Source organism: Apium graveolens, chromosome 10 (assembly GCF_009905375.1).
Source record: "Apium graveolens cultivar Ventura chromosome 10, ASM990537v1, whole genome shotgun sequence".
Classification (NCBI taxonomy): domain Eukaryota; kingdom Viridiplantae; phylum Streptophyta; class Magnoliopsida; order Apiales; family Apiaceae; genus Apium; species Apium graveolens.
In genome coordinates, this window is record NC_133656.1 from 101,570,314 (window position 1) to 101,642,402 (window position 72,089).

General features: G+C 36.4%; 3 protein-coding genes and 1 non-coding gene across 6 annotated transcripts; 2 read left to right on the top strand and 2 right to left on the bottom strand.

Annotated features, from left to right (window-relative positions):
• Positions 1 to 3,897: 3,897 nt before the first annotated feature.
• LOC141690806 (uncharacterized) lies at positions 3,898 to 5,914 on the bottom strand. Its single transcript, XM_074495571.1, has 5 exons — positions 5,664 to 5,914; positions 5,341 to 5,503; positions 4,400 to 5,288; positions 4,273 to 4,313; positions 3,898 to 4,059 (listed from the first exon to the last, which is right to left on the bottom strand). The coding sequence occupies exons 1-5, from the start codon at positions 5,912 to 5,914 to the stop codon at positions 3,898 to 3,900; spliced, it is 1,506 nt and encodes a 501-aa protein (XP_074351672.1).
• Positions 5,915 to 11,105: 5,191 nt separating this feature from the next.
• On the top strand, positions 11,106 to 24,274 carry LOC141692522 (uncharacterized). 3 transcript variants are annotated; one of them, XM_074497389.1, is made up of 4 exons: positions 11,106 to 11,262; positions 11,902 to 12,904; positions 12,999 to 13,082; positions 23,922 to 24,274. In XM_074497389.1, the coding sequence occupies exons 2-4, from the start codon at positions 11,902 to 11,904 to the stop codon at positions 24,026 to 24,028; spliced, it is 1,194 nt and encodes a 397-aa protein (XP_074353490.1). In that variant the 5' UTR covers positions 11,106 to 11,262; the 3' UTR covers positions 24,029 to 24,274. The 3 variants fall into 3 exon arrangements, with proteins under 3 accessions (XP_074353490.1, XP_074353491.1, XP_074353492.1); XM_074497390.1 differs by having other exon boundaries at positions 11,127 to 11,271; XM_074497391.1 differs by having other exon boundaries at positions 11,192 to 11,354.
• An 870-nt stretch (positions 24,275 to 25,144) lies between these two features.
• LOC141693860 (zinc finger protein ZAT3-like) lies at positions 25,145 to 26,497 on the top strand. The gene has a single exon (XM_074499045.1). The coding sequence runs from the start codon at positions 25,174 to 25,176 to the stop codon at positions 26,338 to 26,340; it is 1,167 nt and encodes a 388-aa protein (XP_074355146.1). The 5' UTR covers positions 25,145 to 25,173; the 3' UTR covers positions 26,341 to 26,497.
• An 18,776-nt stretch (positions 26,498 to 45,273) lies between these two features.
• On the bottom strand, positions 45,274 to 45,380 carry LOC141694294 (small nucleolar RNA R71). The gene has a single exon (XR_012563614.1). It is a non-coding gene; the product is annotated as a small nucleolar RNA R71 (small nucleolar RNA).
• Positions 45,381 to 72,089: the final 26,709 nt, after the last annotated feature.

Consider the following 72,089-nt stretch of genomic DNA (forward strand, 5'->3'; position numbering starts at 1 on the left):
CTGCTGGTTTACACAGTGGATAATAAACATGCTATTAGCTTTTCTAAACTGTCACTTGTCATTTCTATTTATAGAAAAGCAAATCTTCCATTTTTGGCTTAGCATATCTTTAGCATCCCGTGTTTACTTTAATCTTCCTCTGTCAGTTAATCTTTTCCATTAATCCTGCACACACTTCAAGCTGCTTTTTGTAGACTTGTCAATCCACCTGTTGGATTGTTTGTTGATTGTTTATCTTGGATATTAAACTGATCTGTAATTCTGTACTTTGAGACTGTACCTCGAGATCTCCAGTTTGAATTAATAGAACACTTGATATCTAGATAAGTACAAAGGCTTATCGAGATCTCTAGTACTCCATATTGAGTTTGGCTTGTAGAGGTCTTCATCTCATCGAGATCTTTAGTCTTCATAACTTCACTTGACTTGTAGATATCTTTGAGTTCTCGAATGGATATAGACTTGTCGATAACTCTGAGTTCTCTAGTGAAAGAATGACTTGTAGATATCTTTTTGAGTTCTCGAGTAGCTTTCCTGACTTCTCTACTCCCGGTGGATATTGCTTATCCATTGAGTAGATATATAGCTCATCCATCGTGTAGATATATAGCTTATCCGTCGAGTAGATATTGCTCATCCGTCGAGTAGATGTTGTCCATCCATCGAGTAGATATATAGCTCATCCGTCGAGTAGATATTGCTCATCCGTCGAGTAGATATTGTTTATCCGTCGGTACTCTCTGGAGTTTGAATGACTTCTTGTTAAGTTATTCTGGAGTTCTCGAATGACTTCTCTATAACATTAAATCTGTGACTTGTAGAGATCTTGACTTAGAACATTTTTCTCCCAAACAGATTTATTCAACTCCAAGCTTCTTCAAAATTCTTCGGAGACATGATCTTCCTGATCTTCTTCCAGATAGAATCCTTAGGCTTGATACTGTTTTAGGAAAAAGACTCCAGTCTGCTCCTTTGCATTTTTATAGACTTTAAGTTTTACAAGTACAAAATACAAATTTAGAAAACAATACAACTAACTTAGGGTTGGCCCCAAGCTTAACTGATTACTGAAAATAACTATTCATTAATCTTCTACTCAGATCATAGATGCTAATGACATTGTTAGCTCCAAAAATCTTTGACATCATCTATTATATATTACAGTATCATATAAAATCCATTCTAAAAGTATGCATTTCAGTACAGTTCGTTAACATGTACCGTGGTATCAAGATGAGAATATACTAAAAAAATCCAGAAATTCTTAAATAAAAGAAACATTATATAATTTCGATATAAAAATGAGACGCGATTTGGTTTAATGTTTATATAGTTAAACTAAAGCGCAATACAATAAGGTTAACAAAAAATTGTAGACATAACTATGCTTTATGTGTTTAACGACACTGTAAACTCATTATTTGGAATAAACGTACTATATTCTTCACGGGGTAACTATTTTACAAAGTGATCTAAACATATAGACTGTAAAAAATTTATTCCTTAAGATTTTAAATTGGAAACAATATTAAGTTTGACCTAATGTGGGTAATTTGATTGAATAAAAATATAATATTTTACAACTCTAAACATAGTGTTTGGTAAGCATTCTTTAAAGAAACTTCTCAACATGATGAGATAATCAGCAACTTCGAGTAACATGATTGTTAAAATCAGATAAACTAAGAGAAATTAATAACTATCAATATGTTATTCTAAATTTTGGTAACTGTTTAATAACTATCAATAAGTTATTATAAACTCAAGAAAACTACCCCAAACCTGTTGGACATACTCATATATATATATATATATATATCTTTGGGTGTTTATTTACATTTTGATGTATTCTAAATCTTATAAAATGACTTCACGAAGAGAAAAGAGGAAGAGATGGCCAGGCATAAAGAATGTAGCGGAGCAAGACTTGCATAATCTGGCTATAAAGTGCGCAAAATACAATAATGATATGGAAGAAGCAAAAGTTTTCTAGTCAGAGATGTATGCTACAATGGAAAACAGGAAGTCTGAATTGTTTGCTCGTTCTGTTGGCCTTGAGGAACAATTCAAGTAAAAGATGTAAATGTGTATCTGATTTTATGATTTACATTGCTTTATGATACAAATCCTATAACATTAGTTTCAATATTTTACAGCGAATTAGAAGATACTCTGAAGAATGGATCAAGGAAAAAACATGGTGAGTCTTCACAAAGTAGTACTGAAATTTCACATTCTTATACGGGGAATTCACTCAGATTCCTAGGTGATACGTCTACGTCTCTATTTGGTCATGAGAAGAACTTCAAACAGAACACAGAAGAAATGATAAGTGCATTCCAAAAGTTTGGAGATGGGTGGAAAAACATCTTAATAATTTGAATGATCGTGTTGATATGTTGATTGAAGAAAGTGGAAAGCTTCGCGTACTATTAAATGATTATACTCGAAATATATAAATTATGTTGCAGTTGATTTCCTGTGATGATATATTGTAATAGTTCAAGTTGGAGAAGTGTAATAAACGCTTTTATGCAAAACACTTAAATATTAATGATTGTTTATATTGGATTACTATCATGTTATATTTACTGTAGATGCTTAAAATGATATATTGCCATTTATGCAGTTTATTCTATTTACACTTATGTTTTCCTTACATGAACTATATACATCAAATTACATTAATTGAAAGATTTCTATACTTGCACAACCTGACCATCGTTTGCTGGTTCGGGATCATTAATTTCAATGTCTTGAAATCTTGCTTGCTCTGGCCCAATACCTAAATTTATGTTAAGGAAATTCTGTATATCTGCAACAGGCCTATCAAATATGCGAAGGTCATGTGAATCCTCTCTGCCAAGTGTTGCCAAACGACGCGCAACTGCATTCCTATGAGGGTGAACCAAATTAGGTTCATAACGGATATTATTATCATTAAACCTTGAAAGAATAATCCTGAAAGTCTGTCTAGTATGTGGTGTAATTCCTTCTTCTTTGTAATATTTGCATTCACGATATGCTTGTATATTGTCGACTTCAATGATAACACGTTCGTAAGAATCCTGGAATGCACGACGCATACCTAATAGAATAGCCCATAATGCACTATTCAGGATTGTAAGGCTCAGAATTGTGCCATAAGTCAGTCTGAGAAGATGACCTCCCGCGTCTCTTACTACAACACCAATACCGTTTCTATTGTCGCCTTCAGGAACATTCTGAATAAACTTACTATGCACATTGATCTTCACCCAACCATTAGGAGGAAATTTCCATACACGCTCAACATGTTCCATTCTCCTTAAATGTGTAAAACAACAGATAACTGTTTGTGGTTGTAAATTGATTATATCAGATATTATAAACTGATTCTTGCAAGTAGCATATAAAGAAAATAGTTCAAGAGATGTGTCTATTGCAAATAGTTGTAGAGTTGTAAAGAACTAAAACATAAAATTAGAGAGTTGAGGAGATGTGTCTATTGCAAATATTTATAGAGCTTTAAATAACTAAAACTGTTGGAACATTTTATATTATAATGTTATTTACTAAGGTGTCCAAAATTCGTTGTATGGTCTATAGAACCAATTTGCCAGAAATCAAAAATATTGTTAAAAGGGAATATAAGTATTAGACTATCCATTGAATGGCTTTTAGAAACGTAGATAATAAATATTCTAAATTATGTGAGAATTACGGATCATTTTGTGCTCGGTAGATCTCACATATCACATATTTCAATAACTATTTTTAACAATGAAAAAGGAGTATTCAAACAAAAGAGGATCATACAGACGAATGTTTCATGTAAACAAAGTTGATGTTATAATGTTTCAATATTAAAATACAGTAGTTCATCAGGAGAAATATCGTCAAACAAATGTATTACATTCAATTAACAGAAACATTGAGCGAAATAACGTCATCTTCTTCGATCATTTCAAATCTTAGTTTATCATGCACTGAGATTTCGCTTTCATTCACAAACTTATCCCATCCACCAGAAATCGAGGCATGAAATGTATATAAACCACTCTGACCTTCCAACTGCGTCTATTCATTATCAGAAGAACATTGTTCACATTCACCCATTCTTGATCCTCCAGAATTATCCATGGTGGAATATACTATTTAACTTGAAAAGTAACATATCAATTGAACTGCTGTAGTTTGAACAAATAGTATGTGAAAAAATGTAAAGTAATTTCGCACCACTCCATTAGAATTCTGATCTAGATTTGATCATATGAGCACAACATCGAATACCCGATTGTTGTAATTCTGATGAATTATTCGCATGACAGGGTCTGCGCAATATATTAATACAATGTAAATATAAAATTGGAATACTTGATATGAAAAATCAATTTAGAAAAGAGGTGGCGAAAAAAACCATCAGTGCCTGTTGATATAGGGAAGGTGCTTTCGACTCTTTTTCTGGAGAAAATGGAAACAACAAACTCATTCTTGGAAGTCTGGAAAGATATATTTTGAATGTCACAATCTGGGAGTTGTAAATACCCATTACGACATTCTTTAGGTTTTAGCAGGATGATATCGCCAAACATACATTTCCACTGAGCATTCCATAAAAATAGCGGACCGGAGATTGAGCAATATGCCGAAATGTTAATAAACATTTCACGGAGTTGTTTCGCAAGAGATGAGTGAGAATTCTCAACCATTACTTCATGCCATTGACTATCATCCTGAAGAAGCCCCATAGCAGCACATGCTTCATTAAAACTTTCAAAAACATGATCTTCAACCGTCCTTAGCTCGACAAATGAAGTAGAACCTTTCCTCCACATAAGTAACATGCGGAGATACAACAAATCACCGCCAGTAGTATGTACTTCTGTTAATCTGCCAACTACATCACCTCTTTGGCGAGGTCTCCATTTACACTCTCGGGGTAGCCACGTAAAATGCGTAGAAAATTCAGCATATGTAAAATCTCGAGCGGTTGGAAATTCTTTATTACCTTCGAACCAAGCCTCAAGTTTTGTCCTTTTACTATCAGCTTGTTGAATAACTTCGGATAGTGTTGTACCTGTTCTAAAACTGACATACTTATTTCCGGGTAAATGAATAGGTAATCTATCAACAGATGGCCACCGAGAATGTACATTAAAACCAAATATTCTCCATGCTGCTTCAGAGGCACAAACATAACAACCATCAAGATATTGCTTTACTTCATTTAAACAGGATTGCTTCTTCGATACACTACTATCAGGTGTTGATTTGTTTTTTAAGGACCATAGTAGCAGTATCATGACCTTTAAGACAATACTTGAATAGATACTTAAGGGACCAAGCACTGTTACATACCTCAAGATTTATTTGGCATTGAAAAAGAACTAATAAGTCTCTATTAAATGGAACAACAAACCTATTGTCCAAAAAAACACCTTTCTTTTTTATACTTCTGTCAGTGTTGTATCTGCGATAAATGGGAAAACCATAATCATCAATATATGTGTTACCATTGAACCTGCAATGAATGTACCGATATTTCCTGTTAAAAAATGATCCAATTCTGTATATAATTACATGGCAATGATCCTAAATATTGTAATATGATGTTCTCACTAAATTGATTCATTCAAACCATGTAAATATAAAAAATCAAAGTTTATAACATTGTATGATACCTCCTAGGAAAGTATCTCATACATCTTCCTTTAACCATGCAAGGTGAATAGGTGTTGTCAACTCCACAGGGCCCATGAATCATGTAATTGCTGACAGCGACATAACCAACAGGATCTGTATCTTTGTCAGGTATTTCAGCACTGACCAGAGCATTTATTTGAGCAACTGTTTTGGGCCTAGCATCCGGGTGTAGCCAAATCAACACATGCATGTGTGGAAGACCCCGTTTCTGAAATTCTATTACATGCATAACTGTATAATGCGTTAGAGTTAAATTCTCAGAGTAAAGAGTTTCTAAATTGTCATAAAAGGAAAGGTTAATAAAAAATTACCTCCGATGCATTTTCCAAAGTAGTTTTTTTTCTTTATCAAATGCATTAGCTGATCCAACTTGAGTTTAAAAACTCTGGAACACTATGTCAGGTGCATCATACACATCAACACCTGGTAAAGGTTTCATCATCTCAGTTATTTCATGCCACTTTGTATTACATGTCATTGTTAGGAAAAGAGAAGGGTGTCCAAGCCCTACATAACGCAAGTGCATCCTTAAAATGTTGTGACATATACCTTTGTGAACATGTGAAGGATGCAGGTAATACAACAGCTTTCCCAACATAATTGGGATCGTGATCACCTTTACGCAAAGCATCTCGGATGGAAGTATATAGATCAGACCTTATAGTTGTTTGGTGAGTAGTAACCTAATCCAACCGATATTGTTCAATTGCACAAAAGGCATCAACGACATACTGTTGCCATAAACGACCTGATAAATGCAGAGTCAACCCTAACACACAAAAAAATGATTTAGATAATGTGGTATATGACAAATTTTGATCAATTTCATGAAGCTAGTAAACATATCCTGGAAAAAACTAAACATATGAGAGGTTACAGTATACCTTCAAAAAGGCGAATCATCAACTTATAGCAATAATATTCTTTCATGGAAACATATTCTCGATGCTTCTTTTCAAAATCATTATCATCGGGATTCATATCGGCTGATTTCGACATTTTTGTTTTATTCAATGGAATCTTTGTATGAAAACCTTTATCTGCATGGGGGAACAAAAGTGGATACTGGAGCTGCATAAAAAAAATCAGTTTCCAAAACCTTCTGAAGTGATTTTGTACGCGTCTCCACAATTGTATCCCGAAAACCTAATGAATCTCCATTAGTACTTACTATCAGACCTCCAACCTCTTCTGTTGGTCCAATTATATTAGGATGACCACTCACTGATTGAGAAGATAAGAGAACCAATCTAAACTCATCTTATTCGTTGTCTTTGAAGCACTCACGTGCAATATGAAATTGCATAACCAATTCATTATGCTGATTTAACATGTCCATCAAAGCTTCAACAATGCTCTCGTCAATTTCATCTTTATATCCATGAATTAGATTCATCCTATTTTCCAGTTTATTTTCAGTATCATAGATGTATACTTGACAAAATTTGGGAGATTCGCCATCTGCCGAAAGCATACTACCAAGAAGATGAAGATTTTAACCTTTGACCCTAAAGCAATAGGGTGCTCCTCCATTGTTAATTTTGTGATCTATTTTACCACCACCGGAACACATCGCAATAATAAATTGTAAAGATGATGGTTTAACTTGAAGTGGATTGTCCTATTGTTTCCATATAGTAATGATCTTAATGGCTCAGGAGGTTGTTTCTCAAGTGAGAGCTGAACCTGTCCATTCTTGCAGTATAGAGAGAAGGTAGGAGAACTGTTTTTGTTGGATTTGTTGTTCCGTTCCATGTTCCACATAAGGGCACCACACTTAACACATGTTGAGGTCGGCGGACCAATATTAACATAACCGTCCCAAAGATCAATCCCAGGCAAATCCACGGGTTCAGCTTCTGCAGTATTACCAACATAAAAAAGTGCATTAATTAAATTTATTTAATTATGTGCAACAAACCTGCATAATTTTGAACAAAGTAATGATAAAAATACCTTTGTAAAAAAGTTGTTCTTCCATATGTGTTCCATCATATAGGTCATCAAAATTATTAATCAGTTTGGCAGCCACGGGAGAAGGTAATCGACCGTCATTCATATCGAAGTTCTGCCTAAGTGAAACATCTGCAATTAAATTGGAAAATCAGAATATTGATAATGATGGCCATTCCTAGAAATAAGATGAATCTAAAAAAATTCAACTTATCATACTCTATGAAGCAGGATCAATATTCTCCTTAGTTTTTTCTTTGTTACGTAGTATTGTAGATATGCTAGGGCCTCTGTAACGTCTCTTGGTTTCTATTGAAAAGACTTCAACATCTTATATAAATATATTTCAAAATATAATATTTGTTATAATTCCTTATTTCATATATTGTGTTTAAAAATGGAAGAACACTATTACCCGATATGTCAGATTCAGCATGAGCCTTTGACGTTTGTTTTTTTTGGAATATATGATTTGACACTTGAAGGTGGAGTGTTACCTAAAAAAATCAATTTATTATGCAAGTATGTAGAGCATAATAATGGACTGCTACTGATCACATAATAAGAACTGAAAACTTACGATTAGATAAACATGATATGTTTGGGCTGTTATTGAAAAGCGGTGTGTGATTCATTATCGCTTGACCAAAGCCTAAGCAAAACAAAATCAATTAAAAATCTAATAAATTAGAAAACCAAACCCATAAATCATGACCTATATCTTTATTTTCATACAGCCACATAAGGTGTTATGCTAACATGGTTAAATAACGTATCTTAAATTGGGGGCAAAAAGTATGAATAAAGTTTGAAACTAACATACACGTGCTGGCATTGTGAGATCTCGATGATATAATTGGTGTATTATTTCTTGACGCGGGATATGTTGAGATAATTTTTGTAGGAGTTGTTCCTACAAATATCAATTCGTAAACCATAACAGCAACTTAAGTATAATATATATATATATAAGTTATCTGGATTGAGAAAGGATTAACAACTGGACACTCAGGATTAGTTATACATGATAGTATTGGGCTATTATTGCAATACGGACTATAATTCAGTTGAGCTTTACCAGAGCCTGATAAAAAGAAACAAAGTAGAAACAAACATTATAAATCAATGTAAAATACTAAATGTTAAATACATGTTGTCTACATAACTTACGGCTATTGGCAAGGTGAGATCTCGATGACATTATAGTAGAGGTTCTGCTAGATGTAAAATTTCTTCTTATGTCACTTTCCTGAGAACCTGATAATTGAAGAATGATATAAGATCAAAGATTAGTTGCATCAATAATTTACAGGATAAATATGATAACATGATGTCATCAAGAAACATAACCAGGATACTTGAAGCAAAATTCTCTGTATCTGTAACTGCTGATTGAACTGCATAATAATAAATGGAAAATCAAACAAAAAAAGATGATCTGCTACGTAATATGTTAAGATATGCTGCAAATACAGAATACCTGGATTTTCCAGACCTGTACGATTCATGTTGAGCAACCTATTACGTATAAACCTGTCCAAAGCTGACTCACGACCTCGACAAACTGGGCTCACAATTTTAATTTATACATTATTAAACACAATCATTCTAAGCTATATTACAAATCTTTCAATTGTTAAAAAAAATATACATACTGTAGTCACCAGACATGACAGATGCTTCGGTATCCGTCACAGGCTGAGAGATATTTCGTCGGCTATCTGATATGTTCTCATCCAGAGGTTGGAGAATCGGATCGCATATCTGTCCACGACCTCATCGCTTAACAGCTAAAAAGAATACTAAATGTGAAAACGATGACTACAAATTATCAATAACAACGTTTAAAGAAAACAAAGAGATAGTATGATTATGCAGACTCGTACTAGGACTGTTGTCATCAAAGGTAGTAGAACGTTTGCTCCTGTTCATAGCTTATTTGGTATGTAATTAGTCCTATCAATAAACGTTTAAGAAAACAGAGAAGAAAACCCTTGATTATGCAGATTCATACCAGGTCCGAGATCATGGAAGATAGTAGATCGTTTGCTCCCATTCAAAGCTTTAACCTACGCGTCTATCATTATGCGATGAGCCCAGCTTCTGTCATTACTACAAAACAAACAAAATAGGTTTGGTTAAACATTATCGAACAAAAGATAACAAAAAATGTGTAACACAAAATTGATAGCAGATGATGATGTATACAATTATTCATATTCATGTATATTGCCTGTAAAAAATAAAGAAGAAGAAGATAATGATGATCAAGGAAAGTAGTAATGAATTTTGAATTTGAAAAACTGAAGACATGATTTGTGGATCTGTAATTGATTGGGTATAAAACAAATCAATTTTAATAATATGTTTGATCTTTTTAAAATTCAAAAGTGATTTTTTTAATAATTATAAATACCATTTAAGATATGGATACTCAATGGACCTTTGCATTTTTGTATTGGAATTAGTTGATTTAGGAATATGTGTCGACCCACTGGTCAAATTTTGAAATTATGGGTTAAAATAATATAAAAGTGTCATTTTTAGTACTAATGTTGAAGAGCTTTTCACTAGTGCTCATTAAGATATAATACATTCGAAAATAGTTCATTAACAAATATGACTACGACAGAAATTTGCGATTGACTGTACGTAATTTCGGGAAAAATTAGCACTACAATATATAATGATATCAACGGTTAAATTACTTCACTGTGGAAAAAATTGTTAACAACATAAAATATATTGACGAGAGTCCACAACTCATCTGATGGTCTATTGGAGTCCATTCTTCATTTAATATTTTAAAAATTAAAATAAAAACAAAAATATTATAAAATAAAAAAACATTTTGCGTTAGAAAAAAAGATAAAGTAATTGTTTTTAACGAGATCATAAAAACCGGAAAATCGACTCCGTTTTATTCCTGAAAAATGAGCTCGGAGTGTATTCGAAATGAACACTCCCATAACTAATTGGATATTAAATTTATTAATTTTTTCTTACATATACAATTATATACTAATATTAAATAAAAGTATCTAATAATACCAATGGACTAATAAACACATAAAATAATAAAATTTAAATATAGATTTCGTGTTTGTTTGATAATTTTTAAGAGAATAATCAAATACAAGTTTTAATAATAAACCATATAACATTTCTAATAAATATGAAAACTTTAGAAAAAAGCTACCGACTCCATCCCACGTGATTATCTACGTTTAGTATTTACACGTATTTCAAGGTTTTTATAAATTATAGTTTTATAATGTTTTTTTTAAAAATTTTTGTTTTTCAATAAAAGTTTAAATATAAATATTTTTTAGGATACCCGGCCCGGCCCGGCCCGATCCGTTTTCAGCTTTTTAAAGTCAGGCCTGATTGGCTTTTTATTCATCTCTGGTTCAGACTCGGTGATTTAACTCGGGAATTTTCAGAATACTGATTTTTAATTGAAAAAGTAATTTTTGGACATTTTGACCAATTTTAACAATAAAATTGTGTTTTATGAACCGTGACATAAGGGGTACAATATGAAGTGAAAATATTTGTAAGATAACAAGCTCAAGGGAATCATTGATTCGGTAGCCGAAGAGAGGAGCTTCTCTACAACTCTATGTGTGTATCGTATGCATATCTACTCCTTTGCTTTCGTTTTTCTTTTTATTCTCATTCCCTGTGATTGGATATTCAGTTAATCAATTAATTAGGTATTTTGCTTGATTTGATTTCATTATACTATATTCTCCCACATATTTCTGCTACCGCTCTTGTTTGTTGGTAATTTGTACTAGTATTACAGTAGATACTCGATATATGAATATTATCCCGATAAAGAAATAAATAACTTGGATAAATTAATGTTTCAGATATTGTATTTTTAACCTCGATAAATGGAACAATACATGTCTTGTAATGTTACAAAATGAATATATCCCAATAAAGAAATTACTTTGATAAATTAATGTTTCCAATTATGTGTCTTTTAATGTTACAACTCCCCCGTCCTATGCTCTTATAGAACCTTTTTTTAAGAAGTCTGTTAAGTTGTTGAATGTCAACTATAGTTAATTTCAAGTTTCATTAGTAATTCCGATTTCCCAATTATTAGAACACTTTAGAATGCTAAGCTACTACCGCTATTAATAAACCGTGATCTGCTTCGATTTAATTATCTGAACCTGTTAGGTCTGTACTAATTAATGTGGCATCGTGTGTTACACTCTTAACTCTCGTTCGACATTCTCTTACTTCTAGATGGACTCTAAGCTCGACGAGGATCAGCTGCCAGCACAGAGTGCGTATATTAAGTCTTTAAGTTTTCATCTACGGAAATTTCAGGCATTAATGCCAATGGACCCTAAGCTTAACCAGAATCAGTTGCCTAGCTCCGAAACTGACAAGCAATTGTCAGCTCCAGTAACTACAAAAAATGCAGCTTCTGTAGATTTGCAGAATCATAATAAAAGGCTTATCCCTAAATCTGTAGAAACATTTCCGCTGCCAACGGAGGGTGCACAAAATACTGAAGCTTTTAGTTTGCAAGTACTACAAAGGTATCAATCATTGGACTCTACGGTCAAGGATAAAGGACTCGATAAATTCAAAACCGTCTCCCCTAAGCATGATAAGCAGTTATCCGTTCCCCTAAGTACGAAAAAGACAGCTTTAAGAGATTTGCAGAATGATAATGGAAGGGTGGTGCCCAAGTCCGTTGGAAGCTCCGCACTGCTGATGGAGACTGAATCTTCTGTTGAAGCTGTTAAGCTTTCTGGCACCAAAAGAGCTCCACTTGAGTCCTTATTGAGTTCTCGTCACCAGTCTCCCGGGGGTAATGCTGCTAATGGTCATCTTGTGTATGTTCGTAGGAAAGCCGAAACAGAACCAGGTAAATGCAGCAGTGATGACAGCACAAGTATCAGTGCTGATCATTCTCAATCAAAGCAAAACAGTCACCAGAATGAGCATGTGAAGGAACACTTGCAAAAAAAGGAATCTGATATTTTGGTTCCAGAAGCTTTAAATTTCGATAAGTCATCTTCAGAGTGTGTGTCCAAAGCGCCAGCAGGTCCCCTTCCTTTGTCAATGCCTGGTAATACTTTTCCATCAACAGTCTCAAAAAATTTGCAAGTTAGGTCTTCCCAGCCTTCCCTGGATTTTCAAAAAAGAACAAAAATTCAACACTGGGAGGAGAGATATTACCGGTTGCAGAACTTGTTAAAACATTTGGATAATTCAAGTCAAGAAGGCTATGTCCAGAGTATGTGTTTCCATTACTGTGAAGAAGCTATAATTTATTGAATAATTACGGTTCAATCTAATAAGAAAAGATTCTCTTGTCATTTTTTTTTCAGTGCTCAGGTCATTGTCGTCAGCTGAACTCAGTAGGCATGCTCTTGAACTGGAAAAAAGATCAATTCAGCTTTCTTTGACGGAGGGTAATATGTTTTATCGATTTAGACTTTTCTTTTTGCAATTAAAATTTGAACGCATTAGTCAGAGAATTTAAAACTATGATCATAATCGATATTATGATTATAGTTATGTGCTTTTGATTTGCATTATTCTCTCCTGTTTATTGTTTAATCTTAATTTCTACCAAACGAACCAAACTTTAAAACTTTGTCCTTTTGGGGTCGTTGTAGGAGCAATAATTTCTATCTTGAATGCGTCATTTTCATCTCCTAGACCATTATAATGAAGTCAAGTGACGTAAACATAGCATTTTCACCATTAAGCCTATGGACTTAATTTTTTGGTAAGGGAAGTAGGGTTTTGGTGGAGGTCCTTACCGGTTTAACTTAATAATCACACGAACACTGATGCCTCCACTTAGGCTGAAACCCTTAACTTCTTCTAACCAAGAAGATGGATATCCACTAGCCTATGATTTCTTAGTTTTTCAAAGCATGTGTATTTTGCCACTAGAAGTTGGGCTCATCTGCCATACGAGAAGGATTTTTTTTGTTCATCAGTGAACATGTTACGATCATTGCGTTATGATCACATATTGTACAAATTAGATTACATTAAAAATATGTTAAGCTTCTTATAATGTAATATTATGATGAGTAAAGTGCCAAGTGCTTGTTGGTCAAATATTTTTCATGCCATTTAAAAAAGTTGCTAATTGCAAAAAAAAAATAGTGGTTTTTTTTTTCTCAGAAAAGTGGCCCCTAGCTACTTTTTTGAAGAATAGGAGCAATGTATGGCCACCATATTGCAAATTTTGAAGTCCAGCCACTAAAAATGCTAAGCAGGGTTAAGTCCGACCACAACTCCACAATTTACTCCGAGTAACAAATGTAATTCGATTGGAATGTGAAAAATATATAATATAATCAGAAATTTATATTTACTATAAAAATATAAAACATATTTTTACTTTCATGTGAAAGTTAAAGTTGATGAATATAAAACGCATGCATTATTTTTATTATGTTTTATAAGGCTATGTGCATTTCATATTAAAGTCTATTACAAAGATAAGAAAGTAACTCAAAGCGAAAACGTAAACAGAGAAAGAGAGTGATAGGGTTTAATTCACCAACATAAATGGGACAAGTTCTAAATAATAGGAGTGGTACGCTTAGAAAAGAATAGATTTTTTTTTAAAATAATCTATTGGAGTTATTTATAAGTTACTGGGAGGGGTAGATAGTTTTTTACTTGACAAATAGATTTTCCTATCCATGCAAAACATGTTTTGTTTCTATATTAATAAGATAATCTATATTATTTAATTTTTGTAGGTGACAAGTATCAAATTTAGACATTTCTTAGTACTAATAAATCGACTTTAGATTTTTTTGTGTATCGATCATAAGGTATGAACGCTATATATATTCTAGACCTTTTTGTTGCATTAATGAATAAATATTAGATTTTTTATTAAAAAAATTTCTGCATCATTTGGTACGACCGTACGAGGTCAAGATCAGTGAATTTTTTATTCTTTACCAACATCAAAAGCAAAATTCCATCTGCTGCCTCCTTACTCTTGCAAACTCCCGTCTTACCCTTTGAAAGTTTTAATGGGCCCACTATTGACCCTAATTTACAAATCCTTGTCGCCACTTCAAAATCCTGAACCACCAACTATTCACAATCAGCCGCCACTAGGAACCACCCGTTCCGTACCCACCCGTTCCGTACCCACCTTCGAAACACAATACCCGAGGCCAAAAATGAAGAAAAATTTCAGATTAGGAAGAGGGAAAAAAAAGAAAGTGATGAGAGCTGAGAAGAAGCAAACTGTTGTACTGAAAGATAAATGAGAAAACATGCTTGTTCGCTGTAGTGTTGCTGTCACGGTCACATGGACAACTGTTAGAGCCACTGCCTGGCGGGTATTTCCTTATGTATATATGTTTTTCGTTTGAATTATTCTCTCTCCCCCACTTTGTTCATTATTTTAACATTCACCCCAAGGTTCTTGTTCTTTTTGTAAATTAATTATGTTTTTCTTCTTTTCTGAGACATGATGTTAAAGTTCTCTGATTTTGTATTTTAAACAACAGCTTTGATACTTTTTTGCAGTTTGGTCCTCATCCTTCTCCACATGTTTTAGTTTAATCCTCAGACTTCCTTTCTTATTTTGAATGAACCATGTTTAATAACTTTTTTGTTCGTCAACTCTTCTATGTAAATGACTCCAGATTTCACCCCCAAATTTTACTCACATTCTGAGAAGAACCAAACCTAATCAACATAGCCATAAATGCTGACCGCAAGTTTGATTTGATGAAGGTTTCACCTGCCTGTATGAAAAATACAAACTTAAAGCACAAGCCGAATTTCCACACTTTTGATGTCATGTGCTTTAATACTTCAGTTGTATAGTTCCAATCACCTTGGCACACTGCACAATAAGTCAACATTGTTATGTATTGCGCACGGATGTTTTTCTTATATTGGTTGAAATGTAAGACCATAAAGAAGTTAGCTAAGATTTTATATTGCTTGAAATGTAAGACCATAAAGAAGTTAGCTAAGACTTTCATGTTTCTGCAAAAAGATGGAACACACATGCATGTAAATGTGTAACCATTTTTGCAAAGCTAAGAAACGTTGTGTCTTGGGCTCTTAGCTACCATTCAGCACGATGATTAACATTGGAAAATGAAGAAATAGAAAGTACGGAAATCACATGTGGAGCATGAAGAGATAGGTCTTGTCAGAAAATTGAATCACAAGTCACAACTCAAGCATCTTAGAGAATAAATACTTAGCAACATGAGAATAATTTGGTCAGTCAGGAGTTTGTGTATTTTATGGGGTGAAAGGTTAAATGTTTTCGTGATATATGAATAAGTCGTGGAAATTGAGTGTGCTAACAATGTAAAGAAAAGTATGTGCGCTAACTAGAGCATGTTCGAGAATAAAGAGATGAGTATTAAGTAACATGGGAATAATGTTACTGTTAAGTGTCAATTAAATGGAGCACTAGGTTCAAATTGTTTTTGTAGTGTGTGGAAAGTCCCAAAACATTATTGTGCGACAATGAAAATCGAAGCGTTTGCGCGTCAAGAGGTTCCTCTTTTTAAAAAAAAACATAATAAGGTTCTGGATGTTGTTCATGGCTATAATTTCATATATTTTCTTGGGTCATCTTTGGGTGAAAAGACAATTATGAAAGTTTGCTGATCCAGATTATTTAAATTTTTTCTCTAACAATGCCAAACTTTTACCTAGTGCAATGTCTCAAAGTGGGCCATGCCTTCTTCGAAACTCGTGTTCATGTCTCTATTAAGGAAAGGGTGAAATTATTGCTTGGTTAATTTATCGAGTTTATCTGTGTAGATTTTTGTAGGAGGTCCATTTAGATTATTGTAAATGAAGGCAGATATCCACTATATTGTATTTGTTAGGGTTAAGCTAAATAGGGGTTGTGGGCCCCCGCTTAACTGTAAACTTAGACGTTAGTCAATTACTCAGAGTTGAGATTTTCATTTTTCTATTGGTTGAAATTTATCATCTATTCTCAGTAAGAAGCATGGGTGCGGCACTAAGGTGGTGCACTGCGCACCGGGTGCAGGTGCATAGGGGTGTGACAGGGTGCTTGAGGGTGCGCCACCTGGTGTTCATCGATTGCAGCAATCATCTCCTTGGAATCGATCTGTGTGTATATGTATGTATGTGTGTGTTTGTATGGGCCGATTGTATGTGTTTGTAATCGATTTTAAGTATTCTATCTATAAATATGACTGTTTGTATTTGTTCATAGACCATCTGACTTTGACTATTTGATTTTTTTCTTAACTAATTGTTAATTTTATATACAACATTATTAATAACCTAATATTTAGTTAGTATATGAAGATTTATTAGTGCTGCCTGCGGAATGGGTAGTGATATGTTTTACTTAATTTAACAAGATAATACTGAAAAACAATCTCAACTAACAATGATACTTAACGAGGTTTACAATTGAGAGATAGACTGTTGGACTTTCGAGAGGCCCAATTCTCTCCAACTAGTAAACAACACAATTCCAATCGATAAGATGAAACCCTACGTACTTCCCCCTTTTTGTCCAACTGCATAACGCCCCTTTTGCCCCTGCTCCTTTACTGTATTCTCCCTTTTGCCCCTTGACCTAACTGTTGACCCGTTATTCCATTTTCAGCTGAAGTTACCCTTTTGTCCTTACTTTTCTTTCTGGTTCGAGTATAAAACAGCAGAGGCCTTCCTTCATTTTGGTTCATTACATTACCCCTCACCCAAACATCCACCTTGTCCTCAAGGTGGAACCTAGGAAATTGCAGGGCTGCCGTGATGACATCTTCCCAAGTAGACTCATGATTCGGCAGGTCCTTCCACTTAATTAAAGCCTCCAGTTTTGGCCCATCCCCTGTTTGCACTTGACGGACTTCCAGGACTTGTTCGGGCTCCACGATCAGTTCAAAATCTGCTGTTAGCTGAGCTGGGAGAGTAGGTGACACTGGAGTCGTCCCCACTGCTCTTTTCAATTGTGACACGTGAAACACTGGATGCAGTTTACTATGGCTGGGAAGGTCCAACTTGTAGGCCACTCGTCCTACACGCTGCAATATGCGAAAGGGTCCGTAAAAACGGGCTGCCAGCTTCTCGAATGGTCTTCTAGCCAGTGAATGTTGCCGGTAAGGTTGTAATTTCAAATACACCAAGTCATCTGCCAGAAACTCGACATCTCTTCTACGATTGTCAGCGGCTACTTTCATAATGTGCTGGGACTTCAATAATTGAAAATGCAATTCATCTAGCACAGCATCACGTTCTTGCAGAAAATCATCCAAACTATCCACAGGGGTACACCCCTTCACCAACCTCACAATATGGGGAGGGTCACGCCCATAAATTACCTTAAAAGGACTAACCTTTGTAGAACAATGTGGTGACGAATTATAGGAAAATTCGGCCCAGGGCAGCCACTTAGCCCATGACTTGGGTTTATCACCAATGAAACAGCGCAAATATGTCTCAAGACTCTTATTCACAATCTCCGTCTGCCCGTCCGTTTGCGGGTGGTAGGCAGTGCTCTTCTTCAAAATTGTCCCGTGAAGTTTAAATAACTCATTCCAAAATGTGCTTAAAAAAATTCGGTCCCGATCCGATACAATTGACGCGGGAAAACCATGCAAACGGACTACTTCCTTCATAAATACTGCTGCCACCGTAAATGCATCAAACGGATGCCTTAACCCAATGAAATGAGCGTACTTTGAAAACCGATCCACTACCACCAAGATGGTATTATACCCGTGAGACAGTGGTAATCCTTCTACGAAATCGAGGGACACATCCTCCCACACCATCATCGGAATTGGAAGAGGCTGCAATAGCCCTGCTGGAAGTTGTTGGGAAACCTTTTGTTGTTGGCACACTTGACATTTCTGCACATACGACTTGATGTCTTGCCTCATCCCCATCCAGAACCAGTTTGTAGCCATTCTTAAGTACGTCTTGACTTCCCCAGAATGGCCCCCCATAGCTGCATCATGGTACTCATACAACAGTTTAGGGATCAGTTGGGATTTTCGGGGCAGGACGCACCTCCCTTTATACAGTAGGCGTTTGTCCACCACAGAGAAACGTTTATGCTGCCTGACCCCTGTTTCTACTTCTGATCTGATACGCCGTAATTCCTTATCACCCTCCATTTCTTTCTCTAACAGCTCCCATGACACCACTGGTGTAGTCACTAGTGTATTCAGAATCACCTCTCCCACTTGCTTTCGAGACAGCGCATCAGCGACTTTATTCGAAGCCCCTGCCTTAAATTGGATTTCGAAATCATAACCCAGCAATTTGGTGACCCACTTTTGATAATCTGGGTTTACTTCTCTTTGTTGCATCAAGAATCGCAAGCTTTGTTGGTCGGATCGCACTATGAAGTGTCTACCCAACAAATATGGTTTCCACTTTTGCACGGCGAGACAAATCGCGATCAGTTCCTTTTCATACACAGACTTCTGTCTTGCCTTTACTCCCAACAGTTTGCTGAAATATGCTATGGGTCTGCCCATCTGCATTAGTACCGCGCCAACGCCATAACCGGATGCGTCTGTTTCAAGCACAAACGTTTGCTGAAAATCTGGCATTCTTAGCACGGGTGGGCTGATCATAGCTGCTTTTAACCTGTCAAACGCTTCCAAAGCAGTTGCAGTCCACCCGAAGTTATCCTTCTTTAACTGTTCGGTCAGTGGCTGCGCAATCTGGGCATAGTTTGCCACAAACTTACGGTAGTAGCCCGTCAACCCAAGAAAGCCCCTCAACTCGCGTAAATTCTGTGGTGGTGGCCATTCCAACATTGCTTGGACCTTTTCTCGATCCATCTCCACCCCTTGTGCAGATATTACATGTCCCAAATATCCAATAGTAGTCTTTCCGAACTCACATTTCTTCCGATTCACAAACAAAGATTGACAGCCTAATACCTCCAGAACTGTATTTAAGTGTTGTTGGTGTTCCTCCAAACTGCTGCTATACACAAGGATATCGTCGAAAAAAACCAAGACGAATCTGCGTAGGTAAGGGCGGAAAATATCGTTCATCAATGATTGGAACGTTGCTGGACCATTCATTAATCCAAAAGGTAGGACTAAGAATTCATAATGGCCGTCATGGGTGCGAAAGGCCGTCTTGTGCGTATCTTCGGGCTTAACTAAAATCTGGTGATACCCGGCTCGTAAATCCAGCTTCGAGAATACCACCGCCCCGTGTAATTCATCCAATAATTCGTCGATTACGGGAATGGGGAATTTGTCCGGCACAGTTTCTTTATTTAGAGCCCGGTAATCGATGCAAAATCTCCATGAACCATCCTTTTTTTTTACTAGAAGCACAGGGCTAGAGAATGGACTAGTTGAAGGTTTGATAATTCCCGCCTCAAGCATCTCTCGGATTAGCTTTTCAATTTCATCTTTTTGTGATTGGGGATATCGATACGGACGAACACTGATGGGATTACTTCCATCTTTCAACACAATGGCATGCTCTCGGTTCCGGCTGGGAGGGAGTCCTACTGGGTCCTCAAATACCCTGTTATGTTTGGCCAACACCTCTGTTAAAAATTCTGGATCTTTTCCAGTGCAGTTACCACTGTCCTGTACCGTGGCCTCCATGCGGCTGCATTCCACCCAGTAGCCACCACCATGTTTTCTTATACCTCTCAACAGTGCCTTCAATGAAATTTGAGATCGGACCAGTGTTGGATCTCCCACCAGTGTAACAGGCTCACCCTCCATCTCGAACTTCATAACCTGTGTTTTCCAGTTAGTGAGTACCATCCCCAGTTTTTCCAACCATTGGATGCCTAAGATGACATCCGTGCTGCCCAGTTTTAGTGGCAAAAAATCCTCCCTTACCTCTACTCCTCCATCTAGTTGTAACAATACGTCTTTACATACTCCGTCCCCTTTGATAGGTTCACCATTCCCCAATGACACACCGAAGTTACCTGAATTCGTGACCTTAACTCCTGCCCTCTCCACCGTGGCTAATGATATGAAGTTGTGTGTGGCTCCCGGGTCGATCATTACCACAACTTCGTGATCTCCGAGCAGCCCTTTTAACTTCATTGTCTTCGGGTTGGAAAGCCCTATTACTGAATTTAACGAGACCTCTGTTAACAACTCTCCGGGCGGTGATTGTGGGCTGTCCAGACCTTCACCTTCTACCTCTCCTTCTTCCTCCTCAATCAGCATCACACTCAGCTCTCGTTTAGCACATCTATGTCCTACCATCCATTTCGCATCACATCTGTAACACAGCCCCTTGGCTCTTTTTTCCTGGAGCTCCCTTTCCGTCAACCTTTTAACCTCTCCAGTAGTGGTCACCGTCTTAGGAGATTGGACTGATGCCTGATTCGTAGACGATCTTGCACTCCAAGCCCTGGTCAGTGTGGGACTAGAGGGTTGTATTCCTGAATATGGGGTTACTGTAGACGACCCACTGTTGTACAACGACAATGCCCCTGTCTTGATGTGACTTAGCCCCATCCTTCGATGTCCAATCACCTTTAATTTCTCCTCTACCCTTACTGCTTGCTCCATGGCTTGTTCTAGGCACATGGGATGTAGCAATCTCACTTCTGCCTTCACCTCCTCTTTGAGTCCATTAACAAAATGCCCTAACAGCATCTCTTCCGACACTTGCTCGAGTGGAGCTGCAGTCTCAATAAACTTGCGTTTATACTCGTTAACTGTGGTTGTTTGAGCTGTAGCTAGCCATTGTTCATATAACGATCCTCCGTTACTCGGCCTAAACTGTCGTAGTATAAACACCTTCAAGTCTGCCCATCGTCGTATTGGGTGACGTTTATTTTCCCATTGATACCACCGTAAAGCATCCCCATCCAAAGCTACTATCACCGCCTCTAACATCTCTTCCTCCGACAACCGGTAAAAAGAAAAATACCGCTCCACTCTCAATATCCAGCCATCGGGATCCACGCCATCGAAAATGGGCATATCCAATTTTCTATATCTCCAGTTCCCATTGCCTCCACCCATACTGCCCATCCCACCGTATCCACCGTAATTTCCCCCCGGGCCTCCACCAGATCCACCACCGGCTACACTCCCTCCTTGTGTGCCACGAACCCCAAACCCTCCATTCATCTCCAACTTCCCCAACGGAGTTAACCCCAATGCTTCCACTGATGACCCATGTTTATTCCCACTTGCATCGATTTTGTCTGGGATAGGGGCTTGAAAGGACTGTAGGTTCGTGAGTGTAGAGCGTACCTCAGATTGGAATTTGATCTGCTCGTTACGCATAGTATTGATGAGTGACTCGTGGTACTCTCGGCTGCGGTTGATTCTACCCTCGAGGCGGCCAGACATCGCTTCAAACTCCGCCCCCATCTTTTGATTGGCTGCTCCTTGTCCCTCCATCAATACCTCTGTCAACGAGTGCCTCATAGCTTCCATAGCTTTCTCTACAGTCTTAGTGACCATCTCCTTCAACGATTCCTCAACTAACAATAGCTTCTCCTCCACCATATCCAACCGCTGCGCCGTCGTTGGTGGCCCCATCGGATACGAAGTGCTCTGATACCACTTTGATATGTTTTACTTAATTTAACAAGATAATACTGAAAAACAATCTCAACTAACAATGATACTTAACGAGGTTTACAATTGAGAGATAGACTGTTGGACTTTCGAGAGGCCCAATTCTCTCCAACTAGTAAACAACACAATTCCAATCGATAAGATGAAACCCTACGTACTTCCCCCTTTTTGTCCAACTGCATAACGCCCCTTTTGCCCCTGCTCCTTTACTGTATTCTCCCTTTTGCCCCTTGACCTAACTGTTGACCCGTTATTCCATTTTCAGCTGAAGTTACCCTTTTGTCCTTACTTTTCTTTCTGGTTCGAGTATAAAACAGCAGAGGCCTTCCTTCATTTTGGTTCATTACATTAGCAAGTGTCAACTGTCAAAGTTGATGCATTATTCTATGTCATAGAGGCAGTACACAGTTTGTTTTGGTGTGTGTGTGTGTGTGTGTGTGTGTGTGTGTATATCTTAAGTATTACAGTGGCGGAGCTATATAGGGGCCAGTGGGGTCAAAACCCCCCAGTCAAATAGAAAAAATGACATATAATTACATTATAGAGTATACATACATAAAACTACTTGATAAAAATTCTCGATAACCGCGACTAGATTAAAGAAATATATTATCTATAAATGTTTCTTCTATTTTAGCCCCCGCATTTTTAATCTATGGCTCCGCCAGGCGCCACTGATGTATTATAAGCTTATTTTATAATATTAAATAAATGCCGTAACCTTCGCACCTAAATCCCCATATTTTTTGAATTTATTAATTCCCCTTAATCCCCCGATACGCACCCCCACACTCACACTCATGCTTCTTAGATTCTTAGTCAAGAATTCCATTTTATAACTAATTAGTCTAATTATGTGGCAATATTCTTGTTGATCAGTTTTAGGTGTTGTCTGTATAAGAAGCACACTACCTATATTTGAACTGGAATAAGATGGCATCATGGCAGTAATTTGTTTTGTATATTTATTACCATTTTAATTCCAGAATTCCCTAGGTGGTTGAATCACCCTTGGGTGTCATTTTAATGTTTTCCTTCTCAATTTCTTATTTGTTGAACTTGTTCTACATAACTAGCTCATTAAAAATATGGGTTCTCTCATAATATGTTGCTGGGAGAGAGGAATGCATAATTATCTATAGTTTTTTGTCAGGCTAATTGTCCTTCAATTTATTTTGGTTAGAAAGTGAAAGTTACTTTGCAAATGTAAGTTTGCTGTACTGTTGCCGTTAATCTGTATTTTTATTGTATTCCAAGATTCCAAGGATTATCTTACTGTTATTTCTGTTCCTTCACGGACTCTCCATTTAGCAAGAAATTGAAAGATTCACATTGTAGTTTGGTTTGAATTTTTCGGTGGGCAAGTAGCACCATTGGTCTGTAATGTGTAATTTGAATTTATGTCACGTTTGCTGCTGTTGCTGCATCACCTATCTTATTCAGAAAAGTCTAGACCTTCCTATTTTGACTGCCAGGATCTTGCTACTAATAGAGTTGTTATAAACAAAGAAAAACATCAGGGTACCATGTCAAATTACTAAAAGTAGCTCAACTGCAAGCTGGGAAGTTGACATAATGGTTGTTGACTTGTAGTTCTATTCCCTAATTTATCTTCTATCAACACATTTCTTATGCATGTTACTTTGAAACAGATTTTTATCTGGGACTTATTTTGACCGAAACTGACGATAATCGTGTAACTTCCTGTTTCCATTTCAGGTAGAGAATGGCAAAGAGTTATGCTTTTGGATGTTCTTGGCAAAGATCCAAAAAATTATAAAGCAACCTCAACTCAGAAAGAACAGTCAAAAGTAAAGGGACAGTAAAATATATATTCCTCAAGTTGCTTCGGCTTTAAATGTGCAAATTTTCCTCTTCCTTGTAAAAAATGTGATCTACTGTACTATTCCTGCCTAGATATCAATGATCTTGTCTTCAAATCTGTTGCTATAAATTGTTATTTACATATTGTTGCCTTGTAAATGATGTAATGAAATAACTCAGATTCTACCCTCTTATATAATGGGTATACATTTTCTTTATGTTTCTTCTATCAGAAGGCAGTTAAGCGAGGTACCTGTATTGTCCTTTGACAGAACCAAGGTAAAACATCCTACACGACTATTCAACAGCTGAGCAAATGTATGTAGAACTTATCTCCCCTGCTTCATCTTTTGTTTGTGAAGAGTTCACTTTTGCTACTTGCTGATACGATGTATCAGACAATAAATTTAAATGATTCTTTTCTTTAAAAGTTGAGGGGTCAAATTATGTTTTACTTGTTTTAGTTAGATGTGAGTGTATTAGGAGGTCAAGATAAGTTCCTTTTTTACATAAAAGTATCTGGGAAAAGCAAGGTGTTAATGAGTGATTGGCGATTTGCTTGGGTTAATATGGTGTATTATATCTCGAGTGTATTATATCTTGAGTTGAGCTAGCTGAATGATTTCCCGCCCCGGTGCATCATTTATCCACTAGCTGCTTCACTAGATGTGACTAAAGAAACTTTATAACGTAGGGTTGAGTACACTTTGGGGCTATGTTAGACTTCAATTTTTTTTAAAAAAAAAATTGATAAAGATTTTATATTGAAATCATTAGACATGTAGTTTGTTGTAGTATTATAGTTAATCTCATATAAAGCCAATTATTATTACTAATTTGATAGATGAACCATAATTTCAGAATGAAATTAAAGAATGTTAAAAAATATAATTATACTAACAAATGAATTTTAATCCAAAAAAATTAATTAACATTTATTTGCATAACTACGAAGTGGAAGTTATGGGGAAAAGGATTGGAGAAGGTGATAGAAATGCATAACTGAAAATAACTACCTCTAATGTAACCGCTCACTCTACTTGACAAAACTATCTCTAGTTTTTTGAATCTTTTCCTCTCTTATTCTTGTTTCATTTCATCACAGCCCCAGATTAATATTTACTTACATAAATCTGTATTTCTTAAAATGATGAACAACAACCCTGCAACTTCTTCATCAACTTCTGATCCTCCTGATAACAGTACTCCTCCTAATTCTGTTGATCAAGAAATGATCAACCGCCAATTCTTCCGAACTAGCTCTTGTTACGATGATAATGATGATGAACAGAATGTACCCAAGAAGATGATGATGAACCCGAGAAAGAAAAGAACCAAAATGATCACAATTGACGATGCTACTACTTCTAGTACTAATCTTGTTGTTGCTGCTAACAAGCCTAGGTATAGTAAGAAACCGGACCCGTCTGCTCCGAAAATTACTAGGCCTTGTACTGAGTGTGGTAGGAGGTTTTGGTCAGAGAAAGCATTATTTGGTCATATGCGTTGTCATCCGGAAAGGCAGTGGCGTGGCATTAACCCTCCTCCTAATCTCCGTCGTTCGTCTACTATTGATCGTCACCGCATTGCTGATGATCATGTTTCATCAATGACTGAAGAGGATCAACAAGTGGCTTCCTATTTGTTAATGTTGTCTAAGTCTCCTCCACCTTGTGTTACCGTTGTTTATGATCAACCTAATCCCACAAGTATGACCAGTAATTGTGCAGTTGGTTTATTGGATTCCGAAATTAAAAATCAGAGTGCAGACTTTGGCTGTGGGGATGTTGGCGTCACTTCTATGGATCACGGGGCTGGTCCTTCTGGGATCAATAGTTTTAAGTTTGAGTGTTCCAGTTGCAAGAAAGTGTTTGGGTCCCACCAGGCTTTAGGGGGTCACAGGGCTAGTCACAAGAACGTGAAGGGTTGTTTCGCTATTAAGAAGAGTACTATTGACTGTAATACTCATGAGGAGGACTACAACAACATTGGTGGTCATGATCATAGGAATGTTGATTATGCAGGGAATCACTGCGGGGATCAGGATAAGATGTTGATTGCATTAGGACACAGGTGCAACATTTGTTTAAGGGTTTTTCCGAGTGGACAGGCGTTGGGTGGCCACATGAGGTGTCACTGGGAGAAAGGGGATGAACCATCATCTTTAACGCAAGGAGGGTCAGGGCCATATCAACAACCTAATGCTAAGGTAGCTTCTGCCTTGGACTTAAACTTGCCTGCACCACTCGAAGATGACTATTTTTCATCCTCTTTGAATTCTGGGATGTCCCTGGACTTAAGCCTGGCTCTGTGACCTAATTATTATGCATTTCTTACTTTCTTATTTTAGTGGCTTATTTCTACTACTTATTAGGTGTAATACTTGACATGGAAATGTTGTTAATGGCTCCAAAACCAGGAGCATAATACGTGTACGTGAATGTAAAAACTGTAATAGATTATACTATGTATACTTGTCTGTACTATTATTCACTATTAACAATAGAAAAGTTCAGTAAGTGTTCAGATTGGTATATCTGTTTTTAGTGATGTCTATTTGCATCTTCAGTTTTGTTGTCTGGTGTATATAAGCTGTAGACGTTTTTAGCTAATAAACATGTATCTCTGGTCAAGTTATTGTCAACATCTGAAACAACCAGAACTCGATAGTAACGAAAGATTCTTGATATAAACAAAGTACACATCTCTTTTCTGCACTCGTCTAATATGTTCAGATAATTTGCTTCATATCAAATTTGTTGTGTAGTTTGTATGGAGGGAACTATGCAAATTTTTTTCCTGAACTCACTATCAACTAGGGCTGTCAATGGATCGGATTAATTTGGATCGGATCGCCCTTGTCCATTATGTTTTTTAAGTTGGCCAAATGTTCTATTTGAAGCCAGCCCATGTATAATTGTTGCATTTATTTCAATATTATCATGTTCGATATGTAGACTTACTGAATTCTTCTTGCGACTCAGAGAACTAACCAACTGTCAAGTATTTCCACTTTCATGTATTCTTAATCCCGCATTCATTCATGCAGCTAATTTACAAGATTGCATTATTGTACTGTACCATCTAAGGCGTTACCTACGGTCACTTATCAGATCCGAAAGTCTGATGAGTTGTTACTGCATATATAAACCTCCATTTTCAATATTCTTTATGAAATCCATCCATGTTAATCAAATTGTTACTTTTTGATCAGTAGCCTTTAGATTTTCAGTCAGTAAAACATCTCTATGGGAATATATATATATATATATCATGGAAATTCATATATATTTACTCAAAGAAGTTAGAAATTTTTGTGCCTCTTATGTATCGGGGGCCCTAGACGCAAGTTTTGCTCGCCTATAACCAGAGCCATCCCTGAGTTGCTCGCATAGGCTGTAGAGCTAGTTTTGTGTTAACATCGTTATTGCACCAAAATCCAATTTTTGATGTGAAAAAATAATCTAGCTATAGCTAGTTAAGCATTATATACACTACTTATTTTTAAAGCACTCACAATAATGATTGTACTAAAATGTGATTTATTTCACGTAGGAGGTCCAAACCATGTTGATTTCCTTCTATTTCCTTATTACGAAAAAAAATTCGGACTACAAGCTTGCTGAACTCATGAAGTCGTAGACAATTGATCACAGATATCTTTAAGAGAACTACATGACAAGACTATCTTACAAATTTAAGAAATTTGATCAGAGATATATTTACTAATGCATCTTATCGAAGTCCCTCACTGAAGTTAGTTGCTTCTATTCTAGTGATGGGCAATTTGTATTTAAGAATTTAATTTTCTGAACTAAACATATATGGAGGGCATGACTAGGTTCATTACAATATACAACATTGTCGTCTTCTTGTTCTCAGCTCAAACTTTTCCAACACAACTAACCTACTTGTCATCTGTCAATTGACAGTAAAATAAAAGAAAAGTGTGATAATCTGATATTATAGACAAACAACATATATCAGATATGCATCTTGCATGGGAACTTTACATGCCAATAATCCTAAAATATTCAATTGTAAGTTTTTTATAGACACATAAAATTGAATTCCGCGTAACACCCTTTTTTTTAGATAACCAAATATATTGATAGCAAAAGTTTACAAATTTGAAGGGCCTAATTCTTACAACCCACTTAATCAGACCCCAGCTTCATCAATGAGCCATTGTCACCGAATCGGCAATGGTGATGGACTTCATCAACACCTCAAATAAACCACAAGAACGCAGCTCACGACTTGACAAATCATCCAATCATAATAGACAAAGGTTATCGAGAGGAAAAAATCTCATGAAAGATTAATTTGTTGATAGTCCAATATTCAGTGAAGGCGACTTCCGTCGGAGATATAGAATGCGCCCTCATTGTAACACCCCCAGATCCGGGGTCGGGGATCCGGGTTGTCACGGTCTTTCTTTCCACAATATCACTCCACTTAATTAATAATAAATAATCTCATGCTGTGACCCCATACTAACACACACCACAACTCGTTATAGTCTCAGAGATGAAATTGAAATAAGTACAAGTCTTTGAATCCACCATTTAAAAGTTATTACAACCCAAAATGATTACTTGATAAATTTACAGTTAATTGCCATTATCTGCCACAAGTTATAATTATACATAATTTGATTCTCAAAAGTAGATGGTCTGAACTACAATGGATCTACCTCTGCAGCTATAGCAGCTACAACATCAACGGGAAGACGCGGGACGCTTCCCACGCGCTTGCGCTGGGTCTGCTGGAGTCTGGCCATCTCTCCTAACTGTTGTTGTGTGATGAAGAAATAAAGCAAGAGTGAGCCTTACAGCTCGCAAGATAATACGTAGTGATAACAATAATATAAGTATCTAAATGGATACTTACTAGAATCTTTATCGTGAGTAAGGTAATTACTTACTGGATATAAGTTTTAAAAGAAGATGAAGTTACCAATTACTTCACTATACTTATACCATTTTTTAGAAATCTACTTGAACTACTACTGTTCGAAGTATAATAAGATTCACGAGGTCATCCCATAGATGAGACCACAAATAAAACTTGAAAATATTTGATCTTTGAAATATTTTGAAAAGAGATGAAGTTACGAGATACTTCATTCAATGGATACACCAGTAAAAATGTTTGACCCTGTCAATGCTTCGGCAACCACCCATTAGTAGCCTTTCAATCGAAATGCTACGGGTAGTGTTGCAGAATTATCCAAATGGATGATGAACTCATTACGGGAGTTTACCGCGCCAGGAAGACCACTTACGATGATCAGTCGTAGTAGTACAACCCCACCATTTTCTACATGTAGAGGAGAACCTGTCGGATTTACTTGTCAACCGAACACTGAACTCCTAAGGAATGGACCGCCTTAGCGGAACTTCCAGGCCATTTGGGCCAATATAATAAGGCTGGGCCGGCGCTACTCGACCACTTACGCCACTCCTAGTTCGGATGAAATCCATGACTCTGAAACGTAAAGCTCGTTTCCCCCTTTCCCCAAGTAGAAACTTGTTGATACGGCTCCACCAAGAAGTCGTATCTAGTTGGAAAGGAAAACTCACCGATATTTCCCAGGCGATGCCTGTTAATGGATTAACTTGTTCCAAGAATTTTACTTCCCGAATATTGGGTAAGTAATCAAAAACTCTTTTACCAAGACAGCAACCTTGTTGCGAATATAAAACACACCACCGAGCCGGATCCCCCAGGTTTTGAGCGAGTATTTAAATCCCCTTTTTAAAAGGAAGATCTTAAATATAAAAATAGTTTTGGGATCCGCTCTAACTTTTGAAAATCATTTTAAAGACTCGAAAACACTTTAAAGAGTGTTTGGAGTAAAACTGATTTAATGAAGTAAATCAGTCCCCAGTATATTTAGAAAATGTCTGAATATTATTATTTAAATAATATTCCCACAAAGAATTATCTTTATAAAAATAATTGAAGTAGAAGTATTAAAACTTATACTTGAAACGAGTATTAAATAATCAAAGATATACTTATATGAAAGTATTATCTTTAGTTGAATAATCGAAAATAAGTTTGATTATTGACACCTTATTCTTTAATAAAACAAAGAATATACCTCAGCAAATAATCGGAGTCATAGATCCTCAAATGAATATTCAAATAATATTCATTAAATAATATAAACTGAGTCATAAGCCTTCGAATGAATATTCAAATAATATTCATTAAATAATATAAAAGAGTCATAAGCCCTCGAATGAATATTCAAATAATATTCAATAAATAATAAAGTTAAAGTTATCGAATAAACCTTATTCGATTAATAGTTTGGAAACTATAACCATATATATATATAAATATATATATATATATATATATCCATATCCATATATACAAAATCTACTCGGGATCCTCGACTCCCGGTTTTAGAAAATATTTTCACCTTTGGGTCCCTATACTAAGGGTATATGCAAGTTACCGCTATTCTCTAGCATATGTATTATCAACTGAACCAACAGATATATATTTCAAGAATATGAAACAGGCATGCATATATACCATATCACATGCTACAATATATCGCAAGAATTTGCTAAATAACCAATATGCATTTATCGCAAGATCATGCATATACAAATGTATACATCACAACAACAGTATAACGGATAGAATACTTGCCTGAGCGACTTGGGGTGATAAAAGGCTCGGGACGAGTCTGGTAACCTATAAACAACAAGTAAGTTGGAATTAAACCAAAATCACTTGTAAATCTATACTTTAACTAACTTAGACTCTAACGCTTGTTTTGCGCTCACTGATTTGCTTAAGTCACTCGGGTATCCTCGGCTCCACCATTTTTAATAATTTAACCTTTACGAGTTTTAAAGCGATTACTTCGCGAGTGTCTTACCAACTGCCTAACACACTTACCATAAATGTTTCATACATTAATTAACCCTTTTTGGTCTTTAACCTATGTTTCAAAGTAAAGCGAGGGAAAAAGTTTCGTTCGCGAAACGCCGTTACTTGAAACGGTCGTTTCTCCTAAACCGTGCATCGGAATCGAACGAACTACATATCAAAATGAAGCTCGTAACATGAGCTATCTAAACATGGCAGTGGTCATAATCTAGCAGAGGGTTCTCGGGTCCTAATGCTATGCACAAAAACAGTCCAAAGAAAATCGGACGTTACGACGGCTATGTTTACGCGATTTCCCAATTTTGAGCCATTCAAAACCAACCACAAACCAACCTCAAATCCAACATACAACCAACATCCATCCTTATCACATCATAACAACCCCAACCAATTCAATTTAATCATTCATACTTATGCCTAAGCTTAACTTTAATCATACTTAAGTTCTTTTAATCAAAACCACAACATTTACCATTCCATTTCACTACCATTCCAAATCCCAAACTCTAAATCACAACAACAAGCTACAATATCATCCTACTAATTAAAATCATCTTATAATACATAGGGATCTAGGGTTTGGAGATGGTATACCTTCCTTGAAGTGGTGGGAGGAGCTAGGAAGCCTTAAGAAGCTTTGAGAAGTCTTAGGAAAGCTTGGATCTTCAAGAAAAACAAGAAAAACTTCAAGTTAAAAACTTGAAAACACTATTCATAGTCTTCTTCTTTGATTAAATGAAGAATATTGAGAAGGAATTAATGGCTTAAACTCATGATATAGCCCTAACTAAGCATGAAGATGATTAGGGAATTTACTCACCAATTTAGGAAGCTTGGATCTTGAATTTTTGAAATTTTTGCCCATTTGCAATAGTAAAAGCCGAGAGCATGATGAACCATGCCTTGGTTTCTTTTTGATTTTGATGAAAATGATTTTGCTTGGCTTGGTTGGCTTGGTTTTTGTGTTTGATTTAGTAAATTACCTAGTTGCCCTTGATTTTGTGTGGTTAAAAAGTCACCACATCTCCTTCCTTTCTTGTCATGCCTATGTCACCTTGCACATGTCATAATGCTCCCACTTGTCCATACCTTGTGGTTTGATGATGTCACAATCCCTGGCTTCTTGTACAAGCTTGTCTCTTGGTCACTTATTTGTTTTACGGTTCGCTTATCTTTCGTTCTCGTTTATCGTTTGAGGGATCATACCCGGGATCTTATTACTTAGGTTCCCTTAACCTTTCTCAATATATTGTATTCCTTTTATGATCCTCTCTTATAATCCTTTAATTTAAATCCTTTTTATCCTGTTACCTTATACTCAATTCTCTCCGTATCTAGTGGATTTCCGGGAAAATCAAAGTGTTCAGAATTGGATTCTGACGATCTTTACATACACTTATATACCACATAGAGTACTAATAATATCCCATAAGATCAATAACAGAACCCCTACATAGCGTGGCATGAACAGTTTTCTCATTCAGCAAAAACACTATTCATAAGGGTTTCAAAAATTTCCAAAATTTGGGGTTATTACAGTCTCCCCTCCTTAAAAGGATTCCGTCCCGGAATCATATAGAAATAAATAGGGATACTTTCTTAGTATTGCCCTTTCTAACTCTCAAGTCAATTTTCCCACATTGTGGTTCTACCATCAAACTCTTACTAGTTTGATAACCCTTCTCCTAAGCACTCGTTCCTTTTCACTCTATAACCCATCCTGGTTGCTCCATATAGGTTACGTCTGGTTGCATGTCTATGCGCTCATATGCCCCTATTTGTCTGGCATCTGAATTACACTTCCTTAACATTAATACGTGGAACACGTTACGACCTGCTACATGTTCGGGGTTAGGGCTAGCTCATATGCTAACTTCCCAAACGTCTCAATATATCCAAGGGTCCAACAAATTATAGACTTAGCTTTCCTTTCTTTCCGAATCTCATCAATCCTTTCCAAGGGATACCTATAACATTACTAGGTCCCCTATTTCGTAATCTTTATCCTTTCGTGTCAAATCAACATACTTATCATGTCCATCTTGGGCTACTACCAGCCGTCCTCTGATTAGATCTATCATATCCTTGGTCCTTTGGACTACTGCGGGTCCGAGCATCTTGCGCTCTACAACTTCATCCTAACATAAGGGAGATCGACATTGTCTTCCCTCAAGGATCTCATAAGGCGACATCTCGATAATGACATATGATCTATTGTCGTAAGATAACTCAATCCGAATTAAGTGATCATTCCAAATTCTTTCAAGTCTATTACACAGACTCTCATCATAGCTTCCAATCATTAGAACTCTTGCTTCTCAATACCCATTCTTTTCCAGTTCGTAATCGCTACTACCTTCCGTTCCTAATATTATACGGGTTATACTTTTGCTTGTTAGCGTTCTATAACCTTTTAATAACCACGTCAACCTTAGTATCACGAATGTGTTCCCATTCCGCATGCTACCACCACTTTATTACTCCTTTTTCAGTTGTTTCTATTTTCCAAAGTTTGATTAATCATATAGAAGTAAAGGAATTTGTTGAGAGATCACTATGATCATGAACACTTGTTATATCGCATAGTTAGTACAGAAGGTGGCCAGCCTTTAGTACTTGACAAGCAATTAAACAATAGCTGGTATCCTACTCGGCTTCTATCACACAGATAGATAGTCATTCGGCAATACCTCCCCTTCTGGAAGGGTTGTTCTTCTCAGCTTACATGAAATGAAAAGAAGAGAAAAGAACGAATTGAAGAGAATTGTATATTCATAAAAAAAAAAATTTATTGCCATAAAATATCTGGCTTGGAATCTACCTCTGAACTATAGAGGTTTGTCATAGAAGAACAAAACATATATGTATTTATATCAACATCAAGTATTATAGCATCGCATTTCACGTGCCTAAATATTTTCGCTATCCCGTCCATCATTCTATGGACCCATGCCCTTCCTCGAGCTTATACACAATTACCTTTGAAACTCCCTCGACATCGAAAATCGAATCTGGGATCTCATTCTAGACATCATCGTTACTTGAATTCTATGCTTGCACCGCCACCTTCCTCGTATAATAATACGACTCTCTATTGATAAGAAAGAATAATAATTCACTAGGTAGATACTCTACTTAATTAGTCTATCAATGATAACTTATACACTACCACGACCCGATTAGTGGTACTCAATCTCAACACCCATTCCAATACAACTCTCATGGTTGTAATCAGCTCACTACTCGCAGAATCATTGCTGCCTTACTATGGTCCACCACTGACCCACTGTAGTCATTCATTTTTCATGAAATCTTAATAACTAACCATACGGAGTCCATACATCTCGTATCTAATTCTCCTAAGGAGTTAACATAACCACCAATCACAATTCATGAAGAACACTCCAAACTCTGACGTACCTTCATGACATGAAGCAGATAAAAGTGCAGAAGAGTTTCAATCAAAGCAACGATAGCAGGTTAATACCATTCTTAATCATACGCCCTAAATAGAATAATTAACTCAAGGGTTCATCTAGTCCTTTTTGAAACATGGTCCTGGATTATTCTCAAGATAGGACCTTCTAAGATAGATAGCCCGCTCATGGCGATTACACAAATTAAACCTTTACCAACTACTATTAAGGTTGGGTATTGCACAGTCATCAGAAGGAATGTCAATCTTCCAAACCATAATACAACCTTCATAGCTTTAACCATCATCACTGCATTCCTTTGGCACAAGCGCCTATAATTATCCTCTTACCTTTAAAGTGTCGGCCACCTCTTTGGCCTTTCCTGATAGTAAAATTTCCTTACAGTCATTGTCATTTTAATCACCTCCAAATAAATTTTCTACCTTATTTCCGATCACTGCTTGAGTGAAGATGTTTTCCTTAAAATCAAATGGGAAAAAAATATCACCATTTTTCCATAAGTTATTGCCTCAGTCTTTAGAGGCTAATCACTTGTCATGACTGACTCTCAATCATACTTAGAACATCTTTTATCTTAGGTCCTAATTGCCCTGAACAATTTCGACCTTTACTGGTTCGATCCATACTTTCTCGTGGTTTAACACGTGCCCCACTTGGCAACATTATAATTACGTCATATTTCCTTTATCAACATTTCTATTCTTGAGAATTTTGAATATTACCTTTCTCCTTGTAAAACCTCTAAGGTTATCCTTGATTCGTTCCTCCTGTATTCCCTAGATACAGGGCATATCAACATACCCTTTACTAATACTAGAACCATTATCTATATGTTTCTGAAAAATTTTCTCCACTGATACTTAAAGGTCATCATTACCTTAATATTTTCCAATTCATACTGTCAAAACTCATACTATCCCTATTAAGGGTGAAATGCCAACCTGTATGCATTCCCCTAGGATTCATTTTAAGTTACCAATGTTCTATCCTTAATTCCACCTTCAAAAGGTACCTGCATCCTTCCATGGATAAATCAAGTCATATATCCTTGATAGATTATCTTATTCATCATTCCCACCTCGATAGTCTATACCTAACTTCATAATAGCATCCTTATTCAATATTGAGGTCAATCCATATGGCCTCCAAAAGATAACAATGGTCATCCGCTTTTCTTTCCTGATTTGGTAATGATAACATGGATGTTCTGGAAGATATTGGTCATGTTCAACGTGAACTTCTTCTTAATAATTCGTTATAAACTTTTGTTGTTTATCTCAACAGTCACCTCAATGTTGGGATATCTTTCATACCTGGCGTCTCCCTTTCTGGGTATCATGCCACCAGTCTTATACTTCTCATTCTTGAAGGTCACTTCCTTCATCCAATTTTCCTAGTTTCTTACTTCCTTGTCTCCTCAGTCTATCCGCGTCTCATTGTTTATCCTTCGAACTATCTCAATGTTTCCTCGAATCCTCCCAACTTAAAGGGGATAAAATATACATAACTCTTATGCCTTCAACCATCAATTTTAACTCATGGTGAATCACCCTCATCCTGACGATTACATACTCTTCTATTTCTATTCCTACGAGTCTTTAGGGTTTCCTCATGCCCAACTCCCTTATCATTCCTCAAACTCTCTTGCCTTTATATTTCTTTCTCTTATCGTTATTTCATGAACCAACACAACATAAGCATTGATTTCAAACATCCCGTCATTCTGGATTCGTGTCTTCAGAATGAATCTTGATAACTTTTACAACTTAGATTCATAATTCATCATACTCGTCTGCCTTTGTTCTGGCTCTAAAGCTTTTACACTATTCCATAACCTTGAGAATTACTTTCCCGAAAACAATTGGCTGAACTTTAATCAGTTTATTATAATCTCTTGCTCCGTGCCTTCCTTGTCCTTTCACCAGCAGGTGGTCTCTCTCTTAGGAGGGTGAGTGATAAAAACAGTCTTTTGTGATTCGTCAATCATTTAGAATCTCAAATGATTCCTATATTTCCTTTAGCTAGGCTCTTGCCTCGACTAGGTCAACTTGTTCCTTGGAACTCTGAGAGCTTAACGATTTAAAGGTCATGAAAGAATTTCCTGCCGCATTGTCCCCTCAGGGTGGTGGTTGGGGATAATAGTCTAAGTTCTCTTTAGACAGGTCCATGAATTGCCGTATTGGAGTACCGTCTCGGGTCTCCTTTCCTTACTCGACTTTCCGTTTCCTTAGTATGGAATGTTTCATCCTTCTCCCATACTTGGGGTTATCTTGTACGTTAAAATCCTCATTTTCCACTTCATTATGTTATGGGTTCCTTCTATCTTGATGGCGTCCTCCCTGACTATCACATTCAGGGTTTGCTCTAACTCTTATTCCTCAAACTAGCTTTCATCTAAGATTTCATCTTTAAGCTCTTAAACATTTGGAACCCAAATTCTATAGGAATACCTCATTATTCCCTTATCATCTCTCTCGGTATTAATCTCATATCTATTTGTTGGCTCTCTGCCTTCATTCATCACTTTTTCTGGCATAATATGTTCCTTTCCAATAATTCGGGCTGTATTGCAATCTCAAACAACTTTTCGATACCGGCTCCGGTTACCTTCATATCTATTTCCATTTTTTTTTTTTCAAAATCTCTTATCAACCCTCCCAAAGTCATTATCATCTTGAGTCTCTCCTTTTTACTAAGGGCATCAGCCACCACATTGGCTTTCCCCGAATAATACAGAATCTCCCAATCATAATTCTTGATTAGCTCTAACCGCCTCCTCGGGCGTATGTTGAGCTCTCTCTACGGGAAAATGTACTAGAGTACTTATGGCTTAGGTAAATCTCGCACTTCTCTCCATACAAGTAGTGCCTCCAATCTTTAGGGCAAAACTATTGCCACGAGCCCAAGCTCATGGGTGGGGATATCGAATTTTAAATTCCCTTAATTGTCTTGACGCAGACGCGATTATCTTGCTGTGCTATATAAGAAGCACCCTAATTCCTTATGCGAAGCGTCACCTACAAATCACAAAATCTCCTTTTTCCCTTCGGCAACGCCAACATAGGGGCCGTCACCAACCTTTGCTTCAGTTCTTAAAAGCTGCTCTCGCATTTCTCTGCCTATTCGAACTTCTCAGTCTTATGAGTAAGCCGCGTTAAAGGGGCTACTATCTTTACAAACTTGAACGAACCTCTGGTAGTGACCGACCAATCCTACCTCTGGTAGTCGACCTAACCATGGTCATCAATTCATCAGTGGTCCTTTATTCATTCTTGTCAGGATCCTCCATGGGATCCTTCTCAGCAACTATCCCTTCTAGGACAACATCCTCAACCGTTACATTCTCAATATCAACATCATCCGGTCCTGCATTAGGACACTCTATCGGATCCACAATCCGATCTCCAATTAGTAATAAACATCATCGCGCTGTTGCTCCTCAACCTCAGGGTTCGGAGTCCCGCTACCATCTACGATAACGAACTACGCTTCTATCACGATATTTATAAGGGTTCCCATAAGGGTTTTAACTGTCAGTGCTATGTTAGGTAGCCCGACTATGAACTTGGCAAGAGTTCTTATTATCTTAGTTAACTTATCATCTTAACGTCCCATCATCTCTGAGGTTTATAACGCTTAGCTCTGATACCATTTCTGTAACACCCCCAGATTCGGGGTCGGGGATCCGGGTTGTCACGGTCTTTCTTTCCACAATATCACTCCACTTAATTAATAATAAATAACCTCATGCTGTGACCCCATACTAACACACACCACAACCCGTTATAGTCTCAGAGATGAAATTGAAATAAGTACAAGTCTTTGAATCCACCATTTAAAAGTTATTACAACCCAAAATGATTACTTGATAAATTTACAGTTAATTTCCATTATCTGCCACAAGTTATAATTATACATAATTTGATTCTCAAAAGTAAATGGTCTGAACTACAATGGATCTACCTCTGCAGCTATAGCAGCTACAACATCAACGGGAAGACGCGGGACGCTTCCCACGCGCTTGCGCTGGGTCTGCTGGAGTCTGGCCATCTCTCCTAACTGTTGTTGTGTGATGAAGAAATAAAGCAAGAGTGAGCCTTACAGCTCGCAAGATAATACGTAGTGATAACAATAATATAAGTATCTAAATGGATACTTACTAGAATCTTTATCGTGAGTAAGGTAATTACTTACTGGATATAAGTTTTAAAAGAAGATGAAGTTACCAATTACTTCACTATACTTATACCATTTTTTAGAAATCTACTTGAACTACTACTGTTCGAAGTATAATAAGATTCACGAGGTCACCCCATAGATGAGACCACAAATAAAACTTGAAAATATTTGATCTTTGAAATATTTTGAAAAGAGATGAAGTTACGAGATACTTCATTCAATGGATACACCAGTAAAAATGTTTGACCCTGTCAATGCTTCGGCAACCACCCATTAGTAGCCTTTCAATCGAAATGCTACGGGTAGTGTTGCAGAATTATCCAAATGGATGATGAACTCATTACGGGAGTTTACCGCGCCAGGAAGACCACTTACGATGATCAGTCGTAGTAGTACAACCCCACCATTTTCTACATGTAGAGGAGAACCTGTCGGATTTACTTGTCAACCGAACACTGAACTCCTAAGGAATGGACCGCCTTAGCGGAACTTCCAGGCCATTTGGGCCAATATAATAAGGCTGGGCCGGCGCTACTCGACCATTTACGCCACTCCTAGTTCAGATGAAATCCATGACTCTGAAACGTAAAGCTCGTTTCCCCCTTTCCCCAAGTAGAAACTTATTGATACGGCTCCACCAAGAAGTCGTATCTAGTTGGAAAGGAAAACTCACCGATATTTCCCAGGCGATGCCTGTTAATGGATTAACTTGTTCCAAGAATTTTACTTCCCGAATATTGGGTAAGTAATCAAAAACTCTTTTACCAAGACAGCAACCTTGTTGCGAATATAAAACACACCACCGAGCCGGATCCCCCAGGTTTTGAGCGAGTATTTAAATCCCCTTTTTAAAAGGAAGATCTTAAATATAAAAATAGTTTTGGGATCCCCTCTAACTTTTGAAAATCATTTTAAAGACTCGAAAACACTTTAAAGAGTGTTTGGAGTAAAACTGATTTAATGAAGTAAATCAGTCCCCAGTATATTTAGAAAATGTCTGAATATTATTATTTAAATAATATTCCCACAAAGAATTATCTTTATAAAAATAATTGAAGTAGAAGTATTAAAACTTATACTTGAAACGAGTATTAAATAATCAAAGATATACTTATATGAAAGTATTATCTTTAGTTGAATAATCGAAAATAAGTTTGATTATTGACACCTTATTCTTTAATAAAATAAAGAATATACCTCAACAAATAATCGGAGTCATAGATCCTCAAATGAATATTCAAATAATATTCATTAAATAATATAAACTGAGTCATAAGCCTTCGAATGAATATTCAAATAATATTCATTAAATAATATAAAAGAGTCATAAGCCCTCGAATGAATATTCAAATAATATTCAATAAATAATAAAGTTAAAGTTATCGAATAAACCTTATTCGATTAATAGTTTGGAAACTATAACCATATATATATATAAATATATATATATATATCCATATCCATATCCATATATACAAAATCTACTCGGGATCCTCGACTCCCGGTTTTAGAAAATATTTTCACCTTTGGGTCCCTATACTAAGGGTATATGCAAGTTACCGCTATTCTCTAGCATAGGTATTATCAACTGAACCAACAGATATATATTTCAAGAATATGAAACAGGCATGCATATATACCATATCACATGCTACAATATATCGCAAGAATTTGCTAAATAACCAATATGCATTTATCGCAAGATCATGCATATACAAATGTATACATCACAACAACAGTATAACGGATAGAATACTTGCCTGAGCGACTTGGGGTGATAAAAGGCTCGGGACGAGTCTGGTAACCTATAAACAACAAGTAAGTTGGAATTAAACCAAAATCACTTGTAAATCTATACTTTAACTAACTTAGACTCTAACGCTTGTTTTGCGCTCACTGATTTGCTTAAGTCACTCGGGTATCCTCGGCTCCACCATTTTTAATAATTTAACCTTTACGAGTTTTAAAGCGATTCCTTCGCGAGTGTCTTACCAACTGCCTAACACACTTACCATAAATGTTTCATACATTAATTAACCCTTTTTGGTCTTTAACCTATGTTTCAAAGTAAAGCGAGGGAAAAAGTTTCGTTCGCGAAACGCCGTTACTTGAAACGGTCGTTTCTCCTAAACCGTGCATCGGAATCGAACGAACTACATATCAAAACGAAGCTCGTAACATGAGCTATCTAAACATGGCAGTGGTAATAATCTAGCAGAGTGTTCTCGGGTCCTAATGCTATGCACAAAAACAGTCCAAAGAAAATCGGACGTTACGACGGCTATGTTTACGCGATTTCCCAATTTTAAGCCATTCAAAACCAACCACAAACCAACCTCAAATCCAACATACAACCAACATCCATCCTTATCACATCATAACAACCCCAACCAATTCAATTTAATCATTCATACTTATGCCTAAGCTTAACTTTAATCATACTTAAGTTCTTTTAATCAAAACCACAACATTTACCATTCCATTTCACTACCATTCCAAATCCCAAACTCTAAATCACAACAACAAGCTACAATATCATCCTACTAATTAAAATCATCTTATAATACATAGGGATCTAGGGTTTGGAGATGGTATACCTTCCTTGAAGTGGTGGGAGGAGCTAGGAAGCCTTAAGAAGCTTTAAGAAGCTTTGAGAAGTCTTAGGAAAGCTTGGATCTTCAAGAAAAACAAGAAAAACTTCAAGTTAAAAACTTGAAAACACTATTCATAGTCTTCTTCTTTGATTAAATGAAGAATATTGAGAAGGAATTAATGGCTTAAACTCATGATATAGCCCTAACTAAGCATGAAGATGATTAGGGAATTTACTCACCAATTTAGGAAGCTTGGATCTTGAATTTTTGAAATTTTTGCCCATTTGCAATAGTAAAAGCCGAGAGCATGATGAACCATGCCTTGGTTTCTTTTTGATTTTGATGAAAATGATTTTGCTTGGCTTGGTTGGCTTGGTTTTTGTGTTTGATTTAGTAAATTACCTAGTTGCCCTTGATTTTGTGTGGTTAAAAAGTCACCACATCTCCTTCCTTTCTTGTCATGCCTATGTCACCTTGCACATGTCATAATGCTCCCACTTGTCCACACCTTGTGGTTTGATGATGTCACAATCCCTGGCTTCTTGTACAAGCTTGTCTCTTGGTCACTTATTTGTTTTACGGTTCGCTTATCTTTCGTTCTCGTTTATCGTTTGAGGGATCATACCCGGGATCTTATTACTTAGGTTCCCTTAACCTTTCTCAATATATTATATTCCTTTTATGATCCTCTCTTATAATCCTTTAATTTAAATCCTTTTTATCCTGTTACCTTATACTCAATTCTCTCCGTATCTAGTGGATTTCCGGGAAAATCAAAGTGTTCAGAATTGGATTCTGACGATCTTTACATACACTTATATACCACATAGAGTACTAATAATATCACATAAGATCAATAACAGAACCCCTACATAGCATGGCATGAACAGTTTTCTCATTCAGCAAAAACATTATTCATAAGGGTTTCAAAAATTTCCAAAAATTGGGGTTATTACACTCATGTTTTCAATCGCATCATGACAGCCCTTTGTGTTAAGTGACATTTATATCCACTTAGAACGCTTCGTAAAGGCTCGAAATGGTGTTTTGTACTCAAGTTATTTGTGTTTTTATATGTTTTTTTGTAGTGTTTTGCATTTGCAAAGCATATTCGAAAGAAGGAGTACATTTCACATGTTTTATGCTTGAAAGAGTGTTAGGATGGAGCCTCAGTCGATGGCGCGAAAGAAACCAGCACGAGAAGTCAAGGAAACAAGAAAAATTAGAAGAGCAAGGAGAGAGCAGCAAGAAGACCTAGGTCGAGCAAGGAGACTGACGCGCTACACTTGGGAGCAGTTGCGCCCGTTTGGCAGAACTTCAGGGCGGCTGCGCTCGATCTGGGGGCGGCCGCACTAGGTCGATTTCTCAGAATCCTGATTTGACTTGAATTTTGAGCGTTTGAAGGCCTAGGTCGTCCAGAAGCCTATAAATACCAATAAAAAGACGTTTTCCATATAGAAGAGCAAGGAGAGAGAAACAAGAAGACCTAATAGCACAATACAACGAAGGTGAAGAAGATCTTGTTTTTACTTGTGATTCTTTGCTTAAGTTGTAATCTTGGATGCTTGTTTTCTTTGTTGTTTGAACATAATACTTTTGTTAACGTACTTTGTTATTATATTCAGTTATTTCAGACCTCGTTTATCTTAGTTTATTTACCAAGCTTTCATTGGAATCCATGGTGACGATGAGTTCGGTTATGAACTAATCGTTATCGTAGGGTTATAACGGATTTACTTATGGATTTCTATAGTTAATTGTTTTGATACCTAAGTGTGTGGTGATTGTATGATATCCTAGTATTGGTTGTGCTTATTCGTCTTATGTGCGTCGCGAACATATAAGATAGCGTGTTAATCTCTATTGAAGCGACGGTGAATATAGAGGTTTAGAACTTGCCATGCTAGCATAGGTTCATGTATTTGTTATGCATGATTCGTAGGTAATTTTAACCATCTTACTTGCCCTATGTAATCCTGTTAGGTAACTTGCGCATTAAACCTTTATGTTGTCAAATTCTATAGACATATAGGGTCTGTTAGGAATATGTTGTGAACTTGATGATAAGTTAAACAAAACACCTTAGTAGATTTAACTTAGTGAAATTTGTAGCTCTCGACGGATGATCTAATATAGTCCCGACATATAAACTTTATAGTCCCGACGGATGATAATTTGACATCCATCGAGAGTGTAGCTTATGTAACAAATAAATATTGTAGCACATTTCTGCAAACAACATGTTTTAGTCTAGTAGATTGTATAGGGTTATCTAAGTCATGTTGATTACTAGATTGATATGCATAATAGGTTGACCAATTGTAAATATGAGATGTCTTGTAATTCTGTTTAAGTGAAATAGAGTCAAGTGACAGATAGACTCTCGATGGATGATCTACAAGACTCCCGACTGAGAATCATCCAGACTCCTGATGGATGACAAACATAGTCCCGACGGATGATCAAATTCAAAATAGCTGTTGACAGTGACAACACCGTCACATGCGTTGGGTGTTTGTAAAAGGAATGTGGCAGCCTGTTGAGCAGGATTTGGAGAACAAAGAAGCATTACCATTTTCATGCAAATGTGAAGATATTCAAAGATGCTGGAATAGAGTAGTGAAGTAGCATGGAGTTAGATTAGATATATTTTGTTTTATTATCCTGTCTTACTGTCATGTAAAATTGGTGATATATAAACCAAGTGTAGCAAGTAGAATATTCAACTAAGCAAATACATTTTCCAGAGAAACATATCAAGCTGTATTTTGTAAGAATTTCTCTATAGTTTGTTTGTTCTACTTGTAAAGCAGTTGTGAGCTATTCAGAGCTTCACAGAGTTCTCAAACTGATATATATATATATATATATATCTAGTGGATACATTCAAATCCACCAGAAAGTTTTAAAACTTGTGTTTTATTACTTAGTGTGTTGATTTTAATTATCTATCTATTCTGCACTTTAGCAAATCAAACACTGTTATATGTATTAAGTTAGAACTGTTTGAAAATCTCAAAAAGAAGCCAGAATTACATTCAACCCCCTCTTCTGTAATTCTTATTGTATTTTTAAGGAATAACAGGGTCTCAACATAATTGGTGTCTATTCAGCTTCTATCTCTTTTTTGGATGTCTGGTAGTAGGGTATTCGTACAACGAAAGTTGGCGTTTACTAGTTTCGTGTTATCTGATTAGTTGTCATCACCATTGCATGTTAAGGTTAAGAACAATGACTTTGAATGAAGTATTTAATGAAGTTAGAATCCCATGTTTGTCTCATATAGTTAAATTAACCTTTTAATCTCTTAGTTATTTGCATGTTAGTTAATATTTTAGTTAATAAACATCTCAACTTGTTATTGTCCTAGCATTGAACTATAACCATACATTGTTGCATAAGTGCATAAATTGAAGTTAACCTAAACCAGTCTCTGTGGGAACGAATCTGATTTATATCTTATACTGCTTGCAAACTCATATACTTGCGTGTAATTTTAGCGCGTGTTTTCGCCTTAACAAGTTTTTGGCGCCGCTGCCGGGGTCTCAGTGGTTGTTAAAGTTCACTGACTCGGATATTTTACTTGTTTGCTTGTTGGTGTTTCAGGTACTCTAGAGATCATGTATGCGAATACGTTCTCAATCTCGTAAGGAAGCACTGGAAGAAGTTGACGTAATGGAAGAAGTTTTTAAAGAAGTTGAGAAAGTTGAAGAAGAAGCGATCGTTGCAATGGGAGATCAACCAGTAGCAAACCTGAAAGCTTTGATAGATTACTCTCAACCGAAGATCAATGACATTCAGTCTAGCATTATCAGACCAGCCATCGCGGCTAACAATTTTGAGATCAAATCTAACACGATTCAGATGGTGCATAACTCATTCCAGTTTGGGGGTTCTCCAACGGAAGATCCGAACATGCACATCAGAGATTTCATCGAGATCGGTGACACTTTCATTTTCAACAATATTACTGAAGATGCTATAAAGCAGAGGCTTTTCCCATTCTCTCTGAGGGATAAAGCTAAGTGTTGGTTGCATTCTCTACCACCAGGCTCTATTACTACTTGGGAAGATCTTTCTCAGAAGTTTCTTACTAAATTCTTCCCTATGACGAAGACAGCTACAATCAGAAACGCTCTTACTCAATTTGCGCAGCAATCGGGAGAATCTTTGTGTGAAGCTTGGGAGCGATATAAGGAGATGCTTAGGAAGTGTCCTCATCATGGGATGCCTGACTGGATGATTATCAACTGCTTTTATAATGGTTTGGGAGCACAGTCTAGACCCATGCTCGATGCAGCATCAGGTGGAGCCTTATGGGCTAAAAGTTACAATGAAGCTTATAAGTTGATTGAACTGATGGCTGCTAATGAATACCAGAACCCAACTCAGAGACTAACTCAAGGAAAGGTTGCAGGAATTTTGGAGGTGGATACAACTACTGCTATAACTGCTCAGCTTCAGGCGTTAACAATGAAGGTGGATTTTTTGGCTAATTATGGAGTTAATCAGATCACAAGTGTCTGTGAGCTTTGTGTTGGTGCGCATGAGATGGAGCAGTGTGCTATATCTAGTGAATCAGCTCAGCTCGTAAGCAACTTTTAGAGGTCACAGCAACCAGCGCCAGCCATCTATCATCCCAATAATCACAATTATCCTAACTTCAGCTGGAGCAACAATCAGAATGCGGTACAACAACCTTATCAGCAGTATGCAGCAAAGCAATTCAACCCTCTTGGTTTTCAAAAACCGCAATATGCACCAAGACAACAACTCCAACTTCAACAACTACCTCATGGAAGTACAAGTCAATCTAATGAAAAATCTGAATTGGAAGAGTTGAGGCTCATGTGCAATAGCCAAGCGGTTTCTATTAAGACCTTGGAGAATCAAATTGGGCAGATTTCCAGTGCCTTGCTGAATCGACAACCTGGTACACTCCTTAGTGATACAAAAGTTATAGGCAAGAGGGAAACTAAGGAGAAGGTCAAGGCAATTACATTAAGGTCTTGGAAGGTTGCGAACCCCGAAAAATCTCAAGTTCCAAAAGCTGAAGTTGTGGCGGAAGAAGATGTGCAGAAGGAAGCAGAAGTAGAATCAAGGAAGAAAACTGTGGAACACACTCCTTCTAAGGGTAATACAGGGGAGAAACAGGTATATCCTCCACCTCCTTTTCCTAAGAGGTTGTAGAAGCAAAAGTTGGATAAGCAATTTGTTAAGTTTCTAGAGGTGTTCAAAAAACTTCACATCAACATACCTTCCGCTGAAGCTCTTGAACAGATGCCTAGATATGAAAAGTTTATGAAAGGAATTCTCTCAAGGAAAGTGAATCTCAATGACTTAGAGACTGTTTCTCTTACGGAGGAATGTAATGTTGTACTGTAACAGAAGTTGCATCTGAAGCTTAAGGATCCTGGAAGTTTCACTATTCCTTGCACCATCGGAAAATTGTCATTCGACAAGTGTTTATGTGATTTGAGAGCTAGCATCAATCTAATGCCTTTGTCTATCTTCAAGAAGTTGGTATTACCTGATCCAAAGTCTACATATATGTCCTTGTAGTTGGCTGATCGTTCTATTACATATCCACGAGGCATTGTGGAGGATGTCTTGGTCAAGGTGGACAAACTCATCTTTCCTACTGACTTTGTAATTCTTGATTTCGAGGAGGATAAAAGGATTCCCATAATATTGGGAAGACCATTCTTGGCTACTGGCCGAACCTTGATTGATGTGTAGAAGGGTGAGCTCACTATGCGAGTTCAGGATCAGGATGTGACCTTCAATGTTTTTAATGCCATGAAATTCCCTACTGATGAAGATGAGTGCTTTAAGGTGGAAGTGGTCGAATCTGTGGTTACTTCAGAGCTTGATCAAATGCTAAGGTCTGATGCCTTAGAGAAAGCCTTGATGGGGGATTCAGATAGTGAAGATGACGAAGGTGATGAACAGTTGCAATATTTGAATGCTTCTCCTTGGAAGCGAAGGCTGGATATGCCTTTTGAAACTCTTGTATTGGAGGAGCTGAAAAATTCTCCAAAGCGTCTCAAGCCATCTATTGAGGAAGCTCCTACACTCGAGCTTAAATCTTTGCCCGAACACTTGAGGTATGTATTTTTAGGTGATGCATCTACTTATCCTGTTATTGTTGCATCTGACCTTTCAGGTAGTGATGAGGAAAAGCTCTTGAGAATTCTAAGAGAGTTCAAATCGGCAATTGGATGTAATATAGCAGATATCAAAGGAATCAACCATTCTTATTGCATGCATAAAATTCTGCTAGAGGAAGGAAGCAAGCCGACTGTTGAGCAACAAGGAAGGCTAAATCCGATCATGAAGGAGGTTGTGAAGAAAGAAATTCTCAAGTGGCTAGACGCATGCTTCAATTATCCCATTTTAGACAATACTGTAGAAGGGGGTTGAATACAGTGTAGAATACAATCAAATCGATTTAAAGCACAAGTAACAGAAAACAGATATATTCGATATAATAAACTCTATTACAATGGAACTGTTCTCTCTCAGTGATGAACAAATATCACGAAAGCTGCTAGGTTATAATTGTATGATCTTCTCGATAATCGTAACTCTTATAGAGTAAACCTATGTTCGTGTTTATATAGACAAACAGTTACAAGATAACTTCTAATTGATATGGAATATAATTCTGTCTCCTAAAATATATCAATCAGATATCTTATATAATTCTTCTAGTCCTCTAACTCTTTCCATGCATATCTTCTTCTTATATTAGTCTCGATCTTCTTTCCTGTAAATCAGCTTCCTTCCTTAACTATTAGTCCTCCAGTAATTAAGTTCTGATATCCATCTTCTGATATTATCTTCTGATAATCTAAGTCCTGATATCCTTAAGTCCTGACTTCCAGTAAGTCCTGATTCCAGTAAGAACTGATATTTCCTGTTAGTTAAGATCTGAAAACTAAACATGAAACATATTAGACATGACATCTCAAATATATTCAACAATCTCCCCCAACTTGTAAATTATGCAAGAATATACAAGTTAATAGATTTGATGATGTCAAAATCATTTAAGTTCAAATGCAATAAGAGTTTAATAAGACTATTAATTATAAATTACAAAACATCCAGCTTTACCAACATCACTGAATCAAACTGAATCCATAATGATTCTTAACAAAATCATTTATCAGATTATCTTCAGCTTTCTTCAGAACTTCAGCTAACCGTGCTTTGACCTGCATCAGTTCTTCTTCTTTACTATCACCAATTTGATAAATGGCTATTCTGAGAGCTTGAATGGATGTTTTTTCAAGTCCATCATCAAGTCTGATAACCTTAGGATGTGAAGAGTTTTCATTATAACATAAGCATCTTCCTTTCAGAATAACTTCCACCTTAACAGCATTCTTCAGTATAGGAATTTCTCTTCCATCACCTTCAGTAATCATTGGACTGTAATGAGAAGTCTTTGTACCAGAGATTCAGAATAGATCTCTTATAGCCTTCAAAATGTATTCTGACCATCTTCTTGTAACATCAGATTTTACTTCCAGAAGATAGTGAATATGTTAAAGTTCTCTAATAAACTTCTTTAATACATCAGTATCAGCTAATCTATAAGTCCTTCCATCATTGAGAAATAAGATCAATTTCTCTTTTAGATTCTCCTTATCATGAGCATCTATCACAACTTGAGCAGACAACACCTTGTCAAGGTGCCTTTGTTTGATTTGTTCATATGGTTTGTATGTCAATATGAAAGGATCTCTTAGAGTAACCTCTACTCCTGTTTGAATCTTCTCTTCGTCAGAACCTAATCCAGCTCTATCTCTAGGTTGCTTGGCTTTCAACCCAAATGTAGCAAGTTGATTAATCATGAGATTGGATTTTGGTTCAACTGGAGTAGCTTTCTTCCATAACAGCTTCTTCTTATCAGCAATTGTCATTTTATCCAAATCAACTTGAGCATTGTCAGTAGTTGATGTCTTGATAGCTTGATCAGAATTTGTTGTTTCTTCTGTACCTTCTTGTCCTTTATTCTGAACAACAACTTGAGCAGTGTCAGAGGTTATTTTAGAGTCTTCATTTATCTTTCTTCTTTTCAGAATTTGAACAGTTTCATCTTCAACAAGATTATCATCAGTTACTTGAACCATTTTACACACTGGTTTCATCAGATCTTGAGAAGTTTTCAAGTTCAGTGACTTGGTTGGTTCATAAATTTTTCCTTTCCCTTTGTCTTTGGGATCACTCTCGATCTGTGATCTAGTCTTGAACTTTAAAGTTTCAGAATTTAACTTTTCCTTGATCACAATGCCTTTTTCCTTAGGCCTTGGAGGTTTCTTTGCATCAGAAGCTTTAGACTTAGGATTTATCTTCTCAGCAGCAAATCTAGCTTCTTCCTCCTTGAGAGTTTCTAAATCCATTCCTGGATTGTGTTTCAGAAATAATCTTCTTGCTATCTCCTCATCAAGTGTCTGGATTTTAGGATCTTTATAATAAACAGTAGTCTGCTTCTCTTTTAACTTCAGAGTTTGTAAAAACTTCTGAGAGTCTTCAGATCCTGACTGAATCAGAATATCAGAACTTGACATCAGACTTTGCTTATCACCACTTGACTTCAATCTTTGAGCATTCACAGCATCAGAACTTGACTTATTCTGAATAGAAGATTTTCCTTGAACTTTTCTTTGACCTCTGCACTTTTCAGAGTTTCCCTAGTCATCACCTTTATCATCCTTTTTCTTCAGTTCTTGATTAGGTGAGCATTTGAAATAGGTCTGATATACATGTTCTTGTCAAGCTTGATCTGTAGATTGAACTTATCAGCTTGTTCCCTGAGTGTATCAACCTTTTCATGAGTAGAAGTATGTAGACCTTGAAGATGTTTTTTAGACAGAGCTGTGATCTTGAGTTGTGTCTTGAAATCAGCATTTGTGAGCAACTCATCAGCTTTTGCAATATGCTCTGTCAGAATTTTAGAACATGGAATAAAATCTGATTCATTCCACTTCTTGGTCCACTCAACACCTCTGTGAGTATCCTCCCAAGGAATAGGTGCTTCCTTTTCAACAAATTTCTTCACCAATTCTTCCTTGCCCAGAGTAGGTACTGGAGTCTCAACAGAAACACTGTCATCAGAACTTGAGGAAGACTCATTCTGTTCTGATAGCTCAACAGTGTGTGAAGCAACTGGAGATTCAGAAATAACATTATCTAAATTCTGATCAGCCGAATTTATCTCTAGAGCTGGTGTCTTTGATGTAGATGGAGCTTCCAGATAAAGAACTTCAGGTATATTCAAATTATGAATATCTGTTTCATAATTATCAGTTTATTCTTTAGCATCATCTATAGCTTTAATAGGAGAGACATGAAGGGTAACAACTGTGTCATTAGCAGTGTCTTTGGCTTGAGCTGGAAGAGCTTCAATGATAATTTGTTTTTTTGAGATCAGAGATTCCTGATCCCCTTCCTCAGCTTCTTCAGTATCGACTAATATAGCCTTAACCAAATACCTCCTAGCCTTCATTTTCTTCAATCTCCTTGCCAATGAAGGAGTTGCTTCAGCAGCATCAGAATTTATAGATTTCATTTTCAAAGTATCAGAACTTTGAGCTGTTTTCTCTTTCTGAGAAGTAACATTCTCAGCTTCAATTATCACAGGTTCAGATGCATGAACTCGTGCTTCAATTGTTTCCTCAAATCATCAAAATTTATTATTGACCATAATTGAATCAAATCATTCATCACAGGATAAAGTTAAAAATCGATGAAGTAAAGATTAACAAATTGCAATTAAAACATGCACAATCACATAATTTAAGAAATAAAGACCAAATCTTGCAATTTAAAGGAAATTTCATAAATATATCAGATGAGTACATTTCATGAAATTTATCAATTACATGAAAAATTACAAGATAGTCCTATTCTAAGATTCTTAACATCAACAACCTTAGTCCTAGTCTAAGAAAACCTATCGACTAGCTCCTTCTGCTGCTGACGAAGAGAACTGCAAGACGGATGATCCGTTCTTGCTGACGGAGAGCTTCTCTCATTTCTTCTTCCAACCGATCAAGATGGAGGTGGTATTCCATCGAAAAGAACAAGAGGTCTGTGTCGACCTCTTATGGAACTGAATTCCAGAGCTCTTCAGGAATGGCGGTGACATGCCACTCCTGTTGCCAATCATCACAACTCAACTTGATGTTGAAAGATTCATAGTTCAGGAACAAGTTGAAACGAACCATTTTTGTTGATGAGAATAAAAAGAGATTGGGTTTGTGAGAAAATGAAAGATGTTTTGGCTGGGATGAATAGTCGGTTTAAATAGCCAATAGAATACCAAGGGACGCGAGGACTGTTTAACAATTACAAGTAAAAATAATGATCCCTCGACTCCCTAGACTGATGTATAATAATAACAGTCAGTAAAAGATCTAAAGCAAGAGTTAATGGGCACGGGAAATAATTAACAATTACTGTGCACATGCATTTTTTCAAGACATACACGTTAACCACTAACCTATAATGATTATGACTGTTTTTATCTCACCCAAATTTATTCTGATTTAAATATGACTGTTTCAGATTTTGCCATAAATAAGTCAAGTAAAGAAAAATGCCACGTAAACATCAAAGATTCCATCAGGATTTAATATCAGAACTTAACTTATATCAGATTTTAACAGTCATCAGAACATGGCTTCTGTACTCAAAAAGTGAATATCTTTTCCTGTGATTCTTCATACAAATACTGACTTGTTTTCTTTAGAGTTTAATCATCAGAACTTCCATCATAACTTGTCTTCAGAATTTATGCAAATGACACTTAACTGTTGTCAAAAACAACTTAATCACCACAGTAATTTTCATCATTCTTATGGAGTGAAAGTGTGTGCATTCAACAAAATATCAGATAAAGATTAAAGTCTAATCAACTTCAGTACATCTTAGAAATAAGGCATAACTCAGAAAAATGCTTAAAATCTGTCATCAGTCATGTTGTCTACTATAGAACAAATTTATACAAGAGTCCACCTCAACTGTTTGTGCTCATTTTATGCATCTTTTGAAATTCCTTTTTACAGTGGCTTCTCAGTGTAAGTGATTCACGACTGCTTATCAGAATTTATGTTGTATTCAGAGTATTTCTCCAGTAATCATAGAGTGTGAAAGTTCACCAAGAATTTTTTTTGATTTTCTAATGCATATTACTTAATACCAGCAATGCACTTGGGTCTTCCCTTCCATATTTTTACTCTAGATCTCAAAGGAGTACCTGATTTTTTTTTCTTTTGATAAGTGAAGCTTATCATCACTTAGTTCATTCTTAAGATTTACTGACATCAGAATTTGACTGGTAAGAAACAAGAATCTAGTTTGTGACTTAGTAATAAGATACACAAAGTAAACTAGACCAAGCTCAATATCAAAATCTGCTTGTGTTAATGAGTTTCCACATAAACAACTAATTCAAACATGGGATTTCTATTATGTTAAAGACTACTAGGTCAGCATCTAGCACAGTTATCCTCATTGGATTGAATAGCCACAGAACATTCAAAACACTTATCAGAGTATATTAAACCTCATCAGATAACAATCAGCATTTAATGAATTTTTAAATTAAGCACATATTACATATAGATAATACAATCTGTAAACACTGATCATAAAGTCTGATGCATGAGAACAAAAACTAAGCAGATTTAGAGAAAGAACCTGAAACCATTCCGAGTTCATTTACCAATTTTATAAAAGTAGATTCACATAGTGGTTTTGTGAAGATATCTGCTAGCTGTTGATCTGTGGGAACAAAATGCAATTCCACTGTACCTTCATCCATATGTTCCCTTATGAAATGGTACATAATGCTGATGTGCTTTGTCATTGAGTGTTAAACTGGATTACATGTCATAGCAATAGCACTTTGATTATCACAGTAAATAGGGATTTTAGAAAATTCTAACCCATAATCCAGTAACTGATTCTTCATCCAAAGAATCTGTGCACAACAGCTTCCTGCAGCAATATATTCTGCTTTTGCAGTTGATGTGGAAATTGACTTTTATTTCTTGCTAAACCAAGAAACCAATATGCCTCCAAGAAATTGGCAGCTTCCACTAGTGCTTTTCCTGTCTATTTTGCATCCTGCAAAATCTGCATCTGAGTAACCAATTAGCTTAAAATCTGATTCCCTAGGATACCACAATCCTAGATCAGCTGTACCCTTAAGGTACTTGAAAATTCTTTTCACAACTAATAAGTGAGGTTCTCTTGGATCAGCCTGAAATCTTGCACAAAGACAGGTAGCATACATGATATCAGGTCTACTTGCAGTTAGATAGAGTAAGGAGCCAATCATACCTCTATAGTTAGTAATATCTACTGATTTACCAGTATCCTTATCTAACTTGGTTGCAGTGGCCATGGGAGTGGATGCAGTTGAACAATCTTGCATTCCAAATTTCTTCAGTAAATTTCTGGTGTACTTGGATTGACAGATAAAAGTGCCTTCTTCAGTTTGCTTGACTTGAAGGCCCAGAAAATAGCTGAGTTCTCCCATCATACTCATTTGATATCTTGACTGCATTAGCTTTGCAAAATTCTCACACAGTTTGGAATTAGTAGAACCAAATATGATATCATCAACATATATCTGTACCAAAAGTAAGTCCTTTCCATGGTTGATGTAGAATAAAGTCTTGTCAATTGTGCCTCTATGAAATCCACTTTCCAGAAGGAATTGAGCTAAAGTCTCATACCATGCTCTTGGAGCTTGCTTAAGGCCATAAAGTGCTTTGTCAAGCCTATAGACATGATTGGGAAATTTAGGATCTACAAAGCCTGGAGATTGTTCAACATATACCTCTTCTTCCAATTCTCCATTGAGAAAAGCACTTTCACATCTATTTGAAAGACTTTAAACTTCTTGTGAGCAGCATAAGCCAAAAAGATCTTTATGGCTTCTAATCTAGCAACTGGTGCAAATGTTTCATCATAATCAATACCCTCATGTTGAGAGTAGCCTTTAGCAACCAGTCTTGCTTTATTCCTTGTAATTATGCCATCACTGTCAGTTTTGTTTCTGAACACCCATTTTGTACCAACAACTGATCTGTTCTTTGGTCTTGGCACTAGGGTCCAGACTTTATTTCTTTCAAATTCATTTAACTCTTCCTGCATTGCTTGCACCCAATCAGCATCTTGAAGAGCTTCTTCCACTTTCTTTGGTTCATTCTGAGATAGAAAAGAATGATAGAGACATTCATTTGAAGTTGCAGTTCTAGTTCTGACACCTGCTTCAGGATCTCCAATGATTAAATCAGGTGTATGTGCTTTAGTCCAATTCCTTGCAGATGGAAGTTGATATCTAGAACTGGATCCTCTGTAATAACTCGAATTTTTGAGACCTTGTAAAACGTTGAATGAATAGTAACCCTGACGGACGGGAAAAACTTTTGAGCCCACATTATGTAGTGCATGAGAAAATGAGTTTCAGAGTTGATATTATGATTATATGTACCAAATGAGTGTATGTAAACGCTATTAGTTTTCGAAGAAAACGAACTTTGAAAAACGACCATATATACGACTCATCAAGGATTACGGGAATCCCAATACAATTACAAGATTAAAACCCTACGGATTTATATCCAAGTATGATAATTCAAAACATAAGGAATAAATACGAAAGGAATTACGTCGCGAACCATTTACGAGGAAGTATTACGAAAACGTTTAAGCGACCGAGCGAATGCATAAACGATTAAATAAATGTAACGCACTAACTAACCATGGTAAGAAAGTAACCATGGTTACTTTATCAAATAGTGAGCTAGATATAGGATGATCAAGCAAGGCTAATCAAATAGTGTGCTAAGGAAGTTAGAACATGTAGCTTAGCTTGTAAACTAGGAAGCTACTTAAGATATGTCCATGAATTTGGAAACAAGGAATAAACCTAGGATTCTATACTAGGAGAATATCAATCAATATAAAGATATCACCAATCCCATTTCCTAGAAACAACCAAAGGAAGCAAGCATAAAACTCCCCCCTTCATTCTTCCATTCGGCCTTTTTCATCAAAGGGAGAAATTCAAAATCAAATCTCAAGTTCTAGCCAAGGTTAAATCCTCCCATTAATTCTCAAGATTCCTAAGAACCAAAATAAGGTATAATAATTCTTTGATCTCTTTTTATCAAGGTTTGATGGGTGAAATAAAATCAAGAAAGTTACTAGTGAATAGTATGAATAGTAACTCTTATTTGGTTTCTTGATTTCAATGGTGGTTTCAGGTTACAAAAATCATACCAAGCACTTCCAAGACTCCACCATCCTCAAGAACACATCTCAAGCTTTCAATAAAGGTAAAAATCTTTTGCCCAACTTTATTTAAGATTCAATTTCAAGATCCATTTAGTATCTAGTTGCAAACCTAGTTTTAGAAGTGATATTGTTGAAATCTTGATGATTTGGCTAAGTAGATTTAAGGTTGATTGTTGTTGCCTCAATAACATGATGTTCTTGAGAGGAGTTATTGTTTTGATTATGATATGATTATTATTGATGGTAGTATAAAGATTTAGGGCGTAAACGAAACTCCGATCGTAAACGTAATCTCGTTAAAACGAACAAAACGTAACTTTAAGTTTCTGCAGAAAGTCCCGAAGATTTAAACTCTATTTTCTTGAAAATTAACTCTTTATTATGATAGAAAATGTTATAAGGATCGTTCAGGCGCTTGAATCGCTTGATTCCGATTTACGGATCAAAAGTTATGGCCGTTTTACTAAAAGTGATTTACACGACAAAAACTGCTACATATTACGAACTTTGAAAATATAAAGGATCAACTTAAGAATGTTCATAAATCATGAAATTTTTACAGAGAGTAGTAATTTGAGCTTCCTAACGTCCATAAAAATTTCAAGTGAAAATAATTATTTTTAAATTTTATAAAAATATCAGAGCCGAGACCACGCAATTAGAAACCGTAGAATCCATAAGCGGAGCCGACGGCGAAAATGAAAATGAACCTAAGATACTTAGAAAAATGAAGCGACCATGATGTGAATAAGGACTTAAAGGAATAATAAGGGTAATATAAGTTGAGAAGGTGCATAATAAGTAGCGAGTCACCGTAAATTAGAACGGGACCTAACAAAACGAATTGTGTTTATGATTATAGATTTCCGAGCGGAACCTAGAGCATCCTCCATCTCGAGATACCCAGGCAAGTTTACCAACCCAACTCCATTTTCCGTTATGTTGTGAAAGGATTGTTTTATTATCATTGCATAAGTACTATGTTTTCCATGATACGTAGTCATTGAATTTTTGCATGATATAGCGATGTTGTATGATAAATATATATCATGAAATGTTTAATTCCGCTATAAGCGTAAAGTATTATAATAAGACCGAGAGTCGGTCGGGATTTTAAGATGAAAACCCGGGAACCATTCCAGTGATATTATAAGATGATTACAAGTCCATAATAGTACATTTTAAAGGGAGTTAACGTCCACTTAGGAAACATTAAAATACCTCGAACATTTATTAAAACGATTTCCCAATGATCATATTCCCTCAACTATATTTTATTGTTCGAGTAATTAATATTATATACCTATTCATTTATTATGGGAGAAGTATACTCCAACGATTATTTATTTCAAACCCGATTAAAAATTAAAGATTATTGATTGCGTAGACATAAACTAGCTGAGGAAAATTATTTTAAGTATTCTTTTAAAGAGTAAACTCATTCGAGGTTTAAATATTTATCAATTATCATTTAATTAATTATTATTCATTAAAGGGTTTATTTATGATTTAAAAATCATAGGACCTGATTTAAAATACCTTCTGATTTTCGGAAAATCATTCGAATAATTTCAGATCGTCAGAGAATATTATCTCGACTTATTTTTTAATATAGTTTCAAAGGGAAACTTCCCCCCTTATTTAATTATCTGTTGACAACGGTCAACTCACATCCCTAGTACTTCCTCCGAAAACTTTCGGAAGTACATGTATATATGAAGTAAAGTTATACCTATCAACAAGCAAAACGCTTGGGGGAACTTCGATGTGATTCGAGTTCTCGGAATATGAGAGGATCTCCTAAAGGACAAGGGAGGGGTAGGATCCAAGTACTTCGTGTATTGGATAGACTAATGATACCGTAGGAGATAGTACAACCTATACCTAAGGACCTGCGAAGTGTGTGCATACCCGAAATGAGGACACATAGCCCGTATGCGGCAAGGGTGATAACCAGGATACGAAGGTGTCGTCCTTTGACTAGTAGAAAAGGTTACTTTATCGCAGTACGACTGATCATCGTATGAGGTGGCTCCAACGAATGTCCTATTCTTCCAATTGGAATTGTGATGCAATACCGTAACCCAAGCCTAGGTGCTGGGTTTACTATTAAGGTATTCGCAAGATAATAAAATCCAATAAAGAATTAATTTTATAAGAAGGTGTGTGTCACCAAGGAAAAACTAAATTCGAATAAGACATAGTTATCATATATGATATTTTACGTAAGTTATCATACAGTCATTTTCATACTGTACATTATTATGCTTGGCATTATAACTCACACTTATTTTCTTAAATTGACACAATACAACAGTGAATCAAGATGCCTACAATGAGAACCACAGTCAGGAAACGGGTAGGAAATGGCCAGTTGTTCCACAGATTGTTTGGTGCTGTACCACAGGTAGTCCGAATAAGCTGGATTGGTTTTCAGTTGTTTTTAGTTCGGCTTATTTATAAGTATGACTTATTTAAGGTAATAAACAAGACACGTATATTTGACCGACGAACTAGCCTTACTTAAAGGTTACTCCCCTGTAACACCCCCAAATCCGGGGTCGGGGATCCGGGTTGTCACGAGTTCCATTTCCCTTAATAACACCCAATCTTAATAAATAATCAACTACTCTGTACTGTGACCCCACAATAAACACACACACCACAAGTTATAGTCTCAGAGATGAATATCCAAAAATAATCACAAGTCGTTTTATTCCACAATTATATGCCAATACACCTTAAAAGGGTTTCTGAATAAATTTACATTTATTTGCCATTATTACAATTGATAAAGATACATAAGTCTGGTACATCAAAAGTTGAAAGCCTAGCCTATTGGTAGTTCCTACCTCAGCTACAGCGACATCAACGCCTATAGGAAACTGCGGAACGTATCCTAATCGCTTGCGAATCAGGAGCTTGGTCCTGTTCATCTTTTTTTATCTGTTGTTGTGTGATGAAAGAAGAAAGTAAGGGTGAGCAGCAAGCCCACCAAAATAATATGTATAATGATTAACAATATATGAGCCTTCTCATAGTACTCATGAAAGTCTTGGTCAAAAGAAATGAACCAAGTTTGATATCTTAATGCGATGAAGTCGCAAAATATTCAGTATATGTACATATATACTTTTCACAATCTTTGAAATCCTCTGACATGTATAATATACACAGAGTTCCAGTTTATAACTGTATAAAAATATCGTTGCAAGGTGATCTCATATATCTAACCTTGTCTCAACGTTTTTCCGAAAATCTTTGACATGCACAAGATAATCATTTACTAGATATAAGTTTAAAAGATGAAGTTACAAGATACTCCAATATACTTATATCCGAATACTACTTGAACTACCACCGTTCGAGTTATAATCAGTTTCAAAAGTTCATCACCCAGATGAGACTACAAGATAAGACTTGAATAGATTCAATCCTTGAAATATCATTATAAATAATGAAGTTATGAGATGCTTCATTAAGTCCCAATATATAAATATATTCATATATATCTCCCATATATTTCCTGGAAACCTCTGTCATGTAAAGTATGAACAGAGTTGCAATATTCCATAAATTTGGAAAGGAAAGAATTTGCGAATATAAAATACACCACAGAGCTGGATCCCCCAGGTTTTGAGCGAGTATTTAAATCCCCTTTAAAAAGGAAGATCTTAAATATATAAAAATGAGTTTTGGGATCCGCTCTAACTTTTAAAAATCATTTTAAAGACTCGAAAACACTTTAAAGAGTGTTTGGAGTAATGCTGATTTAATAAAGTAAATCTGTCCCAATATATTAGAAAATATCTTAATATTATTATTTAAATAATATTCCCATAAAGAATAATCTTTGTACAAATAATTGAGGTAGAAGTTGTAAAACTTATACTTGAAATGAGTATTAAATAACCAACGATATATTTATACGAAAGTACTATCTTTATTTGAATAATCAAAGATAAGTCCTTGAATGAATATTCGAAATAATATTCATTAAATAATATAAAGGAGTCATAAGTACTCGAATGAATATTCAAGTAATATTCAGTAAATAATATAAAGTTATCGAATAAACCTTATTCGATTAATAGTTTTTAAAAACTATTCATATATATATATATATATTATACTCGGGAGCCTCGCCTCCCGGTTTTAGAGAAAGTTCACCTTTTGCTCCCCTATACTAAGGGTATACGCAAATACCGCTTATCTCTAGCATATGTATTATGCAACTAATAAGCATTTGAACCAACAGATATATAATTCAAGAATATGAAACAGGCATGCATATATACCATATCACATGCTACAATATATCGCAAGAATTTGCTAATAACAAATATGCATTTATCGCAAGATCATGCATATACACATATACATCACAACAACAGTTATACGGGTAGAAAACTTGCCTGAGTGCTCCCGGATAGACTTAAGCTTAGAGTGGGTCCGATAAACTATGAACAACATAAGTCGAAATTAAACCCCGGTCGCTTAAGAAACTAGACTTAAACCATTTAGAGTCCTACGCTCGCTTTCGCGCTTAATGATTTACTTAAGTCGCTCGAGTAGCCTCGGCTCCACCATTTTTAATAAATTAACCATTACGAGTTTTAAGGCGATTCTTTTGCGAGTGCCTTACCAACTGCCTAATCCACTTTACATAATTGTTTCATACTCCAATTAGTCCTTTTCGGTCTTTAACCTAGGTTTCAAAGTAAGGCGAGGGGTAATGGTCCGTTCGCGAAACGTCGTTACTTAAAACGGCTGTTTCTCATAAACCGTACATCGGAATCAAACGAACCACATATCAAAACGAAGCTCGTAACATGAACTATCTAAACATGGCAATGGTAAAAACCTAGCAGTGAGTTCCCGGGTCCTAATATAAAGAATAAAAACAGTCTAAAGTAAATCGGGCATTACGACGGCTATGTTTACGCGATTTCCCAATTTTATACCATCTCAAATCGACCACCAATCAATCCCAATTCATTCATACAACCAACATTCATCCAAAACACACTACAACAGTCCCAACATCTCAAGTTCTTCCAATTTATGTTATTCTCATCATGAATTTAAACTATACTTAATTCCTTTAACAAATCAACAAGATTCAACATTCATTTCACTACCACTCCAACCCAAACTCTAAACAAACAAGCTTCATGCTTCACATATACTATATCAATCATAAACATTCCTAAATACTCAAAACTAAAGCTAGGGTTTGGAGTTTATACCTTCTTGAAGCTTCTTAACACAACACAAGAGCTTTGAATGCCTAAAGAACCTTGATCCTTGCTTGTATAACCTTAAACTTTCATAAAAATTCAAGAAACTAAAGTTATTTCTTTGAAAGTTACTATTCACCATCTTCTTCCTTGAATTATTGGAAGAGATTGTGAAGGAATTTGAAGCTTAAACTCATGGAATAGCTATATTTATGCATAAGGAGTACTAGATAATTATCTTACCAATTAAGGAAGCTTGGAACTTGAATTTTGAAATTCTTCTTCTTGAAAATGGGGAAAAACCGAGAGCAAGCTTGGAAGAAAGAGAGATTTTTGTGTTTGTGATTTGTTTAGCTTATCTTGGTTGGTTTTGTTTTGATTTTTGGTTAATTACCTTATTAACCTTATATTTGTGTGGTTATAAACCAACCACACCTCCTCCTTCCCTATGTCATGCTTGCATCACCTTATTGTGTCATCATCTCTTACTTGCCCTCTCCTTATTAGTTGGATGACCTCATCATCCCTAACCTCCTTGATTAACTTCCTAATTGTTTGCCTAATGACCGCTGATCTGTTATACGGTTCGCTTAACTTTCGTTTTCGTTTATCGTTTGAGGGATCATACCCGGGATCTTATTACTTGGGTTTCCTTAACCTTTCTCAATACATTATATTCCTTTTTATGATCCTCTCTTATAATCCTTTTATTTAAATCCTTTTTATCCTGTTACCTTATACTCAATTCTTTCCGTATCTAGTGGATTTCCGGGAAAAATCAAAGTGTTCGGAATTGGATTCTGACGATCTTTACATACACTTATATACCATATAGAGTACTAATAAAATCTCAGAATATCCATAACAGAACCCCTACATAGTGTGGCATGAAAAGTTTTCTCATTCAACAAAAACACTATTCATAAGGGTTTCAAAAATTCCAAAAATTGGGGTTATTACAGTCTCCCCTCCTTAAAAGGATTCCGTCCCGGAATCAGATAGAAAATGAATAGGGATACTCTCTTAGCATTGCACTTTCTAACTCTCGAGTAAATTTTCCAACATTGTGGTCCTACCACCAAACTCTGCCTAGTTTGATAACCCTTCTCCTAAGCACTTGTTCCTTTTCACTCTATAACCCTTCCTGGTTGCTCCATATAGGTTACGTCGGGTTGCATGTCTATGCACTCATATGCCCCTATTTATCTGGCATCCGAATTACACTTCCTTAACATTGATACGTGGAACACGTTATGAACTTGCTACATGTTCAGGGGTAGGGCTAGCTCATATGCTCACTTCCCAATATGTCTTAATACCTCAAAGGGTCCAACAATTTGTGGGCTTAGCTTTCCTTTCTTTCCGAACCTCATCCATCCTTTCCAAGGGAATACCTATAACAACACTAGGTCCCCTACTTCCTATTCCTTGTCCTTTCGTGTCAAATCAACATACTTCGTGTTCCCATCTTGGGCTACTACCAGCCGTCCTCTGATTAAATCTATTATATCATTGGTCCTTTGGACTACTGCGGGTCTAAGCATCTTGCGCTTTACAACTTCATCCTAACACAAGGGAGATCGACATTGTCTTCCCTCAAGGATCTCATAAGGCGATACCTCGATACTGACATACGATCGATTATCGTAAGAAAACTCAATCCGTGTTAAGTTATCATTCCAAATTTCTTTCAAGTCTAGTGTACAGACTCTCATTATCTCATCTAGATCTACAGCTTTTGCTTCTCAATACCCACTCTTTTCCAGTTCGTAATCGTTACTGTCTTCCGTACCAAATTTTATACTGATTACACTTTTGCTCGTTAGCATTCTATAACCTTTTAATAAACGCGTCAACCATAGTATTTCGAACGCGTTAGAATCGGAATACCACCATACTTGGTACCACTTCATCTCTAGATGCCTCCATCTTTGAAAGCTTGGTCCTTCATATAGAAGTAAAAGAATTTATTGAGAGATCACTATGATCATGAACACTTGTTACATTGCATAGTTAGTACAGAAGGTGGCCAGCCTTTAGTACTTGACAAGCAATTAAACAATAGATGGTATCCTACTAGGCTTCTATCACACAGATAGATAGTCATTCGGCAATACCTCCCCTTCTGGAAAGGTTGTTCTTCTCAGCTTATATGAAATGAAAAGGAGAGAAAAGAACGAATTGAAGAGAATTGTATATACGTAAAAATATACTGCCACAAAATATCTGGCTTGGAATCTACCTCTAAACTATAGAGGTTTGTCATAGGAGAACAAAACATATATGTATTTATATCAACATCAAGTATTATAGCATCGTATTTCACATGCCTAAATATTTTTGTTATTCCGTCCATCATTCTATGGACCCATGTTCTTCCTCGAGCTTATACACAATCACCTTTGAAACTCCCTCGATATCGAAAATCGAATCTGGGATCTCATTCTAGACCTCATCGTTACTAGAATTCTATGCTTGCACCGCAACCTTCCTTATATAGTAATACGACTCTCTTTTCCTAAGAGGGAATAAATATTCAATAGGTAGATACTCTACTTAATTAGTCTATCAATGATAACTTATACACTACCACGACCCGATTAGTGGTACTCAATCTCAACATCCATTCCAATACAACTCTCACGGTTGTAATCAGCTCATTACTCGCAGAATCATTGCCGCATTACTATGGTCCACCACTGACCTACTGTCGTCATTCACTTTCCATGAAATCTTAATATCTAACCATACGGAGTCCATACATGTCGTATAGAATACTTCTAAGGAGTTAACATAATCACCAATCATAATTCATGAAGAACACTCCAAACTCTGACGTACTTTCATGACATGAAGTAGTTAAAATTGCAGAAGAGTTTCAGTCAAAGCAACGATAGCAGGTTAATACCATTCTTAATCGTATGCCTTAAATAGAAGACTTAACTCAAGGGTTCGTCTAGTCCTTTTTGAAACATGGTTCTGGCTTATCTCAAGATAGTATCTTCTAAGATAGATAGCCCGCTCATGGCGATTACACGAATTAAACCTCTACCAACTACTATTATGGTTGGGTATTGCACAGTCATCAGAAGGAATGTCAATCTTCCAAACCATAATACAACCTTCATAGCTTTAACCATCATCACTGTATTCCTTTGGCACAAGCACCTATAATTATCCTCTTACCTTTAAAGTGTCGGCCATCTCTTTGGCCTTTCCTGATAGTAAAATTTCCTTACAGTCAATGTCATTTTAACCACCTCCAAATAAATTTTCTACCTCATTTCAATCACAGCTTATGTGAAGATGTTTTCCTTAAAATCTGATGAGTAAAAAAAATATCACCATTTTTCCATAAGTTATTGCCTCAGTCTTGAGAGGTTAATCACTGTCACGACTGACTCTCAATCATACTTAGAACATCTCTTATCTTAGGTCCTAATTTCCCTGAACAATTTCGACCATTACTGGTTCGATTCATACTTTCTCGTGGTTTAACACATGCCCCACTTGGCATCATTATAATTACGTCATATTTCCTTTATCAACATTTCTATTCTTGAGAATTTTGAATATTACCTTTCTCCTTGTAAAACCTCTAAGGTTATCCTTGAATCGTTCCTCCTGTATTCCCTAGATACAGGGCATATCAAGATACCATTTATTAATACCAGAATCATTGTCTATATTATATACTTCTGAAAAATTTCTCGACTGATCCTTAAAGGTTGTTATTACCTTAATCCTTTCCAATTCATACTGTCAAAACTCATACTATCCCTATTAAGGGTGAAATGCCAACCTTTATGCATTCCCCTAGGATTCATTTTAAGTTACCGATGTTCTATCCTTAATTCCACCTTTAAAAAGGTACATGCATCCTTCCATGGATAAATCAAGTCATATATCCCTGATAAGGGTGTCTTATTCAATCATTCCCACCTCGATAGTATATGTCTAATTTCACAATAACATCTGTATTCAAAATGGGGTCAATCAATATGGCCTCCAAAAGATAACAACGGTTATCCGCTTGTCTTGCCTAATTTGGTAACGATAACAAGGATGTTCTGGAAGATATTGGTCGTGTTCAATGTGAACTTCTTCTTAATAATTCCTGATTTACTTTTGTTGTTTATCTCAACAGTCATCTCAATGTTGGGATATCTTTCATACCTGGCGTCTCCCTTTATGGGTATCAAGCCACCGGTCTTTCACTTCACATTTTTAAAGGCCACTTCCTTCATCAAATTTTCCTAATTTCTTACTTTCTTGTCTCCTCAGTCTATCCGTGTCTCCTTGTTTATCTTTCAGACTATCTCAAGGTTTCCTTGAATCCTCCCAACTTAAAGGGGATAAAATATATGTATCTTTCATGCCTTCATCCATCAGCTTTAACTCATGGTGAATCACTCTCATCCTGACGATTATATACTTTTCTATTTATATTGCTATGAGGCTTTAGGGTTTCCTCATACCCCACTCCCTTATCATTCCTCAAACTCTATTGCCTTTATATTCCTTTCCACTTCAGTTTCTTTTTATTTTCCTTTCTCTTATCATTATTTCATAAACTAACACAACATAAGCATTGATTTCAAACATCCCGTCATTCTGGATTCGTGCCCTCAGAACGAATCTTGACAACTTTTACGACTTAGATTCATAATTCATCATACTCTTCTGCCTTTATTCTGGCTCTAAAGCTTCTACACTATCTTCATAACCTTGGGAAGTACTTTCCTGAAACCAATTGACTGAACTTTAATCAGTTTATTATAATCTCTTGCTCCGTGCCTTCCCTGGCCTTTCACCAGCGGGCGGCCTCTCTCTTAGGAAGGTAAGTGGAAAAAATAGTCTTTTGCACTTCGTCAATCATTTAGAATCTCAATTGATTCCTCTGTTTCCTTTAGCCAGGCTATTGCCTTGACTGGGTCAACTTGTTCCTTGGAACTCTGAGAGCGTAGCGACTTAAAGGTTCGGAAAGATATTCTCACCGCATTGTTTCCTCAGGGTGGTGGTTGGGGATAATAATATAGGTTTTGTTTAGGCAGATCCATGGATTGCCCAATAGGAGTACCGTCCTGGTTCTCCCTGTCTTGCTCGACTTCTGTTTCCTCAGTATGAAATGTTTCATCCTTCTCCCATACTTGGGGTTATCTTATACGTTAAAATCCTCATTTTCCACTCCATTATGTTATGGGCTCCTTCTATCTTGATGGCGACCTCCCTGACTATCACGTTCAGGGTTTGCTCTAAATCTTATTCCTCAAATTAGCTTTCATCTAAGATTTCATCTTTAGGCTCTTGAACATTTGGAACCCAAATTCTGTAGGAATACCTCATTATTCCCTTATCATTTTTCTCGGTATTAATCTTTTATCTAATTGTTGGCTCTCTGCCTTCATTCATCACTTTTTCTTGGCACAATATGATCTTTTCCAATAATTTGGGCTGTATTGCAATCTCAAACAGCTTTTCGGTACCGGCTCCGGTTACCTTCACTTCTATTTCCATTTTCTCAAAATCTCTTATTAACTCTCCCAAAGATATTTTCATCTTGAGTCTCTCTTTTATACTAAGGGCGTTAGCCACCATTTTGGCTTTCCCCGAATGATAAAGAATCTCCCACTCATAATTCTTGATTAGCTCTAATCACCTCCTCTGGCGCATATTGAGCTCTTCCTGCGTGAAAATGCACTAGAGCACTTATGGCTTGTGTAAATCTCGCACTTCTCTCCATACAAGTAGTGCCTCCAATCTTTAGGGCAAAACTATTTCCACGAGCCCAAGCTCATGGATGGGGATATCGAATTTTTTATATTCCCTTAATTGTCTTGACGCGTACGCGATTACCTTGTTATGCTGTCTAAGAAGCACCCTAATTCCTTATGCAAATCGTCAATATAATTCACAAAATCTCCTTTTTCCATCCGGCAATGCCAACATAGGGGCCATCACCAATCTTTGCTTTAGTTCTTGAAAGCTGTTCTCGCATTTCTCTGTCCATTCAAACTTCTCAGTCTTACGAGTAAGCCGCGTTAAAGGGGGCTACTATCTTTACAAACTTGAACGAACCTCCGGTAGTGACCGACCAATCCTACCTCTGGTAGTCGACCTAACCATGGTCATCAATTCATCAGTGGTCCTTTATTCATTCTTGTCAGGATCCTCCACGCGATCCTTCTCAACAACAATCCCTTCTGGGACAACATCCTCAACCACTACATCTGCAATATGAATATCATCCGGTCCCTCATTAGGGTGTTCCATTGGATCCACAATCCGATCCCCAATCAGTAATAAAACATCATCGTGTTGTTGCTCCTCAACCTCAGGGTTCGGAGTCCCGCTACTATATACGATAACGAACTACGCTTCTATCACGATATTTATAAGGGTTCCCATAAGGGTTTTAACTGTCAGTACTACGTTAGGTAGCCCGACTATGAACTTGGCAAGAGTTCTTATTATCTTTGTGAGTTTATTATTATATCGTCGCATCATCTCTGAGGTTTATAACGCTTAGCTCTGATACCATTTCTGTAACACCCCCAAATCCGGGGTCGGGGATCCGGGTTGTCACGAGTTCCATTTCCATTAATAACACCCAATCTTAATAAATAATCAAATACTCTGTACTGTGACCCCACAATAAACACACACACCACAAGTTATAGTCTCAGAGATGAATATCCAAAAATAATCACAAGTCGTTTTATTCCACAATTATATGCCAATACACCTTAAAAGGGTTTCTGAATAAATTTATATTTCTTTGCCATTATTACAATTGATAAAGATACATAAGTCTGGTACATCAAAAGTTGAAAGCCTAGCCTATTGGTAGTTCCTACCTCAGCTACAGCGACATCAACGCCTATAGGAAACTGCAGAACGTATCCTAATCGCTTGCGAATCAGGAGCTTGGTCCTGTTAATCTTTTCTATCTGTTGTTGTGTGATGAAAGAAGAAAGCAAGGGTGAGCAGCAAGCCCACCAAAATAATATGTATAATGATTAACAATATATGAGCCTTCTCATAGTACTCATGAAAGTCTTGGTCAAAAGAAATGAACCAACTTTGATATCTTAATGCGATGAAGTCGCAAAATATTCAGTATATGTACATATATACTTTTCACAATCTTTGAAATCCTCTGACATGTATAATATACACAGAGTTCCAGTTTATAACTGTATAAAAATATCGTTGCAAGGTGATCTCATATATCTAACCTTGTCTCAACGTTTTTCCGAAAATCTTTGACATGCACAAGATAATCATTTGCTAGATATAAGTTTAAAAGATGAAGTTACAAGATACTCCAATATACTTATATCCGAATACTACTTGAACTACCACCGTTCAAGTTATAATCAGTTTCAAAAGTTCATCACCCAGATGAGACTACAAGATAAGACTTGAATAGATTCAATCCTTGAAATATCATTATAAATAATGAAGTTATGAGATGCTTCATTAAGTCCCGATATATAAATATATTCATATATATCTCCCATACATTTCCTGAAAACCTCTGTCATGTAAAGTATGAACAGAGTTGCAATATTCCATAAATTTAGAAAGGAAAGAATTTTGGCATAAACCCGATATCTTGCTGATCAGGCAAAGATACCAATAAGTAACCTTTTCTACTAGTAGATGGACGAATTCCCCACTGGTCATCATCCCGGTCGCAATAGGACCTTATGCTGGACTGCCACTCAGCCACTTACGCATTTGATGGACTCTCACTGAGCCACTTACACTATCATGGACGCCCACTGAGCCCATGTTGCTTATGCCGACTCGATAGCTGGACTTACTTCCCGAATGTTGGGTAAGTAATCAATTCATTTATCAAAACAGCAACCTTGTTGCGAATATAAAATACACCACAGAGCTGGATCCCCCAGGTTTTGAGCGAGTATTTAAATCCCCTTTAAAAAGGAAGATCTTAAATATATAAAAATGAGTTTTGGGATCCGCTCTAACTTTTAAAAATCATTTTAAAGACTCGAAAACACTTTAAAGAGTGTTTGGAGTAATGCTGATTTAATAAAGTAAATCCGTCCCAATATATTAGAAAATATCTTAATATTATTATTTAAATAATATTCCCATAAAGAATAATCTTTGTACAAATAATTGAGGTAGAAGTTGTAAAACTTATGCTTGAAATGAGTATTAAATAACCAAAGATATATTTATACGAAAGTACTATCTTTATTTGAATAATCAAAGATAAGTCCTTGAATGAATATTCGAAATAATATTCATTAAATAATATAAAGGAGTCATAAGTACTCGAATGAATATTCAAGTAATATTCAGTAAATAATATAAAGTTATCGAATAAACCTTATTCGATTAATAGTTTTTAAAAACTATTCATATATATATATATATATATATATATTATACTCGGGAGCCTCGCCTCCCGGTTTTAGAGAAAGTTCACATTTTGCTCCCCTATACTAAGGGTATACGCAAATACCGCTTATCTCTAGCATATGTATTATGCAACTAATAAGCATTTGAACCAACAGATATATAATTCAAGAATATGAAACAGGCATGCATATATACCATATCACATGCTACAATATATCGCAAGAATTTGCTAATAACAAATATGCATTTATCGCAAGATCATGCATATACACATATACATCACAACAACAGTTATACGGGTAGAAAACTTGCCTGAGTGCTCCCGGATAGACTTAAGCTTAGAGTGGGTCCGATAACCTATGAACAACAACATAAGTCGAAATTAAACCCCGGTCGCTTAAGAAACTAGACTTAAACCATTTAGAGTCCTACGCTCGCTTTCGCGCTTAATGATTTACTTAAGTCGCTCGAGTAACCTCGGCTCCACCATTTTTAATAAATTAACCATTACGAGTTTTAAGGCGATTCTTTCGCGAGTGCCTTACCAACTGCCTAATCCACTTTACATAATTGTTTCATACTCCAATTAGTCCTTTTCGGTCTTTAACCTAGGTTTCAAAGTAAGGCGAGGGGTAATGGTCCGTTCGCGAAACGTCGTTACTTAAAACGGCTGTTTCTCATAAACCGTACATCGGAATCAAACGAACCACATATCAAAACGAAGCTCGTAACATGAACTATCTAAACATGGCAATGGTCAAAACCTAGCAGTGAGTTCCCGGGTCCTAATGTTAAGAATAAAAACAGTCTAAAGTAAATTGGGCATTACGACGGCTATGTTTACGCGATTTCCCAATTTTATACCATCTCAAATCGACCACCAATCAATCCCAATTCATTCATACAACCAACATTCATCCAAAACACACTACAACAGTCCCAACATCTCAAGTTCTTCCAATTTATGTTATTCTCATCATGAATTTAAACTATACTTAATTCCTTTAACAAATCAACAAGATTCAACATTCATTTCACTACCACTCCAACCCAAACTCTAAACAAACAAGCTTCATGCTTCACATATACTATATCAATCATAACCATTCCTAAATACTCAAAACTAAAGCTAGGGTTTGGAGTTTATACCTTCTTGAAGCTTCTTAACACAACACAAGAGCTTTGAATGCCTAAAGAACCTTGATCCTTGCTTGTATAACCTTAAACTTTCATAAAAATTCAAGAAACTAAAGTTATTTCTTTGAAAGTTACTATTCACCATCTTCTTCCTTGAATTATTGGAAGAGATTGTGAAGGAATTTGAAGCTTAAACTCATGGAATAGCTATATTTATGCATAAGGAGTACTAGATAATTATCTTACCAATTAAGGAAGCTTGGAACTTGAATTTTGAAATTCTTCTTCTTGAAAATGGGGAAAAGCCGAGAGCAAGCTTGGAAGAAAGAGAGATTTTTGTGTTTGTGATTTGTTTAGCTTATCTTGGTCGGTTTTGTTTTGATTTTTGGTTAATTACCTTATTAACCTTATATTTGTGTGGTTATAAACCAACCACACCTCCTCCTTCCCTATGTCATGCTTGCATCACCTTATTGTGTCATCATCTCTTACTTGCCCTCTCCTTATTAGTTGGATGACCTCATCATCCCTAACCTCCTTGATTAACTTCCTAATTGTTTGCCTAATGACCGCTGATCTGTTATACGGTTCGCTTAACTTTCGTTTTCGTTTATCGTTTGAGGGATCATACCCGGGATCTTATTACTTGGGTTTCCTTAACCTTTCTCAATACATTATATTCCTTTTTATGATCCTCTCTTATAATCCTTTTATTTAAATCCTTTTTATCCTGTTAACTTATACTCAATTCTTTCCGTATCTAGTGGATTTCCGGGAAAAATCAAAGTGTTCGGAATTGGATTCTGACGATCTTTACATACACTTATATACCATATAGAGTACTAATAAAATCTCAGAATATCCATAACAGAACCCCTACATAGTGTGGCATGAAAAGTTTTCTCATTCAGCAAAAACACTATTCATAAGGGTTTCAAAAATTCCAAAAATTGGGGTTATTACATCCCCGGTAAGACTTAACTACTTTTGGGTTGTATTAATTATCACTTTATGGTTGAATTACTCTAGCTATGAATGGTTCGTTTCCAAGACAATAACCTGTAAGTGTGTGTGTGTGTGATAAGTGCGGGGTCGTGAAGCGTGAGTATTTATATATTGCAATTTGAGGTATGTGGTTGTAGTAGTTTAGATGGCGTGGCCTCCGAGATTCCTGACCCCGGATTTTGGGGAGCCACATAAATGGTATCAGAGCATTAGGTTATCAAATCTTGGAAATGATAGGATATAAAATAAGTAGATATAGGAATAATAAAATAATCAATTAGAGCTCAAGTCGAGTTCATCGTCGGGCTACACGGGTAGTCTTGACAGTTTTTACCCTCAAGGGAATTCCGATTCTAAGTTAGTAACACCTTGCCTATTGTGTCAGGTACCAGTGGAGCCTATGAGGGAGGTTGACCCTGTTGATGATGTTATGGTTCCTAAGCGTGACCCTACTCCCGAGCTGGAGAACCCACCCATTGATGACTCAGATGATGACCCTACTGAGGATATTCCGGAGGAGGAGACCGACTTTCCTATCCCCATAGTTGATGACGTTGAGATGACCCAGGGAGATGGCGTAGGCTGGAGGGATGTAGAGATATACCCTCACCCGACTATTCGCTCTCCTACCCCACCCCCGGGGATTCAGAGCCCTATGCCCTATACTGATGATGAGGATGGGATATATGCACAGGTCTATGAGGCTTACGACATATCCTCTAGCGACCCAGATTCACCTCTACCACCCTCGGCGACCATACATGTAGTTGTACACGACTGGATGGTGGCTCAGCTTGACGCTGAGATCACTGCGGCATTTGCCCGCATTGTGGAGTT

What these genes read in the sequence shown, in the direction of transcription:
- LOC141690806 (XM_074495571.1), bottom strand. Translation starts at nt 5,914, where the DNA reads ATGCATGTAATAGAATTTCAGAAACGGGGTCTTCCACACATGCATGTG. An exon ending in ATGAGATACTTTCCTAGGAG is followed by an intron (nt 5,504 to 5,663) that starts GTATCATACAAT and finishes CATTCATTGCAG; the next exon opens with GTTCAATGGTAACACATATA. An exon ending in TATATCAACAGGCACTGATG is followed by an intron (nt 4,314 to 4,399) that starts GTTTTTTTCGCC and finishes TATATTGCGCAG; the next exon opens with ACCCTGTCATGCGAATAATT.
- LOC141692522 (XM_074497389.1), top strand. Translation starts at nt 11,902, where the DNA reads ATGGACTCTAAGCTCGACGAGGATCAGCTGCCAGCACAGAGTGCGTAT. An exon ending in TCAAGAAGGCTATGTCCAGA is followed by an intron (nt 12,905 to 12,998) that starts GTATGTGTTTCC and finishes TTTTTTTTTCAG; the next exon opens with TGCTCAGGTCATTGTCGTCA. An exon ending in TCAGCTTTCTTTGACGGAGG is followed by an intron (nt 13,083 to 23,921) that starts GTAATATGTTTT and finishes TTTCCATTTCAG; the next exon opens with GTAGAGAATGGCAAAGAGTT.
- LOC141693860 (XM_074499045.1), top strand. Translation starts at nt 25,174, where the DNA reads ATGATGAACAACAACCCTGCAACTTCTTCATCAACTTCTGATCCTCCT.